Raw genomic sequence first — 72,089 nt, 5'->3', positions numbered from 1 at the left:
GCATCTGGGTCTAATCCACCATCATTCATACCCACCACTTTTGATGTCTGGTTAGCAGAATTTCCATTTAGGCTATTTCTGATGTTTTTTTGTGTGCACTATGTCTATCTGTCTCATACAGTCCCATGAGTTTTCTCAGTTTATTAAACACTCCTCTCACACCAGTCTCTCTCTGTCTCTCATTTTATTTCTCTCAGTCTTTTGTATTTGGTGTGGGAGGATGTTTGTGAGTGAGTGTACTTAAAGTTGCTCAAGGCCAGTAGATAGACTATTACAAAATAATGAGTGGGTGGGCATGAACATACTGCAAGCATCTGTATGTGCTTGTTGACTGAATTGATTAGAAACCTTCACTCAAGGTGAAATGTGCTTGTATGCCCATAATTATTAGCACCCTTGATAAAGATGTGCAAAAAGGATTGTATAAAATAAAATTATACAAATACTGAGCTGTATTGTATGCCCCCCCCAAAATTGAAAGTATTATTTTATAATAATGCAGAGAAAGAGATGTAGGATAAGGTTCAAAATGATTGGCACCTGTTTTCAGTACTCCAGCATCCTACCCTTGCGAGGATAAACACACCGAGCCGATTTAAATGTTTTATGTAATTGGAGAACACATTGGGAGGGATCATAGACCATTCCTCCATACAGAATCTTTCAAGATCCTTGATATTCTTTGTCTATGCTTATGGACTGCCCTCTTCAATTTAAACCACAGGTTGTAAATGAGTTTCAAGTCCAGAGACTGAGATGGCCATTTCCAGTGTCAGCCTCCTGGCAGAGGCAACCAGGTTTTTGGCTAAAATGTCATGGTACTTGATAAAGTTTACAATACCACTGAAATTAAAAAGGGTCACAGGACCAGTGGAAGTAAAATAGCCCCATCAAAGATGCATCACCATATATTAATGTAGTTGAGGTACTGTCTTGCATATGCTTCCGTTCTTCGACGCCAAACCGTCCACTGGTGTGCGTGGCCAAAGAGCTATTTTTGCAACTCAGTGAAGTGTATTCATGGATGCCAAGAGAAGCCAGGCTTCTCCCAAAAATTGATTATAAGAAAATTAAAATAAAATGTATACTTCATATTTGTGTTTCATAAATTCCTTTCAATTTGCACAAGGCTGAATGTGCTGTATCTGATGCTGTATGGTCATAAAGAGTATGATATTGTTGCTGCCTGTAGAATTGAATGCAAGGGATGCCAGCAAGCATTTAGCCTCCCTTGATGAAAAAAGAATAGCCAATCAGCGTTGAGCTAAACTGAGTGAGCTCAGCTGTGAATGGTCCTGGCACACCAAAAAAAGTGTCAAGGATGCCAGTTTGGATTTGGCTTCAGACCAATCATATCACAAGCCAAACGTCATTATTGACAGAAAAAAACTTGAATTGTTGCATCTCGTTGTGTTGTTGTCCTCCAGTGGCTAGCTAGCTAAAATTAGCCCTTTCCTAAATTAGCCATGGATGGAAATAAGGGTTTGGACTTGTGATTTTACTTAATTCTCTGTACTGATCCAACCATAAATTCATGCATTGCCCCTGGCCTAAGAGAATGGAAGTTTAACATGTACAGTGAGGGGGAAAAAGTATTTGATCCCCTGCTGATTTTGTACGTTTGCCCACTGACAAAGAAATGATCAGTCTATCATTTTAATGGTAGGTTTATTTGAAAAGTGAGAGACAGAATAACAAAAAGAAAAAGAAAAACGCATGACAAAAATGTTATAAATTGATTTGCATTTTAATGAGGAACATAAGTATTTGACCCCTCTGCAAAACATGACTTCGTACTTGGTGGCAAAACCCTTGTTGGCAATCACCGATGTCAGACATTTCTTGTAGTTGGCCACCAGCTTTGCACACATCTCAGGAGGGATTTTGTCCCACTCCTCTTTGCAGATCTTCTAAGTCATTAAGGTTTCGAGGCTGACGTTTGGCAACTCAAACCTTCAGCTCCCTCCACAGATTTTCTATGGGATTAAGGTCAGGAGACTGGCTAGGCCACTCCAGGACCTTAATGTGCTTCTTCTTGAGCCACTCCTTTGTTTCCTTGGCCGTGTGTTTTGGGTCATTGTCATGCTGGAATACCCATCCACGACCCATTTTCAATGCCCTGGCTGAGGGAAGGAGGTTCTCACCCAAGATTTGACGGTACATGGCCCCATCCATTGTCCCTTTGATGCGGTGAAGTTGTCCTCTCCCCTTAGCAGAAAAACACCCCCAAAGCATAATGTTTCCACCTCCATGTTTGACGGTGGGGATGGTGTTCTTGGGGGTCATAGGCAGCATTCCTCCTCCTCCAAACATGGCGAGTTGAGTTGAAGCCAAAGAGCTCCATTTTAGTCTCATCTGACCACAACACTTTCACCCAGTTTTCCTCTGAATCATTCAGATGTTCATTGGCAAACTTCAGACGGGCATGTACAGTGGGGAAAACAAGTATTTGATACACTGCCGATTTTGCAGGTTTTCCTACTTACAAAGCATGTAGAGGTCTGTAATTTTTATCATAAGTACACTTCAACTGTGAAAGACGGAATCTAAAACAAAAATCCACAAAATCACATTATATGATTTTTAAGTAATTCATTTGCATTTTATTGCATGACATAAGTATTTGATCACCTACCAACCAGTAAGAAAATCCGGCTCACACAGCCCTGTAAGTTTTTCTTTAAGAAGCCCTCCTGTTCTCCACTCTTTACCTGTATTAACTGCATCTGTTTGAACTCGTTACCTGTATAAAAGACACCTGTCCAAACACTCAATCAAACAGACTCCAACCTCTCGACAATGGCCAAGACTAGAGAGCTGTGTAAGGACATCAGGGATAAAATTGTAGACCTGCACAAGGCTGGGATGGGCTACAGGACAATAGGCAAGCAGCTTGGTGAGAAGGCAACAACTGTTGGCGCAATTATTAGAAAATAGAAGTTCAAGATGACGGTCAATCACCCTCGGTCTGGGGATCCATGCAAGATCTCACCTCGTGGGGCATCAATGATCATGAGGAAGGTGAGGGATCAGCCCAGAACTACACAGCAAGACCTGGTCAATGACCTGAAGAGAGCTGGGACCACAGTCTCAAAGAAAACGATTAGTAACACACTATGCCGTCATGGATTAAAATCCTGCAGCGCACGCAAGGTCCCCCTGCTCAAGCCAGCGCATGTCCAGGCCCGTCTGAAGTTTGCCAATGATCATCTGGATGATCCAGAGGAGGAATGGGAGAAAGGTCATGTGGTCTGATGAGACAAAAATAGTTTTTTTTGGTCTAAACTCCACTCGCCATGTTTGGAGGAAGAAGGATGAGTACAACCTCAAGATAACCATCCCAACCGTGAAGCATGGAGCTGGAAACATCATTCTTTGGGGATGCTTTTCTGCAAAGGGGACAGGACGACTGCACTGTATTGAGGGGAGGATGGATGGGGCCATGTATCGTGAGATCTTGGCCAACAACCTCCTTCCCTTAGTAAGAGCATTGAAGATGGGTCGTGGATGGGTCTTCCAGCATGACAACGACCCGGAACAAACACAGCCAGGGCAACTAAGGAGTGGCTCCGTAAGAAGCATCTCAAGGTCCTGGAGTTGTAAGGGTTTTCCTGTGATGAAGGAGAAGCGGACCAAAATGCAGCGTGGTGGTTATTCATGTTCTTTAATAAAGGAACTAGACATGAAATAACTAACGAAACAATAAATGTGCGAAAACCTAAACAGTCCTATCTGGTGCAAACACAGAGACAGGAACAATCACCCAGAAACACACAGTGAAACCCAGGCTACCTAAGTATGATTCTCAATCAGAGACAACTAATGACACCTGCCTCTGATTGAGAACCATACTAGGCTGAAACATAGAAATACCCAAAACCTAGAAAAACAAACAGACTGCCCACCCAACTCACGCCCTGACCATACTAAATAAATACAAAACAAAGGAAATAAAGGTCAGAACGTGACAGGAGTGGCCTAGCCAGTCTCCAGACCTGAACCCAATAGAAAATATTTGGAGGGAGCTGAAAGTCCATATTGCCCAGTGACAGCCCCGAAACCTGAAGGATCTGGAGAAGGTCTGTATGGAGGAGTGGGCCAAAATCCCTGCTGCAGTGTGTGCAAACCTGGTCAAGAACTACAGGAAACGTATGATCTCTGTAATTGCAAACAGGTTTCTGTACCAAATATTAATTTCTGCTTTTCTGATGTATCAAATACTTATGTCATGCAATAAAATTCAAATTCATTACTTAAAAATCATACAATGTGATTTTCTGGATTTTTGTTTTAGATTCCGTCTCTCACAGTTGAAGTGTACCTATGATAAAAAATTACAGACCTCTACATGCTTTGTAAGTAGGAAAACCTGCAAAATCGGCAGTGTATCAAATACTTGTTCTCCCCACTGTATATGTGCTTTCTTGAGGAGGGGGACCTTGCGGGCGCTGCAGGATTTCAGTCCTTCACGGCGTAGTGTGTTACCAATTGTTTTCTTGGTGACTATGGTCCCAGCTGCCTTGAGATCATTGACAAGATCCTCCCGTGTAGTTCTGGGCTGATTCCTCACTGTTCTCATGATCATTGCAACTCCACAAGGTGAGATCTTGCATGGAGCCCCAGGCCGAGGGAGATTGACAGTTCTTTTGTGTTTCTTCCATTTGCGAATAATCGCACCAACTGTTGTCACCTTCTCGCCAAGCTGCTTGGCGATGGTCTTGTAGCCCATTCTAGACTTGTGTAGGTCTACAATCTTGTCCCTGACATCCTTGGAGAGCTCTTTGGTCTTGGCCATGGTGGAGAGTTTGGAATCTGATTGATTGCTTCGTGTGGACAGATATCTTTTATACAGTTCACAAACTGAGATTATGAGCACTCCCTTTAAGAGTGTGCTCCTAATCTCAGCTCATTACCTGTATAAAAGAAATCTTTCTGATTGAGACGGGGTCAAATACTTATTTCCCTCATTTAAAATGCAAATCAATTTTATAACACTTTTGACATGCGTTTTTCTGGATTTTGTTGTTATTCTGTCTCTCACTGTTCAAATAAACCTACCATTAAAATTATAGACTGATAATATCTTTGTCAGTGGGCAAACATACAAAATCAGCAGGGGATCAAATACTTTTCCCCCTCACTGTAGATAGATCTGGTATGCTAATTTTAACTAGCTGGCCTGGCGCATCGCTGCCCATGAAAGGAAGATATGCTAGCGAGAAAGTATTTTAGTCATGCAGCCAAGGACAACAAAAAATAAAAGTGTGTACTGTATGACAGTCATAGACCATTTAGGCAACATAAAAGAGGAGCGTTTCTCTACAAATGGGGTGAGGCAACATTTTTTTTGCACACACACAAATCAGTACTGTCTTGTTTTGCACACTTTGTATAAAATAATAAAATGCAGTACTACAGGATATTTCTTAACGTCGCTCTTTATTAGCTAGTTATAACTGGCATGTTCACGTATCGCCAACCAGGATCAAACTGCCCATGACCTAACCATTTGGGTGGTCTTAACCAATCATAGCACAGTATGATATGGCGGTAAAATGCATCCAATTACAATTTCAGTATGTTTACACATATGAATATTACATCCCCCTTCTTTTAAAACAAAAGAAAAATGTTTACCTATTCTAAGGGTTTCTTTTGAATACATGCTCTGTAGTTTGAACTCAAGGTAAGTAACCATTTATATTACATACTACACCAACTGATTCAACAGACTCAAACAATAATCCAACATACTGTTACTTTTCAGACAAGGGATTCTCAGCAACTCAGCTTTCACTGTAGAAATAACATCTAACATTTCAAACAAATACAATACCAAAGCATTTCAAGTGAACTTTCAATAACAAGTTTACAGTCTGGAACTCTTTTAGGGCAGCGATCCGCCTACACCCGTTGACATTTCACAGGTCTAGGACAGCTCTGGGCTTGACCTCTCTTCCTGACCTTGTGCAATATGATGCTGAGCATGCTTCTGTGTCAGTCAACAGTTCTTGTGGTGTTGCAGGTAAGTATGGTGTATGTTGTCCTGTGTGTTTAGTCCATCACGTTCTCTTTCAGGGGAACAGTTCATCTCGTCAGTGTGTTGTTCTTTTGTGTTCAGTAGGTGACGACAATTACGGCGGTACACCGCTCCTTCTGCGATGCGGACGTGATATGAACGTTCAGTGTCAACTGGCTGGATGACGACTGCTGTCTTCCAGAGGCCATGCTCCTAGATTCTAACTGACTCTCCGTCGATCAGTGGTGGCAGTGGTCTAGCTGACCTGTCGTAGTATCGCTTTTGTTGTTGTTGTTGTTGCCTCTGTGCACGTTTTTCATGCATTTCCTTGTAGCTGACTACCTCAGGTTGCAGCTGCTGGTTGGTGCTGGGAAGGATTGAGCGAAGTCTGCGGTTCATCAATAGCTGGGCTGGTGATTTGAAGTTGTCAACTGGCGTGTTGCGGCATTCAAGGAGACTGAGGTAGGGGTCTCTCTTGTCTGCTTATCCATGAGTGATTTAGCAATCTGCACAGATTTTTCAGCAAGGCCATTACTTTGAGGGTAATGTGGGCTTGTGGTGACATGTGTAAACTCCCATGCTTTTGTGAAGGATTCAAACTCATTTCATTTGTAACAGGGCCCATTGTCAGATATTAAAGTCTCTACAATGCCATGCCTGGCAAAGGCCGCTTTCAGCTTGTGTATCACAGCTGCAGATGTGGTGCTGTGAAGCTTGTCGAGTTCGAAGTATCCGCTGTAGTAGTCCACTGTTACGATGTAGTTCTCGTTGTTCCAGATGAACAGATCGGTTGCCACGACCTGCCAGGGTCGGTCTGGGATACAGTGAGGTAACATTGGCTCTTTGGTGTTTGAGGGGCGTCGAGACATATGCGTCAAGACATATGGCACATTTATCAACAATGTCCTCTATTTGTTTGCACATTCCGGGCCAAAACATAATGCCCTGTGCTCTCTGTTTGCACTTTTCCATGCCCATGTGTCCAGCATGGATCTTTGTCAAAATCTCTTCTCTGAGACTGATAGGCATAATGATTTTCTCTCCTTTGAAAATTATTCCGTTGATCTGTGATAGTTCGTCACTATGGTTCCAGAATTCTGAGATGCTCTGAGGGCATTTTCTCCTCTCAGGCCATCCGTCCTGTATGACTTTCCTCAGCTGTGCGAGTTGTGAGTCCTTTTCTGTTTCTGCTTGGATCTCCTTCAGTTTTGTGTCACTAACTGGTAAGTTGCTGTACACAATGTGCACTTGCATGTCCATGCATTCACTGAGGCTGCTGTCCTTGTAGGTAAGAAACTTCCTGGAAAGTGTGTCTGCGACAGGGATGTCTTTGCCTGGACGGTGAGGGATTGTGAAGTCGTATTTTTGTAGTTGAAGGATCATTCTCTGTAGCCTTGGTGGGGCTGCGGCTAGTGGTTTCCTCATAATTGACTCAAGGGGCTTGTGGTCGGATTCCACAATGACTTGTTGTCGATATATGTACTGATGGAAACGTTTACATCCGAACAGAATGGCGTAGAGCTCCTTTTCAATTTGAGCGTAGTTGATTTCACAGTCTGTGAGAGATTTGGAAGCGTAGCCGATGGGCTTTCCTTCTTGCAGTAGCACTGCACCTAGTCCATACTTTGATGCGTCCACTTGGAGTTTGAGCTCTTTGTTGGTCGTAGTAGGCAAGGATTGGTCCCAGTTCTCTTGTGATCAAGTCTTTCACATTCTGGAAAGCAATGTTGTGTGGCTTGTCCCCGAGAAACTCACTGGACTGCTTTAGCAGTTGACACAGGGGTGCATTAGCATTGGAGAGGCTGGGTGTGGACTTGGCTAAGTAGTTGACCATACCAAGCACTGTTTCCAGCTCTGCACGGTTCTTTGGTGGCTCCATTTATTTTATGGCTGAGATCTTCTGTGGATCTGGCTTGATTCCAGTTGCTGTGAGAAGATGTCCGAAGTAGCTGACCACTGTAGCGCTGACTGTGCTCTTCTCGGGGTTGAGCCGGACTCCTCTCTCGCGGACCTTTGCAGCATCGCGCTGAGGTTTCGGTCGTGCTCCTCTTTGGTTCGACCATAGACAAGGATGTCCACAACTCTGTCGAGGCCTTCGTACACTTCATCAATCTTTCGCTGAAACTCGTCTTGGGCTGAGAGAATCCCAAAAGGCAGGCGACAGAACCTGTAGCGTCCAAACGGTGTGTCGGTAAAGGGTAATGGGGGCGTTTGATGGCCTTGTTCAAGTCTCTTGGGTCGAGACATACTTGTAGCTTGCCTGTGTGTGGTTTCTCCACCACCACTAACGCGTTTACCCAGTCAGTTGGTTCTGTAACCTTGGTGACCATGTCAGATTGCTCCATGCTCTCCAACTCTTTCTTCAGATGGGCACGGAGAGCAAGGGGAATCTTTCTCTGTGGGTAGACCACAGGGGTTGCGTCTGTGTCAAGGTGAATGGTACATTCTCCTGGGAATAATCCTATTCCTGTAAAAACATCAGCAAACTCCTCCAGTACATTGTCTGTCTCTACTGGTGCTGTCACTGATAAAACTAGCTTGATGAGGTCCATGTCTAAACATGCTTTAAGACCTAGCACTGCAGGTGCTCTAGTGTCAACAACAGAAAAGTCCAACATCATGTCACTTTCCTTGTATTTGCATTTGAAAGTGCATGTGCCTTTTACTGGGAGCTGTTCACCACCATAACTAGTCAGTCTGCACGTGGTGGGCTGTAGCTCGCACTCAGATGTCAAGCTGTGGTACTTATTTAGAGGAATAATGTTTACTTGTGCAACAGTTTCTAGTTTGAACTGTGCCTTATGTTCCTATCTCAATGTCAGCAAAGGCTTGCTCTGTCTCTGATATTTGACTTTTCTGTGTCACTGAATAAATAAACAGTTCATCAGCGTTTGACTCTTTTCATTGACATTTCATCTTCGCTCACTGTGTGTACAGTTTTTCCATGGTAAGCTCTGCACACTTTTGCAAAGTGATTCCATTTTCCACATTCAGTACACAGTTTGCCTTTAGCTGGGCAATTTCCTTGTTCGCCATGCACTTTGTATCTGACGGGCCGCCCCCAGGTGGTGAGGGTAGGCAACAACATTTCCACCCCGCTGATCCTCAACACTGGGGCTCCACAAGGGTGCGTTCTGAGCCCTCTCCTGTACTCCCTGTTCACCCACAACTGCGTGGCCACGCACGCCTCCAACTCAATCATCAAGTTTGCGGACGTCACAACAGTGGTAGGCTTGATTACCAACAACGACGAGACAGCCTACAGGGAGGAGGTGAGGGCCCTCGAAGTGTGGTGTCAGGAATATAACCTCAAACTCAACGTCAACAAAACTAAGGAGATGATTGTGGACTTCAGGAAACAGCAGAGGGAACACCCCCTATCCACATCGATGGAACAGTAGTGGAGAGGGTAGTAAATTTTAAGTTCCTCGGCGTACACATCACAGACAAACTGAATTGGTCCACCCACACAGACAGCATCGTGAAGAAGGCGCAGCAGCGCCTCTTCAACCTCAGGAGGCTGAATAAATTTGGCTTGTCACCAAAAGCACTCACAAACTTCTACAGATGCACAATCGAGAGCATCCTGTCGGGCTGTATCACCGCCTGGTACGGCAACTGCTCCGCCCACAACCGTAAGGCTCTCCAGAGGGTAGTGAGGTCTGCACAACGCATCACCGGGGGCAAACTACCTGCCCTCCAGGACACCTACACCACCCGATGTCACAGGAAGGCCATAAAGATCATCAAGGACAACAACCACCCGAGCCACTGCCTGTTCACCCCGCTATCATCCAGAAGGCGAGGTCAGTACAGGTGCATCAAAGCTGGGACCGAGAGACTGAAAAACAATTTCTATCTCAAGGCCATCAGACTGTTAAACAGCCACCACTAACATCTCATATGTATATGTATATACTGTACTCTATATCATCTACTGCATCTTTATGTAATACATGTATCACTAGCCACTTTAACTATGCCACTTTGTTTACATACTCATCTCATATGTATATATTGCACTCAATACCATCTACTGTATCTTGCCTATGCCGCTCTGTACCATCACTCATTCATATATCTTTATGTACATATTCTTTATCCCCTTACACTTTTGTCTATAAGGTAGTAGTTTTGGAATTGTTAGCTAGATTACTTGTTGGTTATTACTACATTGTCGGAACTAGAAGGACAAGCGTTTCGCTACACTCGCATTAACATCTGCTAACCATGTGTATGTGACAAATAAAATTTGATTTGATTTTGATTTACAATATCCACATGTTTTGGGGCATTTTGAGGCAGTGTCGCTCTGTTTTGGAGTTGTCTCTCCGTTCTAAAACACGCGCTCGTGCTGCCGCGCGAAATGGTTTTCATCTGAGCCTGTGCTAGCTCGTGCGATCTGGCTATGTCGATTGCTTTGTCCAGCGTTACCTCCGACCCAACATTCAAAAGTTTCTCTCTCACTCGCGGTGAGTGTATTCCAAATACAATACGGTCCCTGACCATCTCATCCTTGTTTGCATAATCACAGCCTTTCACAAGCAGACGCAGCTCTGTCACAAACTGTTCAAAAGACTCGCTAGCTCCCTGTACTTTCTCATGGAACTTGTACCTAGCGAAAATTGTATTTGTCATCTTTTGGGGGGAGGAACACGGGGAGTGTGGCAGAGTCAGGTTGGAGACCTGAGCCCACTCCTCGTGCTTACCGAAAGAAGCGCAGTACTGGTCAGGCACCGTGTTATGCGGTCAAGTGCACGGTGTCGCCAGTATGCGCTCACAGCCCGGTGGGCTATAGGCCAACCCCCCGCAGGTGCCAAGCGAGAGTAGGCATCCAGCCAGGGTGTGTTGTGCCAGCCCAGCGTGTTTGGTCTCCAGTACGCCGTTTCGGCCCAGGGTATCCTGCGCTGGCGCTGCGTGCTGTGTCTCCGGGGCGCTGGGAGGGTGCAGTACGTCCTATGCCTGCGCTCCACCCGTGCCGGGCGAATGTGGAGCCTAATGGAGAGGTGCAAGTGGTATGCACCAGATCTCCAGTGCTCACCCACAGCCCGGTTCAACCCGTGCCTGCACTCTGGATGGTCCAGGCTAAACTGGTGATCCAGCCGGGAGGAGTGGTGCCAAGGCTGCGCACCAGGGTACCAGTGCTCCCCCACGGCCCGGTCCATCCGGTGCCTCCTCCAAGCACCAGGCCTCCTGTAGGTCTCCCCATCCTGGTGGGTCCTGTGGCAGCCCCACGCACCAGGCTGTCTCTCCGTTTACTCCCTCCAGGTCCGCCCGTCTGTCCTGAGCTGCCGGAGTCGTCCTTCACTCCGGCGCTGCCAGAGTCGCCCTTCACTCCGGTTCTGCCAGAGTCGCCCTTCACTCCGGTTCTGCCAGAGTCGCCCTTCACTCCGGTTCTGCCAGAGTCGCCCTTCACTCCGGTTCTGCCAGAATCGCCCTTCCCTCAGGGTTCGCCGCGCCACTTAAGTGGGCTGAGACTATGATGGAGTGGGGTCCATGTCCCGCACCAGAGCCGCCACTGCGGACAGATGCCCACTCAGAACCTCCCTTATAGGTTCAGATTTTGTGGCCGGAGTCTGCACCTTTGGGGGGGGGGTGGGCAGTCTATGTTCATTTTTCTAAGTTGTATTTATGTGTTTGGCCTGGTATGGTTCTCAATCAGAGGCAGGTGTCGTTCGTTGTCTCTGATTGAGAATCATACTTAGGTAGCCTTTTCCCACCTGTGTTTTGTGGGTGAATATTTTCCGTTTCAGTGATTGCACCATTCGGGACTGTTTCGGTTTACATTTTGATTCTCTTGTTCTTTTTGTATTTTGTATTCATTCTCATTAAAATACATTATGGATACGTACCACGCTGCGCATTGGTCCGATCTCTCCTACTCCTCCTCAGAAGAGGAAGAGGAAATCCATTACACAACTGAAGTTTATTTAGTGCTTTATCCAGGTACCTGGAAAGTAGAGCATTGCAGTAGTCTAACCTAGAAGTAACAAAAGCATGGATTAATTTTTCTGCAACATTTTTGGACAGAAAGTTTCTGATTTTTGCAATGTTACGTAGATAGAAAAAAGCTGTCCTTGAAACAGTCTTGATATGTTCGTCAAAAGAGAGATCAGGGTCCAGAGTAACGCCGAGGTCCTTCACAGTTTTATTTGAGACGGCTGTACAACCTTTAAGATTAATTATCAGAATCAACAGAAGATCTCTTTGTTTCTTGGGACCTAGAACAAGCATCTCTGTTTTGTCTGAGTTTAAAAGTAGAACGTTTGCAGCCATCCACTTCCTTATGTCTGAAACACAGGCTTCTAGCGAGGGCAATTTTGGGGCTTCACCATGTTTCATTGAAATGTACAGCTGTGTGTCATCTGCATAGCAGTGAAAGTTAACATTATGTTTTTGAATGACATCCCCAAGAGGTATAATATATAGTGAAAACAATAGTGGTCCTAAAACGGAACCTTGAGGAACACCGAAATGTACAGTTGATTTGTCAGAGGACAAACCATTCACAGAGACATACTGATATCTTTCCGACAGAAACTGGCCTGGTTACAGCTTGAGGACAGGAGAGATGGTTTGTCGAGGAGTCCCCTGACTAAAAGACAGGCTGATACAGTTTGAGGACAGGAGAGATGGTTTGTCGAGGAGTCCACTGACTAAAAGACAGGCTGATACAGCTGGAGGACAGGAGAGATGGTTTGTCGAGGAGTCCCCTGACTAAAAGACAGGCTGATACAGCTGGAGGACAGGAGAGATGGTTTGTTGAGGAGTCCCCTGACTAAAAGACAGGCTGATACAGCTGGAGGACAGGAGAGATGGTTTGTCGAGGAGTCCCCTGACTAAAAGACAGGCTGATACAGATGTCTGAACTGAGAGAGACCTTGCACTCAGCTTTAAAATTATACCAGACACATCTATTACTTTTCATAGTATTTTGTTATTATTGAATGGTAGGGGGGCGGGGACACCATATGAAGGGATGACGACTAACATGTACCCTCAGACAAAATGCTGATAGCTACAGTATCTATATCAGATTTGAATGACGATAGAAGATGAAAGACAAGTGTAGCCTATTTACAGTAGAAGGTGTTTTGTCTTTGTAACACAAACACACCCATGGAATTTTGTTGTTGTTGATAAATGTATATACACATAACCCTGATAAGTCAGAATTGTAATAATTATTTTTCACAAAATGAGTGCACTGGGCCTTACAGAAATAGCCATCAGCAGCACGGGGAGAAAATATTCTCTCATACCCCATTCATTGTAGTCATTGTGATCTGTAGAGTTGCTATTTTCTTGATTTTTTTTCGTGTCAATTATCTCGTGACATTCCTGGATTACTCATCATATTACTAGTCAGATTTAATCAACGAATATGATAGTAAGTAGAAAAAGGGTTAAGGGTACGAGACTGTCCATATCTGGTTGTGTTGGCAAAATCACTACATACAGTATCCCATCAAGCCAAGCGGGGAAAGGCACATTGTCACAGTTCCAAGACCAGTCAGAAACGCCCAGCTAACCCTACGTCAAGGATGCCGGTGGATCTGAAAACTGAACTTAGATCTGCGTAAGCAATGATATCCTTCACCACCGTCATCTTCTGACAGATATCGCAAACCAATTCAACAAAACAATACATCATTTGGAAGTTTCTTTACAGTGAATTCCTTAGTTACATGATTGTATTATTTGCAAAGGAGTTTTGAAGGTGCAGTATTTTTGAAGTTTGACAATGAGGACGAAAACTAGCATAGTTCAGCTAGTTTAGCCATGGAAAAGTTTGATTGAAAAATTCAGAGACTGAAACATATAAATCAGATGATTTATATTTAAGGACAGAAAATCGATATACAATCCTGAAATCAGCAGTACTGCCAATAGTAAAACAAAGCTTAAAATGATGTTTGAGTGAACCCTGAATATAGAACATTTGCTTCCAGACACGGTAGACACCTCACCACTCTATTGAGAAGCATGTACATGACAAAAGAGGAAAGGCCCACCCCCCCACTTGTACCATGTCATGAGGATACCTGGACCTCCTATTGAGATGTACCTTTTAAGTAAATCAGGTGAAAAAAGTAGACTGGAGTGCGAATTTTAAACTCTGTTAGGGATCAGTTGTAAATCCTCAGTTCATAAAACAGCAGAACAATATAGGAGATTTTAACAGATAGAAATATGATAATATTATAATGTAGGCTGAAATATGATTATGAACATGTATGTGGGCAACTACATTCCAATACTTTAAGTAGGAGTGGTGCTAGTACAGAAAAACAATATCACCCCTTTCATATTATCACTGGGTGGTTCCTTACATAATATAACTGTGTTCGCATTTGCTACATTTTGCATAGAGATTCTCCATCAGTGCACATGAAGTGCTGTCTCTAAGTGACAATAAAGGGACAATAAGTCAGCCAGCAGTAGAGGGTGAAATTGGGTACAGTCTGTGTTCACCTGAATATGACACTCCTGCAATGCCCTCAGGCTCAAATTTACTCTGTGATTAAATAGCATGGCTTAAGTATAAAATATCTGTGTGAAATGCCTGAAGGTAAAGCAAAAGTTATCTCATTCTCAGCTTCAGAGCTTACTGGGGGGGGGGATTCCTGTTTTCTAGACTTTTGAGATGATCCCTAAGCAGTTTATTGACCATCAGAGTAAGTTGTGAAGCTAAACAGCCAGTGAAGTGGAGCGGCAGCAACAGTGCATAATGAGTTCCACTGAACAGCAGCAGCCGTAGCGGCAGTATCTCTCCCTTACACACACATTTACTTGCAGGGCTGTCTCTCTCCCTTACACACACATTTACTTGCAGGGCTGTCTCTCTCCCTTACACACACATTTACTCGCAGGGCTGTCTCTCTCCCTTACACACACATTTACTCGCAGGGCTGTCTCTCTCCCTTACACACACATTTACTCGCATGCTTCCGTAGTGAAAGAGCACACTGCCACCAGTCCAGGCTTTCACTGTGGCAGAGCTCCATCCTCCCCTAGACACAAAGCCCCGTGCCTACTGGGATCCAGGTTCTGGGTCTGGAACACAAAGAACAGAGAGAGTAGAGAGACTTCAGTTGCCTTTTTATCTGCAGAGGAAGAGGGAGTTAGTAGATGCTCTATAGATAGGGAGGTAGCGCGGGGGGAGAGGGGGAACAAAGCGATTTGCAGTCAGGCTCAGCTGCTGATGCTACAAGCTGGAGGCTCACTGACTGCTATAGGAAGCTGGAGGCTCACTGACTGCTATAGGAAGCGGGAGGCTCACTGACTGCTATAGAAAGCTGGAGGCTCATTGACTACTATAGGAAGCTGGAGTAGCAACATCACAGTACCGCACACACACTCCGGACGGACAGACCGCGGAACCAGAGACACACAGACACATACACGCTGAGTGAGGAACAGGTTTGCGAATGTGGATGGACCAGTCAAGTTCCAGTCCTGGGTAAGCCAACTTCCTCTGATACACAAGCTCCACACACACAGGCATGCACCCAGTATAGACACCGAACAGAGAGAACTAAGAATGGGTACTCCGACACTGACACCCACCTGTAATTAACTGAAGGCATAAAAACATTATTTAATTAGGTTCTCAAACCACAGATTAGGTCATAGATGCGTGAATGGATACTGTCTCTTCATTGTGTTTTGACTCCCTGCCTTGTGGACTTTTGTGCGGTTTCCTATCACATCAGTGTCATCCCAACCCTTCTGTTATTTCTCTCAGAGGCTCTGTTTGTTGTTTCTACATCAGCCTCAGGTCAAATTAGGTTTTGGGGTTATGGAGTCATAACAGATAATCAAATCCAATTTTATTGGTCACATACACATATTTAGCAGATGTTATTGCGGGTGTAGCGAAATGCTTGTCTTCCTAGCTCCAGCAGTGGAGTAGTATCTAACAATTAACAATACACACAAATCTAAAAGAATGGAATTAAGAAATACAGTGCGGCAAAAAAGTATTTAGTCAGCCACCAATTGTGCAAGTTCTCCCACTTAAAAATATGAGAGAGGCCTGTAATTTTCATCATTCATTTTCAACTATGACAGACAAAATTAGGAAAAAAAATCCAGAAAATCACATTGTGGGATTTTTAATGAATTTATTTGCAATTTATGGTGTAAAATAAGTATTTGGTCACCGACAAACAAGCAAGATTTCTGGCTCTCACAGACCTGTAACTTCTTCTTTAAGAGGCTCCTCTGTCCTCCACTCGTTACCTGTATTAATGGCACCTGTTTGAACTTGTTATCAGTATAAACGACATCTGTCCACAACCTTAAACAGTCACACTCCAAACTCCACTATGGCCAATACCAAAGAGCTGTCAAAGGACACCAGAAACAAAATTGTAGACCTGCACCAGGCTGGGAAGACTGAATCTGCAATAGGTAAGCAGCTTGGTTTGAAGAAATCAACTGTGGGAGCAATTATTAGGAAATGGAAGACATACAAGACCACTGATAATCTCCCTCGATCTGGGGCTCCACGCAAGATCTCATCCCGTGGGGTCAAAATGATCACAGAACGGTGAGCAAAAATCTCAGAACCACACGGGGGGACCTAGTGAATGACCTGCAGAGAACTGGGACCAAAGTAACAAAGCCTACCATCAGTAACACACTACGCCGCCAGGGACTCAAATCCTGCAGTGCCAGACGTGTCCCCCTGCTTAAGCCAGTACATGTCCAGGCCCGTCTGAGTTTGCTAGAGAGCATTTGGATGATCCAGAAGAAGATTGGGAGAATGTCATATGGTCAGATGAAACCAAAATATAACTTTTTGGTAAAAATTCAACTCGTCGTGTTTGGAGGACAAAGAATGCTGAGTTGCATCCAAAGAACACCATACCTACTGTGAAGCATGGGGGTGGAAACATCATGCTTTGGGGCTGTTTTTCTGCAAAGGGACCAGGACGACTGATCCGTGTAAAGGAAAGAATGAATGGGGCCATGTATCGTGAGATTTTGAGTGAAAACCTCCTTCCATCAGCAAGGGCATTGAAGATGAAACGTGGCTGGGTCTTTCAGCATGACAATGATCCCAAACACACTGCCCAGGCAACGAAGGAGTTGCTTGGTAAGAAGCATTTCAAGGTCCTGGAGTGGCCTAGCCAGTCTCCAGATCTCAACCCCATAGAAAATCTTTGGAGGGAGTTGAAAGTCCGTGTTGCCCAGCAACAGCCCCAAAACATCACTGCTCTAGAGGAGATCTGCATGGAGGAATGGGCCAAAATACCAGCAACAGTGTGTGAAAACCTTGTGAAGACTTACAGAAAACGTTTGACCTCTGTCATTGCCAACATAGGGTATATAACAAAGTATTGAGATAGACTTTTGTTATTGACCAAATACTTATTTCCACCGTCATTTGCAAATAAATTCATTAAAAATCCTACAATGTGATTTTCTGGATTTTTTTTCTCATTTTGTCTGTCATAGTTGAAGTGTACATATGATGAAAATTACAGGCCTCTCTCATCTTTTTAAGTGGGAGAACTTGCACAATTGGTGGCTGACTAAATACTTTTTTGCCCCACTGTATATAAATATTAGATCGAGCAATGTTGGAGCGGAATTGACTAAAATACAGTAGAATAGAATACAGTATATAGATATGAGATGAGAAAAGCAGTATGTCAACATTATGAAAGGGACTAGTGTTCCATTATTAAAGTGGCTAGTGATTCCAAGTCTATGTGTATAGGACAGCAGCCTCTAAGGTACAAGGTTGAGTAACCGGTTGGAAGCTGGCTAGTGATAGCAATAGATTGTCTAGCTCCTTTGAAAACAGACATCTGATCTTGTTATCTCTGTAGGTGGGTATTCTCTCCTTGTCCCTAAAACGTGTCTTCTCTATTTGCTTCCTCTGTGCCGCCCTGCTCGGCCTGTGTCTTTGCTCATCCTCACACAATTAGATCTTAATTACCAGGACATGGGCCTGAGAGAAGGTTGCACCCCAGGATCGATCCTGCAGGCGTATCACGGTGAGGGGGACGTGTTGTCTGACTCCCTGTCCTGCCACAGTCAGACTGACTGGCTTAGTGGGACTGACTGACTGTGGAGCTCCTCTAGGGCTTCTAGCCTCCCTAGACACGCAGACCGTGAGAGGGAGACAGGCAGGCAGGCAGACAGACAGACAAGCGAAACAATAACTGCTGGTGGAACGCAGTTCAGTTCTCCTATCCAATTCACCTGCCTATATGCCTGGAGTTATTTCTGATGATGCCTGTCCTTATTGGTTTTCCTGATGTTTGTTACGTGAGAGATAAGATGAGATGCGATTATACTTGGTCTATCACGGGATATTGGTTCTTCAGAAACAGAAGGGCACCGGTAGCTATTGGACTTATACAGCTCAGTCAATTGTGTTTTAACAGCATCTAGCCACAGTATAACCCTGTCCATCCATAACGAAATGTCCTAATGAATGTTTATGGCATCCAGAATGCATCAGAGTGCAATGTATCCATTATGCCTGCGGTCCTTTGCCATCTCCTGCTGTTGCATATAAAGATGTCCACTGTGCTCAAATGTGACATTACATCTCCTCAGCACTGGCAGTGCCGAGCTTCATTGTGTTCCATCATGGCTTTACGAGGCCAGTAAAACCCATGCATCCCCTGTCATCAGGCTTAATACACTGCTACTATCACAGTCTGCAGTAGAGAATGAGGGAACACGTAGAGGTGTAGTGGAGGACAACCCAGGGGCTACTAGTGGCATGTCAGTGGCCACAGTGAAAATGTCCAGCTGGACAGTTCACTCTTGAAATATACCTCCCACTCACTCAGTTGCATAATGAAAGTTCAGAATGACCTGTCCTTGCCAAACTGCAGCGCTGTCCCTTGGCAACATCAATCGTACCTTAAGAACATCAAACCTGGATCACAGCTCATGAAAGTAATTGAAGAGACAGATTGACAACATTGAAAAGAGCCTGTCTTACACGTTTGTGTGAGGGCTTTCATTTACTACATTGCCTTGTTATGAAGGTGTACTATGTACAATAGAGGTGTAGTGATTGGAATTAGCACCATTATGTTACTTGATTCAGTATTGTACTATGATGTCTACCTGCTGGTGACCAAAGCTAATAAGTAACATTATTCTGCAACAATAGGGAATATTCCTCAGTTCGATCAGAGGTGGACATATCATCAATCCTATCATCATATCGCACCTATCCAATTGTCACCTCCACGAACCCTAATGCATTTCCTCTGTTTCCCCGGTCCCCTTGTTGAGTGGAGCCCTTGAACCCGTCGTGTAGTTACATTTGGCATCTGAGCTAATGAGTTTGCCTGTATCCCCTTTGTAGCACCCAGAGCATCTGCCAGCGCAGATACTAAAATAGCAGGGCAGAACAGAGGAGAGGCGGAAATAGGGATTTGTATTACTTTGTATGTCTTTTGGGTTTCGGCATGAAAGAGAATGAACAAGTCATGTCTATACAAGGGTGCTGAGAAAAAACACTCATTAGTAGTGGTATACTGTATGTGCTGTAGCTGGTTATTATTTCTATATGGTCAATGTGATCTGCTACAGCCTGGAATATATATTGAGGAGTGATCAAGTCATTTTGTTCAGGTTTTTAGTTGTTGGTTTCCCATCACATTTCATATCAATTATTGAGCAACAATATATTTGTAATCATTTTTTCTAAAATGCACTCAGAAACACTTAGATCCTGTTATTTTCAGAAGGTCAACAAAATGGCAGAAGATAGAGGTATGGTAGTGTAAGAGGCTAGCAGTTAAAAACATGAACCTTTTAGGTGTAACTGAGTGTGGCCGCAGAGCCGCTAAATCACCTAGTGGGCAGTTTTACGAGGAGGGGGCTGTGAGTTTATATACTTGTCAGTCTCCACCTCATTTGATTTGATGTATTTTCTGGGCATGGCAGCTCCACTTGAAATAGTGTGACTTTCTGGCCATAAAACAGATCTCTCTCCGGTATGGTACATGAGTGGGTTGTGGGGGCAGCAGGGTGAGTTCTACAGGCTCTATACTACAGTAGCTGTATCACTCATAGGCCATAGCGTCTCTGGCATTCCTGTTTTATCCCACCTATTTGCTTGGGCCTTTGGGGACGATGGTTCAGGTTCCTCTCTCTCTCTCTCTCTGTGTGGACCTATTGTTTGGGTCAGCTCTTTAATTATGTAATTAGATTAATAATCATCTAGTCATCAAACAAGCCACAAGCTGGTTGTACCAATGTGCCATAATGTGATTGATGTGACTCCACAGGGTGTTTGATTACCCGGCCCAGGGTCTGCCCACCACTTGCCAGCAGGTGGCTTTAATTTGATTGATTTATAAGTGTTTGCCCAAAATAGCTGTTATATTGTATAACTGTTCCCACACACAGCCCCGACCCTGGCTATAAGTCATAATAGAATCCTCTTTATTGTGTAACCAGCCTTAAACAGATTGCTGCTCTGTGCAAATGGGAGTATTTAACATTAGATGGATCAATCCGTTTTCACATGGAGCATTTAACACACGTTAGTTAATAGTTTACAGGGCCGACTGAGCTTGGAACTGGCAACGTTCAGCAGGGGAGTGAGTGACAGGTGAAGATGGGTGATCAGTCACATTGTGCTGGAGTTCAGTCATCCACCCGCACTCTCCTCAATCAGCCTCGCTGTCTATTGCAGGGGATCATGGTATCAGTTCAGAAGCATGCTACATTTTAGCTGTTCAGCATTAAATAGTAATGCGTCAGTTCATCAAATCATGTTATGAAGAGGCAGAGGATACAGCAGCAGAAGGAGAGCAGAGCAGAGCAGACACTGCTATCCAGCAGCAGGGAGTCGGGTAAATTATATTTTATTTCTGAGAGCTGTGGCAAAGTGTGGCAGCGAGGGGAGCTAATGATAAACTGTAAACCCAGTTGTTTCCTTCATTATGCAGGGTTAATGTGTATGTGATGTGAAGAGCCGACGGCAAGAGGAAGAGAAGAAAGGCCTCCTCCTCTCCCAAAGCATCCCAGGAGTTGGAGTGTATTTTTAGGTCATTTGCTACTTTTTATTTTGTATTTTTTTTTACATTTGCAGGGGAAGGGACCTATTCTATTTCTATCTGGATGTTTGGAACTAAGATATTGAATGTCTGTACATGTTGGTGACAGTTGATGGTGAGATCTTTCAGCTTCACTGTCAGAGCAAGTTTGATCAGAAATACAGTGCTGAGAATCCAGGCTTTGAACTACATGAAAGACAGGACTTTTCATTGTATTGAGGCCTGCACTGGAATCTATGATATGCTGTGCACACACTGCATATTTCTGTCAACTCACATGAGAATTTGACTTCACTGGCTGCTTATACATTAGCTTTATTGTCATTTAGTACACTCTTATCCAGAGCAACTTATAGGAGCAAATAGTTTTAAGTGCATTGCTCAAGGGCACATGGGCATATTTTTCACCTAACCGGCTCGGGGATATTCGAACCAGCAACCTTTTAATCCCTGGCCCAACACCCTTAACTGCTAGCTTAACTGCCGTATACAGACAGAGTGAGGGGAATACTTTGTTGTTGAGTATGTGTGTGTATGTGTCGCCTCTCTCAGAGCCTTTATGAGCAGGGCTGAGGAACATTTGGTATGCATTGTGGGTGTGTTTCTGGATGGCATTCACTGTTCACTCTATTTGACAGGTATACTCATCTCTCTGCACCGGGTTGCACACTCTTAAGGTTAAGAGGACGGAGCGCCTTTGGTTCATGAATTCATCATGGGAGTTGAAATGGATGCAGAGGCATCGCTGCCTCTCTCCACTCCAGCATGCATCTGGCTGAAATGAATTATGCAGCTTTCTTAGAAATAAATACACAACCATCACAGATTCACAGATTGGCCATTTGTATGGCAGTAAACTGTCAGAAATCTCCCTCTCCAATCCTCTATCTAGCATGTCTTCCCTGCCCCTCTCCCTGTCTCATCACTCGCTCTCATCTCAGACCAATCAATCTCTCGTACTTCAGATGAGGAGCGGCCTTTCTTCCTTCATGGTGTGGTGAAGGCTGATTGGTGGATGTGTCTGGGTTAACATTGTCTAAGGGGCCTATTATCTGTGTGTCGGCACAGAGTTTGTTGTTTGTGTGCTTGGCTGTGCTGTTTCTTTGAGACTAACTGCCTGCATGCGTTTATACAGCATGCTGTTTTATCCCAGCTCCAGTGAAGCCAGTGAATTCCTGTGTGGTGTCAGAAGAGATCTGTGTTTGATGTGCAGCACCCAATTACCCAGGGACCTCATTGTACAGAGCAGACCATGGCATGCTGCCTACCCAAGCCTTTGGGAAGCTATGAGGTGAATATGGGACCTCTATGTTAGCATCTGCCCAAATCCAGGGTCAGTAAAATTACAATTAATTCTGATTTCAATTGACACCTTTAGTGTGACTCAATTTAGTTTGTTATCATTACGCTAGACATGCTACAGACTGTCGCCATTGTAAATTGAGACTCTATTGTTGGCCTTTTGGTGGCATTTTCTATAAGGCAAATAATCAATAATTCATGATCTATATTGTAGATTCAAATGACATGTGATTGTAAAAACGTATGATACATCTCACATAGTACTATTCCTGTTGGGAGGCCGGCCCAGCTTGCAGGGGTAGGAATCACATACTGGGATGGAGAGCAAGCAGCTGAGTCCTCCTTCCCCTCCTCTTAAGTCCCTCTTCATCCCTCTCTCCTTCCCTTTCTCCCATAAGCTCTAAAAAAAAAGCAGCTGAGTCCCCTGCTATCTTTCCCTCCTCTCCAATCCTTCCACATTCCTCCCCTCTCTTTTTTCATTCTAAGCTTTCATCAGGGAGAACTCAGAACCTCTGTTGTTTGCACGGTTCAGTGTGAACTCTCCCTGGAGCATTAGGCAGACTTTAGCAAGGCCACTGCACAGTGGGGTAGTATTTCTCTAACGCTGAGATTTACACCGGAGAGACAGGAGAGAGCACCTGTCAAATACACATCCAATCACACACGTCTGCACTCTCCGCAGCGCCTCAACTTCGGCAAAACCCTTTTTTCTGCTCTCTCTTCTTCCCTGGTTCTGTCAAATTGTATAATCCCTCATCACCTTTCCTTAAACCCTCTTTCTACTTTACTCTGTTTCTTGTGATTAGTTTTTTTTTCAAATTCTTTCCTTCTTCAGGATTTTTTTTTTTTCGCTTCCTCTCCATCAATTTGTAATTTCTGCCATATCATCCTGCAGACTTCTCTTTTTCCTTAACTGTAATTTAAATTATTCTCCCCTCCTTTTGACTTTCCTTCAACTGTTTACTCGTCATGGTCACTCGGTCTCTCCACACCTCGATTTTCTTCCCTCTCTCTCCCTCTGTAACAAGGGGCTATATCAGATCGTGTTAGATTGATTTCTATGTAGACATGGCTCTGTAGTTTGTCCTGAAAAAAGTTTCTCCCAAGTGTGTGTGATACCTACTCAACTTGTCTCCTGCACTGACTCTGAAGTTATGTCTAGCCCCAAGTCGTTATATTTTTGTATTGTGCTTTATGCCATTTGCCTCATAACTCCTGCATGCTTTGTTTACTATGAACTTGCTTGTTTACCCAACTGTGGGACAGACTATGTTCGTTCCCACACTTGGGATGCTGACTCTCTATTGGTTAGACGGACTCCTGGCCTCCCATCCTATTCTAACCACCTCTCGCTGGTTTTGTATTCATGTTACATGATGAAATCGCTGTACAATATGATCTTATTGCCATCTAATGCACATTCAAATGAGGACAGCTCTCCCTGTCCTCTGCCATGCCCTGATTATATTACTGCTGCTGATATCTAGAAATGTGCATGTACACCCTGGCCCATCTACTGTTGCTAGCCCCAATTCTGACTCTGATATCTGCTTCACTGATTTCTGCCCTCATAAAAGCCTTGGTTTTCTGCACGTTAACACTAGAAGCTTATTACCTAAAATGGATCAATTGAAAGCTTGGGTTCACAGCTCCAATCCAGATGTGTTGGTCATTACTGAGACGTGGTTAAGAAAGAGTGTTTTGAACACTGATGTTAACCTTTCTGGTTAGAACCTTTTTTGTCAAGACAGATCTTCCAAAGGTGGTGGAATGGCAATCTTTACCAAGGAACACCTTCCGTGCTTGGTTGCTAGATGACCTAAACTGGGACATGCTTAAACCACTTGACCAAGTCCTAAAGCAATGGGACTCCCTAAATCTTTCTCAGATTACTACCAATCCCACAAGGTATGACTCCAAACACCCAGAAAAGGCTGCTCTCCTTAATGTTATCCTCGCAAACATTCCTGATGATATTAGTCAGGTGTTTTCTGTAATGACCATAGGGACCACTGTTTTACAGCCTATGTTTGTAATGGCTGCTCAGTGAAACAACTTGTCCTGATTCATAGACGCTTGCAAAAACACTTGAATGAGCAAGGCTTCCTTCATGAACTGGCCTCTGTAAACTGGTATAGAAGCAGCTTTATCCCCTCTGTTGAAGATGCTTGGACCTTCTGTTTCAATATTTTCAGTGGTTTTGTTAACAAACACGCCCCCATAAAGAAAATGAGAATTAAAAACAGGTTCAGCCCCTGGTTCGACCCTGATCTGGCAGTTACTCCACCTCAAGAATTCCATTTGCCAAAAGGCTCGGCATACTCAGCCTGACTGGCTCTCGTTCAGGAAAATGAGAAATAAGTGTACTCAGGCTATGCGGAAGGTCAAAGTTAGTTACTTTAAGGAGCAGTTCTCTCTCTGGGTCTAATCCCAATAAGTTCTGGAAAATGGTTAAATACCTGGACAATAAACCCTCCTCCTCACAGCTGCCCATGTCCCTTAATGTTGATGATGTGGTTGTTATTGACAAGAAGCACATGGCTGAGCTCTTTAATCACCACTTCATTGAGTCAGGATTTCTATTTGACTCAGCCATCCCTCCTTGTCCGTCCAACCTTTCCTTATCTCCCACCCCTTCTAATACGACTAGCCCTGATGCTCCTCCCTCTTTTCCCCTGCCCCGCTACAAAGTTTCTCCATGCAGGCGGTCACTGAGTCAGAGGTGCTAAAGGAGCTCTTTAAATTTGACCACAAAAACAATCTGGGTCAGAAGGTTTAGAACCTTTCTTCTTTAAGGTTGATGCCCCTATCATTGCCAAGCCTATCTCTGACCTTTTTTAACCTGTCTCTCTTCTCTGGGGAGGTTCTCATTGCTTGGAAGGCAGTCCCGGTGCATCCTTTATTTAATAATTAAAGCTAATTCTAACTGTTAAAGGTCCATTTCTATTTTGCCCTGTTTATCAAAAGTGTTGGAAAAACATGTCAATAATCGGCTACACATGCCTCTCCCTAATGTCAATATGCCTTGTCTATTGCTGTTTTGGTTTGTGATTTTTGTCTTATTTCACTGTAGAGCCTACAGCCCTGCTCAATATGCCTTAGCTAGCCCTTTTGTTCCACCCCCACACATTCAGTGACAGCACCTGGCTTAAATGGTGCTTCTAGAGACAAAACCTCTCTCATCGTCACTCAATGCCTAGGCTTACCTCCACTGTACTCACATCCTACCATACCCTTGTCTGTACATTATGCCTTGAATCTATTCTTCAGTGCCCAGAAACCTGCTCCTCTTACTCTCTGTTCCGAACGCACTAGACGACCAGTTCTTTTACCCTTTAGCCGTACTCTTATCCTACTCCTCCTCTGTTCCTCTGGTGATCTAGATGTTAACCCAGGCCCTGTAGCCCCCAGCATCACTCCCACTCCCCAGGTGCTCTCATTTTATGCATGTTAACATTAGAAGCCTCCTCCCTAAGTTTGTTTTATTCACTGCTTTAGCACACTCCGCCAACCCGGATGTCCTAGCCGTGTCTGAATCCTAGCTTAGGAAGGACACCAAAAATCCTATAAATAACTATAACATTTTCTGACAAGATAGAACTGACAAAGGGGGCGGATTTGCAATCTACTGCAGAGATAGCCTGCAGAGTTCTGTCATACTATCCAGGTCTGTGCCCAAACAATTCGAGCTTCTCCTTTCAAAAATCCATCTTTCCAGAAACAAGTCTCACACCGTTGCCGCTTGTTATAGACCCCCTTCAGCCCCCAGCTGTTCCCTGGACACCATATGTGAATTGATCGGCCCCCATCTATCTTCAGTATTTGTACTGTTAGGTGACCTAAACTGGGACATGCATAACACCCCGGCCGTCCTACAATCTAACCTAGATGCCCTCAATCTCACACAAATTATCAAGGAACCTACCAGGTACAACCCTAAATCCGTAACCATGTGGGCACCCTCTTAGATATCATCCTGACCAACTTGCCCTCTAAATACACCTCTGCTGTCTTCAACCAGGATATCAGCAATCACTGCCTCATTGTCTGCGTGCGTAATGGGTCTGCGGTCAAACGACCACCCCTCATCACTTTCAAACGCTCCCTAAAACACTTCAGCGAGCAGGCCTTTCTGATCGACCTGGCCCGGGTATCCTGGAAGGATATTGACCTCATCCCGTCAGTAGAGGATGCCTGGTTGCTCTTCAAAAGTGCTTTTCTCTCCATCTTAAATAAGCATGCCCCATTTAAAAAATGTAGAACTAAGAACAGATATAGCCCTTGGTTTCCCCCATACTTGACTGCCCTTGACCAGCACAAAAACATCCTGTGGCGTTCTGCATTAGCATCGAATAGCCCCTGCGGCATGCAACTTTTCAGGGAAGTCAGGAACCAATATACTGAGTCAGTTACGAAAGCTAAGGCTAGCTTTTTCAAACAGAAATTTGCTGCCTGTAGCACTAATTCCAAAAAGTTTTGGGACACTGTGAAGTCCATGGAGAATAAGAGCACCTCCTCCCAGCTGCCCACTGCACTGAGGATAGGAAACACTGTCACCACTGATAAATCTACGATAATCAATCTTTTTTGCTTTTACCCCCTTTTTCTCCCCAATTTCGTAGTATCCAATTATTAGTAGTTACTATCTTGTCTCATCGCTACAACTCCCGTACGGGCTCGGGAGAGACGAAGGTTGAAAGCCATGTGTCCTCAGAAACACAAACCAACCAAGCCGCACTGCTTCTTAACACAGCGTGCATCCAACACGGAAGCCGGCCGCACCAATGTGTCGGAGGAAACACCGTGCACCTGGCGACCTTGGTTAGCGTGCAGGAGTTGCTGGTGCGCGATGAGACAAGGATATCCCTACCGGCCAAACCCTCCCGAACCCGGACGACACTAGGCCAATTGTGCGTCGCACCACGGACCTCCCAGTCGCGGCCGGCTGCGACAGAGCCTGGGCGCAAACCCAGAGTCTCTGGTGGCACAGCTAGCTCTGCGATGCAGGGCCCTGGACCACTGCGCCACCTGGGAGGCCGATAATCGATCATTTCAATGAGCATTTTTCCACGGCTCGCCAGGCATTCCACCTGGTTACCCTTAACCCGTGCCAACATCTCAGCACCCCCTGCAGCAACCCCCCCTCCCCTCTCCTTCACCCAAATCCAGACAGCTGATGTTCTGAAAGAGCTGCAAAATCTGGATCCCTACAAATTAGCTGGGCTAGACAATCTGGACCCTCTCTTTCTAAAATTATCCTCCGGAATTGTTGCAACCCCTATTACTAGCTTATTCAACCTCTCTTTCGTATCGTCTGAGATCCCCAAAGATTATAAAGTTGCCGCGGTCATACCCCTCTTCAAATGGGGAGGGAGACACTCTAGACCCAAACTGTTATAGACCTATATCCATCCTGACCTGCCTTTCTAAAATCTTCGTATGCCAAGTTAATAAACAGATCACCGACCATTTCAAATCCCACAGTACCTTCTCCACTATGCAATCTGGTTTCCGAGCTGGTCATGAGTGCACTTCAGCCACGTTCAAGATCCTAAACGATATCATAACCGCCATCGATAAAAGACAGTACTGTGGAGCCATCTTCATCGACCTGGCCAAGGCTTTCGACTCTGTCAATCACCGCATTCTTATCGGCAGACTCAATAGCCTTGGCTTCTCAAATAACTACTTCTCAGAGTTCAGTGTGTCAAATCGGAGGGCCTATTGTCTAGAACTCTGGAAATCTCTATGAGAGTGCCACAGGGTTCAATTCTCGGGCCGACTCTATTCTCTGTATATATCAATGATGTCGCTCTTGCTGCTGGTGATTCTCTTATCCACCTATACGCAGACGACACCATTCTGTATACATCTGGCCCTTCTTTGGACACTGTACTAACAAACATCCAAACGAGCTTCAACGCCATACTACACTCCTTCCGTGGCCTCCAACTGCTTTTAAATGCTAGTAAAACTAAGTGCATGCTCTCCAACCGATTGCTGCCCACACCCTCCCACCCGACTAGCATCACTACTCTGGACGGTTCTGACCTAGAATATGTGGACAACTACAAATACCTAGGTGTCTGGTTAGACTGTAAACTCTCCTTCTAGGCTCACATTAAGCATCTCCAATCCAAAATTAAATCTAGAATCGGCGTCCTATTTCGCAACAAAGCCTCCTTCACTCATGCTGCTAATTGGGGCAGCAGGGTAGCCTAGTGGTTAGAGTGTTAGACTAGTAACTGGAAGGTTGCAAGTTCAAACCCCCGAGCTGACAAGGTACAAACCTGTCGTTCTGCCCCTGAACAGGTAGGTAACCCACTGTTTCTAGGCTGTCATTGAAAATCATTTTAACTGACTTGCCTAGTTAAATAAAGGTTAAAAAAAAACATACCGTTGTAAAACTGACTATCCCACTGATCCTTGACTTTGGCGATGTCATTTACAAAATAGTACTCAGAGCACGCGCTCCAGCAGGTATATTTCACTGGTTATCCCCAAAGCCAACACTTACCTTGGCCTTCTTTCCTTCTAGTTCTCTGCTCCCAATGACTGGAACGAATTGCAAAAATCACTGACACTGGAGTCTTATATCTCCCTCTCTAACTTTAAGCATCAGCTGTTAGAGAAGCTTACTGATCACTGTACCTGTACACAGCCAATCTGTAAATAGCAGACCCAACTACCTCATCCCCATATTATTACTTACCCTCTTGCTCTTTTGCACCCCAGTATCTCTACTTGCACATCATCATCTGCACTTCTATCACTCCAGTATCAATGCTAAATTGTAATTATATTTGCCTCTAGGGCCTATTTATTGCCTACCTCCCTACTCTTCTACATTTGCACACACTGTACATAGATTTGTCTATTTTTCTCTTTTTATTTTGTGTTATTGGCTGTACGTTTGTTTATGTGTAACTCTGTGCTGTTGTTTTTGCCACACTGCTTTTCTTTATCTTGGCCAGGTCGCAACTGCCTATCGGTTAAATAAAGGTGAAATAAATACAGATATACAAGTAAAAATAATCAACTGACTGGCTTTCTTGATGTCTATAGTATTCTCTCTGGTATGCAATCTGGTTTCTGCTCAGGTTATAGATGTGTCACTGCAAGATCCTAAATGTTGTCACCATTGCCCTTGATTCTAAGCAATGTTGTGCTGCTATTTTTATTGACTTGGCCAAAGCTTTTGATACGGTAGACCATTTCATTCTTGTGGGCCGGCTAAGGAGTATTGGTGTCCCTGAGGGGTCTTTGGCCTGGTTTGCTAATTACCTCTCTCAAAGAGTGCAGTGTATGAAGTCAGAACATCTCCTGTCTCAGACACTGTTCAATCCTAGGCCCCACGCTCTTCTCAATTTACATTAACAACACAGCTCAGGCAGTAGGAAGCTCTTTCATCCATTTATATGCAGATGATTGTCTTATACTTAGCTGGCCCCTCCCCAGATGTTGTGTTAATAAACGCTCTACAACAAAGCTTTCTTAGTGTCCAACAAGCTTTCTCTGCCCTTAACCTTGTCCTGAACACCTCCAAAACAAAGGTCATGTGGTTTGGTAAGAAGAATGCCCTTCTTCCCACAGGTGTTATTACTACCACTGAGGGTTTAGAGCTTGAGGTAGTCACCTCATTCAAGTACTTGGGAGTATGGCTAGATGGTACACTGTCCTTCTCTCAGCACATATCAAAGCTGCAGGCTAAGGTTAAATCTAGACTTGGTTTCCTCTATTGTAATCGCTCCTCTTTTACCACAGCTGCCAAACTAACCCTGATTCAGATGACCATCCTACCCATGCTAGATTACGGAGACACAATTTATAGATTGGCAGGGGAAGGTGCTTTAGAGCGGCTAGACGTGCTTTACGATTCGGCCATCAGGCTTGCCACAAACGCACTTATAGGACACAGCACTGGACTCTATACTCCTCTGTAAACTGGTCATCTGTTTACCCTTCACAAGACCCACTGGTTGATGCTTATTTATAAAAAACTCTTAGGTCTCACTCCCCCCTATCAGAGATACCTACTGCAGCCCTCATCCTCCACACCCGCCAGTCACATTCTGTTAAAGGTCCCCAAAGCGCACACATCCCTGGGTCGCTCCTCTTTTCAGTTCGCTGCAGCTAGCGACTGTAACGAGCTGCAAAAACACTCAAACTGAACAGTTTTATCTCCATCTCTTCATTCAAAGAGTCAATCATGGACACTCGTACTGACAGTTGTGGCTGCTTCGCGTGATGTATTGTTGTCTCTGTCTTCTTGCCCTTTGTGCTGTTGTATGTGCCCAATAATGTTTGTACCATGTTTTGTGCTGCTACAATGTTGTGCTGCTGCCATGTTTTGTTGCTACCATGCTGTGTTGTCATGTGTTGCTACCATGCTGTGTTGTCATGTGTTGCTACCATGCTGTGTTGTCATGTGTTGCTACCATGCTGTGTTGTCATGTGTTGCTACCATGCTGTGTTGTCATGTGTTGCTGCCATGCTGTGTTGTCATGTGTTGCTACCATGCTGTGTTGTCATGTGTTGCTACCATGCTGTGTTGTCATGTGTTGCTGCCACGCTATGTTGTTGTCTTAGGTCTCTCTTTATGTAGTGTTGTGGTGTATGTTTTGGCCTATATTTTAATTTTTGATCCCAGCCCACGTCCCCGCAGGAAGCCTTTTGCGTTTTGGTAGGCCGTCATTGTAAATAAGAATTTGTTCTTCAATGACTTGCCTAGTTAAAAAAAGGTTAAATAGATAAAATAGTTCATTTGAATTCAAGCCCTTTTACCAGATGGGTTCTCCTCTGGAATATCGTCTCCCCTCATTTGTGTATTTGGCTAAGAATGTTATAGATACAGTGCAATGGGCTAGTAATTATATCTGTAGATGTATCACCAGTTCATTATCTATGATGTGATGAGAGACTTTCCTCCCTATGTGCCGTGAAGAAGATTGCCAATGTTTTCTGTGGCTCTTAATTGCATTAGCAATTAGTGTAATTAGCGTAATCTTGCCAAATAGCATTGGCATGAAAACCTCATTATTTGGCTTTATCAAGAAATAGACATTATTAACACTCAGAGAATAGCTCACTAAAGAAATAAATTACCCAACAACATTACCTCATAGCAAAATGTAACATCAATGCTGGTCTGTGAAGTGGACCTTCTTCTTTTTATGGTGAACAAACATGAAGCAAAATACTATTTTCATTACAACTGTATCACAATAATTGCCTGTTGGACTGGACGTGTCAAATTTTATTGGTCACATACACGTGTTTAGCAGATGTTATTGCGGATGAAGCGAAATTGTTTTGTTTATAGCTCCAACAGTGCAGTAAAATCGAACAATTTCACAACAATACACACAATACACACAAATCTAAGTAAAATGAAGAATGTATAAATATATGGACGAGCAATGTCAGAGCGGCAGTCCAAACGTGCCCTCAGCTCCACCCAGTTCAAACAGTTTACATCACACACCAATCTCCCCGCAGACTAGGCTCACAGTGCTCCATGTCGCTTGTGATTGGGTCAGGTGAGTTCCCTCCCTGAGGGATACATTTTTTTGCCTCCAATGTAATTCTCCCAAACTGTCCTGTCACTAAAACCTTGCGGTGGAGGCTGCAGACAGCATAGGAGGGAAACAATTTGGGATGTTTAACCTTTTGTTCCGGTGTTTAGACAGCTTTCTGTGTGGTCTCAATTTCCTAGAGAGCGTCCAAGGCTGCCAGCTGTACCCAACAGCCGTCTGTCTTGGAAGCGGTGAGATTACCAGGGGTGTAGGAGGCAGAGTGGGCCGGGCGGCCAGAACACCACAGGATTAGACCGAGTACACTGAAGTAAACCAGGCAAACATGCCCAGGCTGAAATATGGACAACATAGAACATAGGACTATCACAATAACAGTATATGATAATCATTCTCAGTATGCCTTAGATTTGTGTCAATTTTTTTGATTTGGTCAGTTGTAGTAGTTGTTGTTGTCTGAACTGCACTATTAAAAAAAAAATGTTTCTATGGATCACATTATCTGAAGAGCAAAGACAAAGGAAAAAAAAGATGTTGTACGTCCATAAAATCCTCAATAAGGAATCATTGTTGTGCAAAAGATCAACAAACAAAAATCTAATATATACTAAAATAGCCTTCTGTATCTCATGCTGTTGCCCTGTCTTTGAGCTAACAAGCATTAGGCTACTGCATGAGGGGAATCAGGTGACCTATTCTGCTATGCTTTTTGAGTCTTACTGCACCAGCAGCTTGTGAGAGACCTTTTCAGGTGTGTGAGGGCTGGAGTATCGGGTGTTCTCTATGTTGTTGGTGATGAGAGCCCAGGGTTAGCCCTAGTCTTAAAGCCACTCTGGTACAGTGGTGACCCCTGGGGCCCCCTGAGGCCATGTCCACCTCCTGTTGGCCTCTACTCCCTCTCTCCCGTCCCTACTATTGCCCTTTACTCCTCCACTCTGCCCTTCTGCCACCTTCTACCCCTTCCTCCTTCTCTCCCCCTCCTCCCACCCTCCTCACCCAAGGTCAGGGCTGCAGGTGGTCAGTCTGCTACAGGACCACTGTGTCCCACAAACCAATCAAGATGTGCCATCATTGGACAAGATGTTGATTTCACATCACTCCGGTTTTCTTTAGAAAGTATGTTTTTGACATAGTTTGCTTGAAATTGTTTTGAATTGACCTTGATACCAATCAGACATCTTGTCCTCTACGGAGACTAAACCTCTCTGCCAGTTGGAAATAGAGCAGTGAAATACCATTCACTTCAAAGGTACTTCGATTCTCTCAATTAATGGCTTTTTAATTCAGTAGAGATATATAAGAATCTATGTGGAAGGCTGTTGTGAGTGAGATCGTATTGTATATTGTTTATTTTGAAGTGTTACAGTATGTATTTCACTTATGTGCCATCAGTTTGTGTTATACAACTTCTGTGTTTAATTCATCTGAGTGAAATCCTGTGTCACTTCAGAGGGAAATGCGTCATCAGCCATATTTCACATACATTATTTGAATTTCATACTCTGAGAGCCGACCTGATCACGTTGGGTTACCAGAACACGTCTCCTTCCTGGCTGCGTGGTCCCATGGTGTTTATACTTGCATACTATTGTTTGAACAGATGAACGTGGTACCTTCAAGCATTTGGAAATTACTCCCAAGAATGAACCAGACTTGTGGAGGTCTACAAAAAAAAATTCTGAGGTCTTGGCTTATTTCTTTTGATTTTCCCATGATGTCAAGCAAAGAGGCAATGAGTTTGAAGGTAGGCCTTGAAATACATCTACAGGTACACCTCCAATTGACTCAAATTATGTCAATTAGCCTATCAGAAGCTTCTAAAGTCATGACATCATTGTCTGGAATTTTCCAAGCTGTTTAAAGGCACTTCTGAGCCACTGGAATTGTGATATAGTGAAATAATCTGTCTGTAAACAATTGTTGGAAAAATTAATTGTGTCGCGCACAAAGTAGATGTCCTAACCAACTTGCCAAAACTATAGTTTGTTAACAAGACATTTGTGGAGTGGTTGAAAAACGAGTTTTATTGACTCCAACCCACGTATATGTAAACTTCCGACTTCAACTGTGTGTGTGTGTATGTGTGTATGTATGTATGTATGTATGTATGTATGTATGTATGTGATGTATGTATGTATGTATGTATGTATGTATGTATGTATGTATGTATGTATGTATGTATGTATGTATGTACTGAACAAACATGCAACACTTGCAACTATTTTACCGAGGTACAGTTCATATAAGGAAATCAGTCAATTTGAATTAATTCATTAGGCCCTAATCTATGGATTTCACATGACTGGGAAGGGGCGCAGCCGTGGCTGGGCCTGGGAGTGAATAGGCCCACTCACTTGAGTTGGACTTGGGAGCCTGGTCCAGCTAATCAGAATGAATTTTTCCCCACAAAAGGGCTTTACTACAGACAGAAATACTCCTCAGTTTCATCAGCTCTCCGGGTGGCTGGTCTCAGATGATCCCGCTGGTGAATAAGATGGATGTGTAGGTCCTAGGCTGGTGTGTTTACATGTGGTCTGCTTTTGTGAGGCCGGTTGGACATACTGGCAAATTCTCTGGCAGTATATTTAGCTGGTAGGGGTCTTCTACATTATTGTGTTTTGATGTATTTCTAATACCGTTTGAAAACTTTTTTCTGGTACAACAAGATGTTGTCTAAGACCCCATTTCCATCTGTTTGACCAGAAATCAAAGCCTTTTCTTATTCCAAATGTTTAGGATGGAAAGTGGTTGAAATGTGTGTATATATACCTTCATTTCTCCAACATATAGACTCTCTTCGCTTTAATTTGACGCCTATATTTGACATGCTCATATGAATTTCACATGTTGGTTCTCATGGGTCCTTTCAGATGGAAATGCCCTATAGCTCTGTTCAACGTGGTATAAGAGCATTTCACATTGTTATGGATGTAAATCCGAACCACTCCATTTAGTATGACATGTTACTTTTTGTATGGTAAGTTAATTTGTGGATGTCCATCATCCATTTTGTATGATATGTTATGAATTACAATTCGTATGATATGTTATGAATTTGCTAAATGTACAACATCTGGGTAACGTCAACTTTAAGGCAAGTGTGTCAAAATCATTCCATGGAGGGCCTAGTGTCTGTGAGTTTTTGGGTTTTTCCTTTCATTTAAGACCTAGACAACCAGGTGAGGGGAGTTATTTACTAATTAGTGACCTTAATTGATCAATCAAGTACAAGGGAGGAGTGAAAACCCGCAGACACTCGGCACTCCATGGAATGAGTAGGGGGTTATTGGTTAAGGTTAGGGTTAGCTAAAAGGGTTAAGGTTAGGGTTGGGGAAAGGGTTAGCTGACATGCTAAGTAGTCGCAAAGTACCCGAAAAGTAGTATGTCGTTGCAAAGTTGCTAATTAGCTCAAATGCTGAAGTTGTCCGTGATGAGATTTGAACACTCAGTTAGACGTTTGCGTTTTACGCCCACCCATCTACCTCAACCAACCACGCTCCTTTAGTTTTTGCCTTAAGTAACCGTCTATCTTATGTAACCATACCCAAACGGAACATATCATACTACACTGAACAACAATATGAATGCAACATGCAAGAATTTCAAAGATTTTACTGAGTTACAGTTCAGTTGAAATAAATTAATTAGGTCCTAATCTATGGATTTCACATGACTGGGAATACAGATATGCATCTGTTGGTCACAGATACCTTAAAATAAAAGTAGGTAGATCAGAAAACCAGTCAGTTTGTCCACCATTTGCCTCATGCAGCGCGAGACATCTCCTTCACATAGAGTTGATCAGGCTGTTGATTGTGGCCTGTGGAAGGTTCAATGGCTGTGCGAAGTTTCTGGATATTGACAGGAACTGGAACAGTCGGTTATGACGCCGAACTGCAGTCAGGTCAAGAGCCTGGTGAGAACGACGAGCACACAAATGAGCTTCCCTAAGACGGTTTCTGACAGTTTGTGCAGAGATTATTCAGTTGTGCAATCTCACAGTTTCATTAGCTGTCCGGGTGGCTTTTCTCAAACGATCCCGCAAATGAAGAAGCCAGATGTGGAGGTCTTGGGCTGGCGTGGTTACAGGTGGTCTGTAGTTGTGAGGCCGGTTGGACGAACTGCCAAATTCTCTAAAACTAAGTTGGGGGCGGCTTATAGTAGAGAAATTAAAATTACATTATCTGGCAACAGCTCTGGTGGACATTCTTGCAATCAGCATGCAAATTGCACGCAGGTGGTTGGATTATATTGGCAAAGGAGAAATGCTCACTAACAGGGATGTGATCTTTTCTTTCAGCTCAGGAAATATGGGACCAACACTTTACATGTTGAATTTATATTTTTGTTCAGTGTAATTTGAGTGTCCCGGATTTACGTTTACTATGCTACGTCTAGTCTATGAGACCAGTCTGCTCTGTTATGTAGTCTTCTCCTACACAGCACGGATGGCTGAGCTTGATAAAGCTAATGGATGTGCAGCAGACATATTTCTACACCGTCTTAGCTGTCTCCTTGTCTCATTGTAACTACCTACCTCAGCATTCTCTCGATTCTCACTTCAACATCTAATTGGACCTTCTCTTCTGGAGATGTCATGGCTTATTAAACTTTCCCACTGCTTCTGAGTGATGAATGAGTTTGAATCCATTTGGCCGGGCAAGAGGAAAGGGATTACTGTCAATTTACACACCGCTCCCTCTGGCAGAGCACTTCCTCAATGAGTTTGGATTTTGAATGCAGTATTGGATGGCCTGAAACACAAGCCTGCCAATCATCATAGACGTTTGAGAAATGTGCATGTAGCTACTAGCTCATGTCACTAACTCTCTGTTTGACTCCTCACCATCTGACTCACAGTTCTCACTTTACTGACAGAAGCTAAAGGAAGAACCATCCGTAACCTTCTCGGATGCTCATTGACTCCTGTAAATTGTGCTTAATTGCCCTGGTTGATATGCTTGCAGTGAAAGCAATAGACTGAAGGATGGAGAGTCAGAGAAACCCTAATGGAGGTGATGAGAAGGACACAGAACGCCTGTGGGTCCCATCCGGATTACACAGCCTGTTACGTGTCACTGCACTGTCTGTTGCGCCAATCAAAGCACAGGAAACACAGAGGGCGTGTTCTGTGGTGTTCTGGGATTCCAGAGACCCACCTTCATTAGCACAACATGGATGAGTTTGCAAATAAGGACTCTGCCTGTGACCCTGTGTGTTCTCTCTCTGCCTACAGACACTGACCTTTAGAGGGAACAGTCACAGTCACGCTGACTGCACAGGAGATGGAGGCATAGGGAAATACGTGTGTATGTGTGTCATAAGGGTGCGTACGAGTGTGAGTGACTATGCATCTGTGCATGAGTGTGAATGTGAGTGCGAGTGTTGATGGGACTGATAGTCTGTGAATGTGTGTAATCAAGTGTTAGAGTGGCCTCATATGCCCCATCTCTGCATCTACGCCAAGTGAATCCCACAGGCAATTCCCGACCCGGGTGAAGGGATGGAGCTTGACAGGGCAGTGAGGCCAGCCAAGGAAGGGTGAATGCCAAGCAAGATGGCAGCTCACACTCACCTTCACTCTGTGGCAGCCACTTCACCATCCTGCCTCCAAGCAATCTATACAGTCCTGCAATGTACAGTGCACTCTGGCCCCCTGATAGAAATCAATGGACAGCCTTATGCAGTTATAAAGATCCACTTCTTCATCCTCAATGTCATCATGTCTATTTCTGGTTAAAGATTTAGCTACCTGGAATAATGAGCAATTATTCTGCCATACGTAATAAGCGATGAAATATATTTTAGTTTATAATTCCTCGACAGGAAATGGAACGAAGGTATATCAGCGTGGTTGAACGGATGCCATGAATACTTAAACAATCAGAGCACTTGACAAAAATCCACTTGCTATGATCATAAAGGGCCATGGAGTAATGGATGTTTCAAAGTCATTACATTTGGTACTTGATGAAAGTGCTTTTCAATGACAGAGTACTTTCCAAATGATGTTCTACTATAACTTAATAGCAATCTGAGGCTACAAGAGGAAATTATATTTTCTCTGCTTTAATACTGCAAGTTTCCCAGACAACCGTGAACTATATACAGTTGAAGTTGGAGGTTTACATACACTTAGGTTGGAGTCATTAAAATTGGTTTTTCAACCACTCCACAAATTTCTTGTTAACAAACTATAGTTTTGGCAAGCCGGTTAGGACATCTACTTTGTGCATGACACAAGTAATTTCTCCAACAATTGTTTACAGACAGATTATTTCACTAGAATTCACTGTATCACAATTCCAGTGGATCAGAAGTTTACATACACTAAGTTGACTGTGCCTTTAAACAGCTTGGAAAATTCCAATAAATTATGTCAGGGCTTTAGTAGTTTCTGATAGGCTAATTGACATCATTTGAGTCAATTGGAGGCCTACCTTCAAACTCATTGCCTCTTTGCTTGACATCATGAGAAAATCAAAAGAAATAAGCCAAGACCTCATAAAAAAATTTGTAGACCTCCACAAGTCTCGTTCATTCTTGGGAGCAATTTCCAAATGCCATGTTCATCTGTTCAAACAATAGTACGCAAGTATAAACACCATGGAACCACCTAGCCGTCATACCGCTCAGGAAGGTGATGCATTCTGTCTCCTAGAGATGAACGTACTTTGGTGAGAAAAGTGCAAATCAATCCCAGAACAACAGCAAAGGACCTTGTGAAGATGCTGGAGGAGACGGGTACAAAAGTATCTATATCCACAGTAAAACGAGTACTATATCGACACAACCTGAAAGGCCGCTCAACAAGGAAGAAGCCACTGCTCCAAAACCGCCATAAAAAAGCCAGACTATGGTTTGCAACTGCACATGGGGACGAAGATCGTACATTTTGGAGAAATTTCCTCTGGTCTGATGAAACAAAAATAGAACTGTTTGGCCATAATGACCATTGTTTCGTTTGGAGGAAAAAGGGGAGGCTTGCAAGCCGAAGAACACCATCCCAACCGTGAAGCACGGGGGTGGCAGCATCATGTTGTGGGGGTGCTTTGCTGCAGGAGGGACTGGTGCACTACACAAAATTGATGGCATCATGAGGAAAGAAAATTATGTGGATATATTGAAGCAACATCTCAAGACATCAGTCAGGAAGTTAAAGCTTGGATGCGAATGGGACAATGACACCAAGCATACTTCCAAAGTTGTGGCAAAATGGCTTAAGGAAAACAAAGTCAAGGTATTGGAGTGGCCATCACAAAGCCCTGACCTCAATCCCATAGAAAATATGTGGGCAGAACTGAAAAAGCGTGTGCGAGCAAGGAGGCCTACAAACCCGACTCAGTTACACCAGCTCTGTCAGGAGGAATGGGACAAAATTCACCCAACTTATTGTGGGAAGCTTATGGAAGGCTACCTGAAACATTTGACCCAAGTTAAACAATTTAAAGGCAATGCTACCAAATACTAATTGAGTGTATGTAAACTTCTGACCCACTGGGAATGTGATGACAGAAATAAAAGCTGAAATAAATCATTCTCTCTACTATTATTCTGACATTTCACATTCTAAAAATAAAGTGATGATCCTAACTGACCTAAGACAGGGAATTTTCACTTTTTACTAGAATTAAATGTCAGGAATTGTGAAAAACTGAGTTTAAATGTATTTGGCTAAGGTGTATGTAAACTTCCGACTTCAACTGTAGCTACACACACACCTATATCCCCATTATTTTGTATAGTCTACTACTTGTTATTCCTCTGATGAAGATGTAGGGTTGCACTATCATCACGTAGTCCTCCTTCCATCTCTGTATCTGTGTTGATGTTGTGTAACAGGTCTGGGCCTGTCCCCAGAGAAGGTTGACAGACTCTTGGGGCTTTAAGGAGAGGATGTTTATTTTAGAGTCCTACTGCCGGCGGTGGTGCCCACATGCCTCGGGTGCCACACATGGCTGACTTATTTACTGTAACAAAGCCCAGTCCTCTGTTTCTATACGACCCTCTGTCACTGACTGCAATGCTACTCACCCCGCCTGCCTACACCCACATCTGGAGAGCACAGCCACAAGTGTCTCAACCCTCTGAATTTATAAATGGCCCAGAGCACCCTCTGACACTATGAAGGCAATTTACGAACACCCAGTCCCAAGGGTCATGTAGCATTACTGATCCCAGGGACATTTACTGTAACTTAGTCCAACAACTATGGTGTTAGCTCGAACTGACTTTACTTTGAGGGATAGATTGTTTTGGAAGTGTTTGTCAAGGACCTCACCGTATCCCAGTTTTTACCTCAGAGCGATATGCTGTCAATGCTGCCATTCAAAATGTCAGCTTACCCTTTGCCACCCAACAATGAGGTAGGCCTAATGCAACTATACCCCTTTATAGTCAATGTAAACATAATCGTCTACACAATATTCTGATTGTAAATAACATTGAAAAGACTGCTAAGAATATCCATATGACACTATGGTCTAACCTCAGTCCCAGGGTCTAACCTTAGTCCCAGGGTCTAACCTCAGTCCCAGGGTCTAACCTCAGTCCCAGGGTCTAACCTCAGTCCCAGGGTCTAACCTTAGTCCCAGGGTCTAACCTTAGTCCCTGGGTCTAACCTCCCAGGGTCCCTCAGGGGTCTAACCTCAGTCCCAGGGTCTAACCTCAGTCCCAGGGTCTAACCTCAGTCCCAGGGTCCCTCCCAGGGTCCTCAGTCCCAGGGTCTAACCTCAGTCCCTGGGTCTACCTTAGTCCCTGGGTCTAACCTCAGTCTCTGGGTCTAACCTCAGTCTCTGGGTCTAACCTCAGTCTCTGGGTCTAACCTCAGTCCCTGGGTCTAACCTCAGTCCCTGGGTCTAACCTCAGTCCCAGGGTCTAACCTCAGTCCCTGGGTCTAACCTCAGTCCCTGGGTCTAACCTCAGTCCCAGGCCTTATTGGAAAGCCAACACTTGGTTGCTGGTGAAGGGGCTGGTCTGGACCATTGTCTTGTCTATGGATCTAGTATCCATACAGTATCCATATATCACCCATCTATAATCTGTTGTGTGTCAGCGGTGGGGGTCTATGGGGGTCTAATGAGCCAGGTAAGGTCACTGTCTCTGTGTCGAGGGTCATGACTGGAAAGTGACATTTTGTCAATTATTCAGCGGCTGTTTTGAGAACCCTTCACGTATAATCCCCCACCGTTTCTCCATCATCAAATATGCACGTTGGACAACGTCTTACCTCCGTCCTCTGTGTGCCATTGGGTTTCTCCACATGATTGAAAGTCATCCCTGATGTATTTTAATAGACAGTTGCACCTCTATAAAGCCTGAAGACACATGAACATAATGAGATGACATCCATGAGTGAGCAGACATCAGCAACACTACTTTGCATATCGCCTGAGGACAAAAACACATGTGTTTTTGTTATTTACCTGCACTTCCATCTTCCCCTGACCTGCCATGTCACCATACTGTCCACAGTGGGCCCCCACACCACCCCTGGCTTGCTGTCCTCCAGTGGTGGAAGGGTGTCCTTGCCTGCTGTGGGGGGCCCAGGGCCCAGGCTGGTTGTGCAGAAGTGGTCTATCATGTGGCTACAAGGTGTCATTCTGGGGAATAGATCCCACCTGGAGAACCAATCTTCAGGCTGGCCTGCTATGCCAGGTGCCCCAGGGCTTCGCCATGCTGGCTGGGTATTACCACAAACAGAAGGGGTAACCCAGACACGTCACTATCGCTATAAAGCTGAAGCATCCATTTGGAATGTTTTCTCACCACCAAATATGCTAGTGAGAGGAAGTCCAGTCGCGCGGGTAGTGGGAGAGGATGGTCCTAAGTGTAACTGGGCTGACATTCTGCTCATTTTCTCATCAATTAAACATTTGATCTCAATACATTTTCTGTTCCCAAAACTAGAATCTGTTACGAACACAGTGCACAAAGTTTCATAGACTTGAAGCTTTGCTAACTTTAAAAAAAATTGCGATGTGTCGGGGTGCAAGGTCGACTTGAGTTTGTGCACATGCGCACTTCCCAGAGGAGGCGTTCCCTAACGGAAATATGCAAATACATGTCACAATGCATCAATATGATCTCTCTAGCTCGTGCTTGGCTTTGTTCTGCCCACTATGCTTAATTTGCTCCCACTGTAAACGACACAGGTGACCTATCTTGGGTTAGTTATAAATATCTTTGGTATTACTGCTACTGATGGTACCTCATAGATGAGTGCTGTTTCAGACTGAGGAGGGCATGCTTATGTAAAGTGTGAGTGTTCATGGTGGTGGAGCTGAAATCGATGCAAGTCCATCACTTGCAGTGGAAACACTGGAGAGATTAGATGATGATGTGCTGCCTGCTGAAGAGCTCAACACACACCCACACCTCTCCCTAGCTACCGCTAAGCAGCCTACACATCATCATCATCATCACTCCGGCAACTTCCTGGATTATACACACCAAGTCAATTCAACCCAGTGGCACAGTTGCTGATGTACGAGAGAGATATTCAGAGAAATAACTTTGTTTCAGGGTTGAACTACATTGATCCCATTAAACCCTGTTATTGTTAGGTGTGAGATATTGAGTGGGCCGAATTTTTTTTTCTGAAATAATTTCTTGTTACTTTTTCAGAACACCTACTGTAGTCAAGGATGAGAGTCCATAGTAACATAAACAACTACCTCAGTTCTCCTGTGGAGAGGTTTGATGCTGCATGCATTACATTACATTATATTACAGTGGACTCACTGACCCATGGTGAGTAATGTGCTTGATTTGGCAGAGCTTCCACAGTGCCCCCTCTCTCTCGGATCCTCTCTTAATGTCTGTCATGTTTCAAAATGTGGAGGCTTCACACTCCATAACTATGAATTGGTATCAGAAAGAAAGGACGGACAGACATTGTTTGGGAAACAGCTCATCTAATCAGCACATTTGCTTAATTTGCCGTCCATTTTGTCCACTAATAGCCATTACGCAAACACAGGTGAACAAGGAGAAGCAAAGAACCGAGGCTGAGGTGGGAACGGTGTTGGGGGCAACATCACAGTCACAGTGGGCCCTGCCCCTGCGCTACACAACCCACTCCATATTCTAAATCTGTCTCTGTTGCTAACCTGTGCTCGGTACTTTGGAGCTGAGAAGTCACACTTTGCTGGAGTCTCTCTGGGTGTTTCCAGTGGCTGCTGGGTAATTGGGCTCCGGTCAGAGAAGTGATGAGTTCAGGGTCACTGTGTCCACCCACTCCTCTGTCTGTCTGTCTGTGTTTATCTGGCTGGCAGTGTATAGTATGGTCCCTGTAGGAGAAATGGGAGAACTATCTGTCTTGGCCGTGTGCCCCCTATGAGTGCAATGATTTCATATATTATTCATTCGTTTTTACATCTGCCCACGTTTGGAGGATTGACATATGATATTAGACTCCCATTGTTCATACCAGTGCAGCTTAAATGTGATGAATTTGAAAACTTCAAAGGTTCTGGTCACAGAGCAAAACATATGTTCTTGGACCATGTATATACAAACAGAAAGATATGCTAACAAGACAAGTACACCATAATCTTCTTTTGCTGTAAAAGACCTCATTCATTTATTCATTCACAATTACACATAGTGTATGGGCTTCCCAAGATGAGGCAGTAACATTTAAATGGCAATTGGTATGTGTTGCGTGGACAGTTGGAGAAGTTCTAGTCAGTCCATTAATCACGTCCCAAGACAGCACTAACAACTCCCCCTCACTCTAACAATTGACACCTGCTCTGTAAGACACACTTGCAGGAACCAGCCCTGACGGACACACCAGCTGACTCTCCCAGCTCAGTTCTCCTGTGTTGGAGATACTTGTCCTACAAGAACACACACTCACCACCTGCTACAGAACAACAGTGCAGGGTCGGTCCATGTGCTGGTCGGTGGGGGCTTGTTAGTGCCACCAGATATGGGGTCAAAAGAGGTATGATCATGTGACCTGGGGGTTTATTTACTCTTGACTTTTGGGAGGAGTGCTCTGTGGAGGGGCTCTATAGGTGGGAGTATTCTTACTCAGCTGAAATGACAATAACATATTTGAGAAGTGGATTATTTTGAACCAGGGTTGAGTCCGAGTGCTTTGTTGGGATGACTTGGTTTGGGCAGCGATGTGCCTCTGAGTCCTGTTGCCGAGGGAAAAAAAATCAAAGGGCCTCCGAGCCTGCCAAAAATGATTTAGCCTGGCAAGATAGCATTTGCAAACTGCTGCCCTAAATATGTCCTACTATACTCGTCGTTTTGTTCACATGCTTTTGAGGATTACTGTAATCTGAAACTATTTCCTGTGTCTCTTCAAAGCTATAGTCTACTGTACAAACACATTTATCCCTTTAAACCGATCAGAATAAACGATCAGTTTTAGGCTGACAGGTTGACTAATGGGTATACTTATTCTCTACGTCTTGAGATAATTTGAAATTAGAGTGTGTAAATCTTAGGAACCCCCCCAAAGCCCAACATTAAATTAATATTATGTTATGGAACACGTTATCAAATCAAATGTTATTTGTCACATGCGCCAAATACAACAGGTGTAGGTAGACCTTACAGTGAAATGCTTACTCACAAGCCCTTAACCAACAATGCAGTTGTAAGAAAATACCTACAAAAAAGTAAAAGATAAGAATAACAAATGATTAAAGAGCAGCAGTAAATAACAATAGTTATTCCTGGGATGTTTCATGTCACAGGTATTGTCCTGGTAAATTGGAGAAAAGGATGTATTTAGGAAAGGATTAATGCTCTGATGCATATGGTCTGTTAGAGACAATGTGGAGATGTGATGGAAGTATTATAGTGCTGTGCGCTGGGTCATAGCCTTGTATGATGTATGATCTTTCCTGCGAGCTACACTAAAGAGTCATTTTCACTCCCAGATTGAACACTAGATCTTCTGCCCAGCGGTGTGGTTGATGTTGGAACATGACAAACAGGGTACAATAGGTCGGTGAGACAGACTCATGTTTAGATCACGCCAGTTTCTCACCTACTCATAATGAGTAAATTAACTTCTCATTATCTTCTGGGGTCATGCCTCGAAACAGAAAAATGATTTACTGGAAACTTAGGCCAGGTTTCCCATGGTGTGTAATCCTCTGAGACTCGGGCTCAGAGCACTAGCTAATTAAAGAGGTAATTAAAGTCTGTAATAGTAATTTTACTCATTTACAGTGTCTGATCACAGCTGTTGGAGGGAATAGAGATGCACTCATTTGTATCTGTCTCTCTCTCCCTTCTCTCCTTCTCTCTCCCTGTCGACAGGTGTCTGATGCACTGATCCAGCCACAGTGGTGCGGAGGTAGAGCGGGGGCATGGCGGCCGGTCCAGGCATGGGGTGGCCTGGCCTGTTCCTGCTGCTGATGACTACTGTGGCCTCCACTCAGAGCCAAGGCTGTCCCCAGCGCTGTGAGTGCATGGCCAAGCTCAAGTCTGTGGCCTGCCAAGGCAAGCGCCTGTCTGCCCTCCCCGACAGCATCTCATCGGACACACGCCTGCTGGACATGAGTGGGAACATGCTTCGCTGGGTGGAGCATGGCGACCTCCTCTCCTACCCTCGGCTGGAGGAGCTAGACCTGAGTGAGAACATCATCAGTGTCCTGGAGCCCAACGCCTTCTCTAGCTTGCAGAACCTGAGGGTGCTGTCGCTGAGGGGGAACCAGCTCAAACTGGTCCCCATGGGCGCATTCTCACGCCTCACCAACCTCACCACACTAGACCTGAGTGGGAACAAGATCGTCATCCTGTTGGACTTCACTTTCCAGGATCTAAAGAGCCTGAGGAACCTGGAGGTTGGTGACAACGACCTGGTCTACATCTCCAACAAGGCATTCCTGGGCTTGGTGGGTCTGAGGCAGCTCACCATTGAGAGGTGCAACCTGACCTCCATCTCCAGCCAGTCTCTCTCCTACCTCCGCAGCCTGGTCACTCTGCGCCTGCGCTACCTCAGCATCTCCTCCCTGGATGACCAGAACTTCCGTAAGCTGGGTGGGCTGCGGGGTCTGGAGATCGACCATTGGCCCTTCCTGGAACACATCTCCCCCCACAGCCTCCAGGGCCTCAACCTGTCTTGGCTATCCATCACCAACACTAACATCACCTCTGTGCCCACAGCCGCCCTACGCAGCCTGGCCCACCTCACCAGCCTCAATCTCTCCTACAATCCCATCTCAGTGCTGGAGTCCTGGGCCCTTAGGGACCTGGTCCGGCTGAAGGAGCTACACCTGGTCAACACCAACCTGATGACGGTGCAGCCGTACGCCCTTGGTGGCCTTCGGCAGATCCGCCTGCTTAACCTGTCCACTAACGCCCTGGTAACCCTGGAGGAGGGTGCCTTCCAGTCTGTCAACACCCTGGAGACGCTGCGTGTAGATGGGAACCCTCTGTCCTGTGACTGCCGCCTGCTTTGGATTCTCCAGCGCAGGAAGACCCTCAACTTTGAAGGGAAGTCCCCAGTGTGTGCGGGACCCATGGAAGTGCAGGGCAGGGCCCTCAGCGCCTTCTCAGACTCTGCCCTCTTTGATCACTTTACCTGCCAGAAGCCCAAGATACGCAACAGGAAGCTGCAGCCTGTGACTGCCAGGGAGGGCCAGGTAGTGTCCTTTGTGTGCCGGGCGGAGGGAGAGCCCACACCTATCATCTTCTGGGTATCTCCCCAGCGCCGTCGGATCACTACCAAGAGCACTGGACGTGTCATCGTCCTACCTGAGGGAACGCTGGAGATCCGCTACGCCCAGGTGACCGACAGCGGCACCTACATCTGCATCGCCAGCAATGCCGGGGGTAACGCCACCTACTTTGCCACGCTGACCGTGAGCGCGCTGCCTCTGGACGCAGCGCTCATGGCCAACCGCACATACTACACAGGTGACCTCAACGAGACCAATCTGAACGACACCAAGGTATTCCTCAAGTTCACCTTGGACCTCAAGACAATCCTGATATCCACAGCCATGGGGTGTTGCTTGTTCCTTGGGGTGGTGGTCTTCTGTTTCCTGATGCTGTTCGCATGGAGCCGGGGCCGGGGGCAGCACAAGAATAACTTCTCAGTAGAGTACTCCTTCAGAAAGGTAGATGGCCCTGCTGCCAGTGGCGGACAGGGAGGGGCCCGTAAGTTCAACATGAAGATGATTTGAGACAAAATGGGCAGCTCTGTTTACTTGTAGACTTAAACGGGGACAGAATAACTTTGGACTTTTTGATACTGATCCCTGTCAGTTCAGAAATCAACTCACTAGGTTCATCCAAGACAGATTACTAAGACTTCGTTTTTTTTATATCTGTAAATGGCTGTATCAACAACAAAAAAGTACATTGATTTGGTACAGTCCGATTTTTCTCAATTGCTATTTGTGTATTGGTCTATCTTCTGCAGAAGAGTCTGGATGATAGTTAAAGATGTCCCAAAATCCTATTGACATGACCCCTGCACAACTCCACTGGTCTCTCTGCAGTGCACCCTCCATCCTCACTCATGAATACATAATCACAGGGTGCTCGCTGAATGCCAATACTCGTTTAAACAGATGATATTATTTATTTTCCCATAGGAGGACTGGTAATTTATATAGTTTGAATCCATTATCCCACTATAGCGGATTTGAGATCCAGCTACCACAATACCACACAGTTAGAGATTGTGCATAGAGTAGATAGCTGACATTGATTCTCAACAGTAGTCTATATTGTATACTACACTGTCAAGCTATAACCATGGGCGCCGCACAGAAGGACTTCTAATGCAAACGACATTACAGGATACATCCAACCTCGTCTGTCATTCAAAAGCATGAAATGCTGCTACACATTTGACTCGTTTAATTTTTTGAATGGATTTGTCATGTAAAGTACCATGAATGAAACCTTGCTTACCATATAGAAACCTTGTGTACAGGTGAGTGATCACTCATAAAACCATACACAATTTCCTATGGGTTCAGATATCCTCGTTCTGGTGTATTCAGTAAATAGCACACACCTGCCCTCAGACTGCACCCCCTCTGACATGTGAAAAGGTGAACAAAATGTTTTGTATATACTGTATGGTTTTTGTTGGGTGTACAGATTTGTTGTCTCAATTTCTGAATATCTTGCTATATAATCTTTCTTAGTTCGTCGTTGTCTCATGGCTTCATCCAAAGACTGTTCATACTGTATCGATTGGTTAGACATATACATCAGATGTCATACATTTGAATCTTTCAAAGCTATTGTGGTTGTTCATATTGTGGATGATTTTATGTGGATTATTCTAAGTCAAATTATTCTAACTGGTAATAGCCAGTAATTTCATTCATAGCAAACACATATTGCCTGGCGCAGAGATTCGCCCTTTCTGTGCTCTCCAAACAACTTATGAAGGACAAGCGTGCAGTGTATCAGATCAGTTTGCTATTTTGTGGAAGCAGTGGGAAGCCTGGTGACCAGCAGGGACAGTGCTTCTCATGAGGACCCAAGTCTCAGATATGCAGGAAAATGCTAATGTAACAGAGACCTTCGATGCTAGAAGAGAGGTCACAATGGAACAGAGCCAGGATGTGCTAGAGGGCCTTCATTGCCCAAATCACAAGGCTGACATCATTTGCTTTCTGCAGATAAATTAGAATAGGATCAGGAACTAAGAGAAGATTACTCTGTTCTTAAAATATTTGTAAAATGTGAATTTGATTATAACAGCAGTACATTGTATCTTTTGGAAGAGCAGTTATTGCTAAGGATTTGTAAACTTGCTAATGGCAAAAATGATTTAATCATCATCCCTCTGCACTTTGTGCAGGTGCCTGGCACCTAGTTATTATTCTTGAGCCGCAGCACAGGAGAAATTGCATTTAAATTCCCAAAAATACACTGAGTGAACAAAACAGGAACACCTGCCTAATATTGAGTTGCTCCTTCATCTACACTGATTGAAGTGGGTTTAACAACTGACATCAATAAGGGATCATAGCTTTCACCTGGATTCACCTGGTCAGTTTATGTATGCTTGGTGTATATCCTAATACCTTATTTGGATTTAGGGTGCTAACCATGGTTTGGGACAATTACAATTTAATTTAAAATTCCAATTAAAATAGTGAATTCACTCATGAAGTGGAGGATTTAGAATGAATTCAACTTGAATTTCAAAATGTTCAAATTATGGAATTGAAATTTAATTGAAATTGGACTGTTTGGACAATTTGAAATCAAATTGACTTAGAATTGTAAAAAATATTAATTATTTGAAATTTAATTGAATTGAAATTACATTTCCAAGTTAATTAAATTGATGCACTTTGTATAAAAATGTCATGTTGTATTTCTATATTCCCAGTATAGCTAGGCTGTATGAACAGTGACATGATCAGCGATTTGGGGATCCCGAGTGGCGCAGCGGTCTAAGGCACTGCATCACAGTGCTTGAGGCATCACTACAGACACCATTCGATTCCAGGCTGTATCACAACCAGCCATGTTTGGGAGTCCCATAGGGCGGTGCACAATTGACCCAGCATAGTCTAGGTTTGGCCGGTGTAGGCCGTCATTGTAAATAGGAATTTGTTCTTCACTGACTTACCTAGTTAAATGAAGGTACATTTAAGGTACATTTTCTATCTACATTTTCTATCTACATCTGCCTCTCTTTCAAGCTTTGGTTTGGCTGTCATTGGCGCCACAGATTGTTCCCTCACTCAATGCACCACTGCCAACAGTCCCAAATAGCTTACCTTTGCTGCCCTCTGCTGGAAAGCATAGGAATCTACAGCATTGTCACAGAGAAGTTCCAGACATTTTGTATCAAATCAAATTTATTTAAATCAAATCAAATGTATTTACATAGCCCTTCTTACATCAGCTGATATATTAAAGTGCTGTACAGAAACCCAGCCTAAAACCCCAAACAGCAAGCAATGCAGGTGTAGAAGCACGCTGTTTTATATATCACACTGTTTTATATATTTTATATATATATATATATATATATACAGTACCAATAACTGTGTGTTATATCATAGTTTTGATGTCTTCACTATTATTCTATAATGTAGAAAATAGTAAAAATAAAAATAAACCTGGAATGAGTAGGTGTGTTCAAATTTTTGACTGGTACTATATATATATATATATATATATATATATATATATATATATATATATATATATATATATATATATATATATATATATATATATATATATATATATATATATATAAAACGTCCTCTCACTGTCAACTGCGTTTATTTTCAGAAAAATGAACATGTGTAAATATTTGTATGAACATAAGATTCAACAACTGAGACAAACTGAACAAGTTCCACATACATGTGACTAACAGAAATGGAATAATGTGTCCCTGAACAAAGGGGGGTCAAAATCAAATGTAACAGTCTGGTGTGGCCACCAGCTGCATTAAGTACTGCAGTGCATCTCATCCTCATGGGACTTGTGAGGCATTTGTTTCTCAAGGGTACATCAGGTGAAAATGTTTACATTTGAGTCATTTAGCAGACGAGCTTATGCAGTGCAACTTACAGTAAGTGCATTCATCTTAGCTAGCTGGGACAACCACATTTCACAGTCATAGAAAGTACATTTTTCCTCAATTTACGTACAGTAGAGTAAGAGCTATTGGGGGGGGTCAAGTGCAAGTGCTGGTTAAGTGTTTTTTTATTGTTATTATTTGTTATATATTTTTGGGAGGGAGAGGGGTCGAGGTGAGGAGGATTTGTAAGATACTGTTTGAAGAGGTAGGGTTTCAGGGGAACTCTGCTGTCCTAGCTTCAGGGGAAGCTGGTTCCACCATTGGGGTGCCAGGACAGAGAAGAGCTTGGACTGTGCTGAGTGGGAGCTTCCCTCTCATCAGGGTGCCAGGGCCAAGAGACCCGAGGTGGCAGAACAGAGTGTTCGGGTTAGGGTGTAGCGTTTTAGTATAGCCTGAAGGTAGGGAGGGGCAGTTCCTCTTGCCGTTCCGTAGGTAAAAACCATGGTCTTGAAGTGGATGCAAGCTTCAAGTGGAAGCCAGTGGAGTGTGCGGAGGAGCGGGTGACATGAGAGAACTTGGGAAGGTTGAAAACCAGGTGGGCTGCTGAGTTCTAGATAAGTTGCAGGGGTTTGATGGCACAAGCGGGGAGCCCAACCAACAGCGAGTTGCAGTAGTCCAGACCGGAGAGGACAAGTGCCTGGATTAGGACCTGCACTGCTTCCTGTGTGAGGGAGGGTCATACTCTACAGATGTTGCAGAGCATGAACCTGCAGGAGCAGGTCACTGCTTTGTTGTTTGCAGCAAACAACAGAGTGTAGTCCAGGGTCACACCGAGGTTCTTTGCACTCTGGGAGGGCGACACTATGGAGAGGTCTTTGAGCAGTCAGGCCTTTGTAAATAGGAATTTGTTCTTAACTAACTTGCCTAGTTAAATAAAGGTCAAATAAAAATATATAAATAAATGACTATTCAACAAAACAGTACAGAATTATCAAGTTTCTTTCCAGCAAATGTCTTAGTTATATTATTGTATAACTAGCAAAGGAGTTTTGAAGTTGGGGTTGCAGTATGTTTGGCAATGAAGACAAAAAACTAGCATAGTTCAGCTAGCCAGCTTGTTTAGCCAAGGAAAACCGAGGAAAACGAGTTTGGGGCTAGTGCGCATGTCAGGCTAATTCAGGAGGCAGATTGTAGTTTTTATGTTCTGATATCAGGAGCCGGCGGCAAAAAGTTTGAACAATTCAGAGACTGAAACTAATAAATCAGATTACTTAAATTTAAGGAGAGCAAATTGATATACAATTTAAAAATGAGTGTCAATAGTAAAACAAAGCTTAAAATGATGTATGAGTGAACCCTGAGTACAGAAAATGAATGGTGAATTCGCTTCCGGACACTGGAGACTCCTCCTCATCACTCTATTAAGTCTTCACATAGGAATGAATAGTGTCACGTGATCGATGGCTTTTTCCATTCATATATACAGTCATTGATAGAGTGCCACAGTGTTGTCATCATAATACCCATAAAACCTAGGTCATTTTTACTGTGACATCTTTTTCATAGGGGTCATCAAAGTTGGCTACTCTTTAGTTGACTGGCAAGGTAACTGCAGTTTAACGTAACAGAAAAAAAAACGAAATTAGTATTTACTCGCAGTGCTGAGCTAGTATTGTAACTGACATGTAACATATTATTCAATTTTTGTAAAAAAAAAAACGTGTGTGGTAGATCCGCTTTAATTTTGCAGACATGCAACATTAGCTAATGTTTCGTAGTCTAGTGGTTAGAGCGTTGGGCCAGTAACCTGGATCGAATCCCTGAGCTGACAAGGTAAAAATGTATTGTGCTGCCCCTGAGCAAGGCAGTTAATCCACTGTTCCCCGGGTGCTGAAGATGTGGATGAATAAGGCAACCCCCTTGCACCACTCTGATTCAGAATCAAACGATTGAAGATTGATATTCTGACATATTTTTTCAGTGCAATGTGAGTTTTTATTAGTCAGTATGGCAATGTAACATTATTGATCTATCAGTTTCCCAAGCTAATTCACTACTTTTCACACTGACATGGTATAAACAGCTCTAAAATTACAGGCCTCACTGTCATGGTGCAGAGTTTCTTCATCCCACTCCCGCCTTCAACTGCAGCTTTTCATATTACATTTCATACTCCACTAAGCCCGCACCTACTGGTTTTCTGTCTGACTCCCACCCGCTACCACACAAACTGGTCCCGAACCCAACTGCAGTCCCGCAATGTTATTTTAGGCGTATGTGACGCAGCTCACTTGTCAGCCATGGTCCCAGCAATTTTGTGCCCTACAGGCAATATCAAATGCCTCAAAAATAATTTAAGAAAGTACCAGAGATTCTCACATGGCCCTTATATTAAGCTATGTCTGCCAATATACTAGATGTAGTTTGAAGAGAGCAGAGTAGGTGAGACTTGCACTTTCTTCTCTTGAGCTATTTTTATAGCCTACCTTTTAGGAGTGGGAAGATTTTCAGACAGAAAAACATGGGTGATCAATATTTAGGCCTATTTTTAGGCAATGCAGTAAAGTATTTAGGAAGTACATTTCCTTGGCAAAATAACTGCCTCGTGCTTCTGCGTCCATGCATAAGCTATAGCCTAATCTATTTAATTGAGACCACACACTCATCTGACCCCCCTACTGAACTTGAAGAAGCAAGAATGATGATAGAGACACTTGCTACAATTTGCATAGGCCTATAGGATATAGCCTACCTTTTAGGAGGACGATTTGCAGGAAGAAACAAATAAATGGGTTATCAGTAGGGTACTAGGGGGTAACTTACCCCTCTAAGAACAATGTCTAATTGCTGAGACACAAAAAAGCACAAAAAAACTATAAAGGGAAATAAATGGCTACGGTTTACACTTTTTGAGTTATTTCATGAAATGTTGTTTTTAGAAAAGTGGCCTTTTTTATGTACTGGGGGAACTGCCCCACCCACCCCCCAGTAGAAGATTATGGGATTAGATTTCACACAAGTGTGTTAATATCTACTTAATCAGTTTTATTTAGAAATGATTTAGTAAGTAATACTTTAAAGCTAAATCTAGTTGTCTTATTTGAATTATTTTAATACAATATGGGGGGGAAGGGGCCTGGGTTGGAGTCCAGGCTCTGTCGCAGCCGGCCACGACCGGGAGGCCCATGGGGCGGCGCACAATTGGCCCAGCGTCGTCCAGGTTAGGGAAGGTTTGGCCGGGAGGGATATCCTTGTCTCATCGCACACTAGCGACTCTTGTGGCGGGCCGGGCGCAGTACACTCTGACCAGGTCGCCAGGTGTACAGTGTTTCCTCCCACATATTGGTGCGGCTGGCTTCCGGGTTGGATGGGCATTGTGTCAAGAAGCAGTGCGGCTTGGTTGGGTTGTGTTTCGGAGGACGCATGGCTCTCGACCATCGCCTCTCCCGAGTCCGTACGGGAGTTCCAGTGATGAGACAAGACTTAACTACTACTACCAATTGGATAGCAGTAAAAATATGGGGGGGAAATGGTGTTTCATATGTCACCATTAATATCCGCGCTATGAGGAGATTTGAAGGGGGTAACTAGCCCCCCCCTCCCTTATGGTTATGAATGTGATTATTCAAGTCATTTAGATAATGACTAGCCCACTTAGCACTAGTTTATGCTAACTTACTAGCTAGCAACTTCACTCGCAGTAAATGCTAGCCAGCTAACTAGTTATTATAAGCTGCTAGAAGTGCTAGCTAGCAACCTTACTAGCAGATCATCTGAAATAAAATACATCATATATAACGTAACTTGTTTGCAGTTGTAAATGTTTCCACTTGTGACTGATAGCTTTACAGTTCATGTTGCTTTATATCCTTTAACAGTCCCTCCAGGATTTCAATTTTTTTTGTGATTTCTGCAGACAAAAATGCTTGATTTTGTGGCAGCTTTTCTGAAATTCTGCGCTACATTTTACGATGTTTTTTTTTCACGTTAATTTAATTTAAAGCAATAAAAAGTCATATGTAGTCAGTTTTAGGATGATTTTAAACAGAATACATAATACAAAAACAATTAGAAACATCTAAAGTACTCTATTTTGTTTATTTCCCTGAACAAACAGCTCTGTCATAATCCACTCACACACACCTCTCCTCTCCATCAGGCTTGGGGCTTTGCTATCAACACGAGATGCAACTCCCATTCCCCCTCTCTCACTCTTTCTCTCTCAAACCCCCCCTCCCTCCCCCCAAATAGATTCAAAGCTAATCAATCGCTTTCAATTTGAGGATCGATATTTCTTCCTCATAAGTTGTCTTCAAAATACTTGAGATTGTGATTTATTTCCTGAAAGAGTCTTTAGGGAGATAGGGTACAGAAAACCTACAAATTGAGTTGTGGTTGATATTGTATGTACTACTCCATTTCTAAAACATTCTGAAAGATTGTGCTTTCTGTGAGCTGTATTAAGTTTTACAGAGAGAGAGTTTAAAAGGGCAAAGCTGACAAATTGCACTCAGTGCTTTGAGCAGCGCTCTCCATAGACAGACTGGGGAGAGCAGAGTGCCCACCACCCTACTAAAGCCAAGGTTAGACTGGGGAGAGCAGAGTGCCGACCACCCTACTAAAGCCAAGGTTACACTGGGGAGAGCAGAGTGCCGACCACCCTACTAAAGCCAAGGTTAGACTGGGGAGAGCAGAGTGCCCACCACCCTACTAAAGCCAAGGTTAGACTGGGGAGAGCAGAGTGCCCACCACCCTACTAAAGCCAAGGTTAGACTGGGGAGAGCAGAGTGCTGACCACCCTACTAAAGCCAAGGTTAGACTGGGGAGAGCAGAGTGCCCACCACCCTACTAAAGCCAAGGTTAGACTGGGGAGAGCAGAGTGCCCACCACCCTACTAAAGCCAAGGTTAGACTGGGGAGAGCAGAGTGCCGACCACCCTACTAAAGCCAAGGTTAGACTGGGGAGAGCAGAGTGCCCACCACCCTACTAAAGCCAAGGTTAGACTGGGGAGAGCAGAGTGTCAGGTTAGTGGGGAGAGCAGAGTGACCACCCTACTAAAGCCAAGGTTAGACTGGGGAGAGCAGAGTGCTGACCACCCTACTAAAGCCAAGGTTAGACTGGGGAGAGCAGAGTGCTGACCACCCTACTAAAGCCAAGGTTAGACTGGGGAGAGCAGAGTGCTGACCACCCTACTAAAGCCAAGGTTAGACTGGGGAGAGCAGAGTGCTGACCACCCTACTAAAGCCAAGGTTAGACTGGGGAGAGCAGAGTGTCGACCACCCTACTAAAGCCAAGGTTAGACTGGGGAGAGCAGAGTGCTGACCACCCTACTAAAGCCAAGGTTAGACTGGGGAGAGCAGAGTGCCCACCACCCTACTAAAGCCAAGGTTAGACTGGGGAGAGCAGAGTGCCCACCACCCTACTAAAGCCAAGGTTAGACTGGGGAGAGCAGAGTGCCCACCACCCTACTAAAGCCAAGGTTAGACTGGGGAGAGCAGAGTGCTGACCACCCTACTAAAGCCAAGGTTAGACTGGGGAGAGCAGAGTGCTGACCACCCTACTAAAGCCAAGGTTAGACTGGGGAGAGCAGAGTGCCCACCACCCTACTAAAGCCAAGGTTAGACTGGGGAGAGCAGAGTGCCCACCACCCTACTAAAGCCAAGGTTAGACTGGGGAGAGCAGAGTGCTGACCACCCTACTAAAGCCAAGGTTAGACTGGGGAGAGCAGAGTGCTGACCCCCCTACTAAAGCCAAGGTTAGACTGGGGAGAGCAGAGTGCCCACCACCCTACTAAAGCCAAGGTTAGACTGGGGAGAGCAGAGTGCCCACCACCCTACTAAAGCCAAGGTTAGCGGAGTAAAAGTTTGAGTAAAACACATCTTGATTCTTTCAGCGCTTGCCACAGTCCTCCCTGTAACCACTTGAGTCATGGTGATCTGCCGCTGCTGTGGGAACTGTTCTGACATTCTCATATGCTTTGCTGATTCGATTGTTAACTTTCTCTAGTTTCCAAAAACATTTGGAAATGGTTAGCTGTTATTTTTGTTGGCAAATGAGACTTCTGTTCATGGTAGTGCCTGTCAGCCATCGACAATCACCCATCATTTTAGCATGGGAATACGCTGACAGTAGTGACGGGTTGTTCGCGAACGAGTCGGCTCTAAGAGCTGGCTCTTGTAGGTGAACGTTGGGAGCCGCCTCGCATATCAGAAGAGCCGAATCTATTTGTAAAAATACATGATTTAATTAACATATGAATAATCAAAAGATTTAAATTAATAGAATTAACTCATTTAAAGAACGAAAAAAAAAATAATAATAATATAGGCCTAAATGCTCAAGCGCAAACACATGCGTTCTGACTGTCTGCTCAGACTATCAGCCTCACCTGTTGTTCCTGTCAATCAGACACGCAGTGTCAACCAATGAACCAAAGATGCGTGAGGGAGGGCCAAGCCAACTCACTCACAGTCACACACTTAGCAGCCGAGAAAGAGGAAGGACAGCTGTGAAAACATCAGCTGGAAAATGAGTCGGAAGCACAGTAGCATTTGGATGCATTTGAATAATGTAGACAATGTTAGAGCACAGTGTAGAATTTGCCAAAACAAAATCTCATATAAAGCCGGTTCTACGCACAACCTACACCGGCATATGCTAACTGTGCACCCAACTGTGAAGCTAGCTGTATCGGAGTTTTGAGAAACTAGTGGGCCTGCTAGTGATAGTGGTGGAGCCGGCACCTCCACACTAGAGATGTATCCACTCAGTCAATTAGGCATACTCCGCGACCCACAGCAACGCAGACTTCTATGGACCAGTTTATGCCAAAGTCTATGTCTGTGGCAAAACAAGGCCAAATTGATATTGCATTGGCTAAAATGATTGCCACCAATTTCCAGACATTTTCTAAATGGTTTTAGAAATTATAGCAATAGTCTACATCCAATGTACACAATTCCAAGCAGGAAAACCCTTTCAAAATCACTTATTCCACAACTGTACGAGAGCACACAGGCTTCGTGCGGGAAAGAGTCCAAAAAGCTACTGCAGTTTGCCTTACCACTGACTGCTGGACATCAAGGGTAACCACTTCTTACATGTCACTTCATTGAAGATTTTTCAATGTCTAGCTGTATTCTGGACTGCTTTGAGTTCAGCGACACACACCTCAGAGAACTTTGCAGACGAACTGTTGAGTGGCCAGAGAATGGCAAGTAGATGGGGAAAGTGGTTGCTACATCATAATTTAATCCAGTATTATACAGTGGGGCAAAAAAGTATTTAGTCAGCTTGTGTAAATTCCAATTGTGTAAGTTCTCCCACTTAAAAAGAGAGGCCTGTAATTTACATCATAGGTACACAACTATGACAGACAAAATGAGAAGAAAAAACCCCAGAAAATCACATTGTAGGATTTTTAATGAATTTATTTGCAAATTATGGTGGAAAGGGGGGAAACTTTGTTGACGTGTTTTTGGATTGGGCCATTTTCCACGGTAAGAGTGCAGTAATTGGTCAAAATTACAAACCCGCTTTTGATTGGTCCCTTTTATGCGTTAAAAGTACGGGGATTGGTTAAAATCGCGAGCTCTTGCATAATATGCACTGATTGGTTGATTTTGCATTGAATTATGCGATCGCAGAATCGGGGAATCCTGGGGGGACTGCTTTTAGCTATTTTACAGAGCATTTCAAGTCATATAGCTAGATAGCTAGCTACATTTTTAAGCGAGAGCTTTCAATTGGCATCTCTCCCCCTGTTTTCAGTCACAGGTGGGGAATGGATTAGGTGTGAGCAGTGCAGGAGGTGTGCTCATGAGTTGTCCTCCAATTTGACTGGGATAGCCTTACTTGTGACCTATGTATAAATTAGAATCATGCAACAGCAGAGCATAAGAGAGTTGCCACATCAATGTTACACTAAATTAATTATAGTTCAGTTATTGTTATTAAATGTTCAAATGTTCAATTCCAATGTTATTATTTATATTCCATTCCAATGATTTTTGTTTAAAAACCTTATGCTTCTGAATGTCATTTTAAAGATTTCTGGGTTTTAAAATCTTGCATGAATCAAATCATATTTAGTGCAATTGTACATTATTAGCCTGGTACTTTAATAAAACTCCCCTTTTCTAAAAAACAACATTTCGTGAAATAACAAAACAAGTGTAAACTGTAGCCATTAAATGCCACATACAATTTTTTTTCTCCAAGCATTTTTTTTCTGGTGTCAGTAATTAGACACTACTAGCCGCATTTGAACTCTCATGCCCAACTAGGAGAGGTAGACTACTAAAGCTGAAGCAGCAAATTGCGTGGATAATGCGAAAAATGTGCTTTTAATACAATAGGTAGGCTAACACATACAAAGCAGAAAGAGGAGTGTTTCCAAATAATCTATGAAAAAACAAAAATATTTTAATCCCCAAGTTGTCTGTCTGACTGCTCGCAGCATGAAAAATGCTGACCGCGGAATGCAGCCCTCTAGTGCACAGTCAGTACACAACACTGCTCATCAGGCCTTAGCAGGATCAGTTGGTGACAGGGTCCCAGCAGGGTCAGACAGCCAGGGAAGACCAATCTATGGCGCTCAGGTGAATTTTGCAGTATATTAATTAACAATATCAGTGAATGATACAAAGTTCCATCTTGAGTTGATGGGTAGACCTACAGTAGCTACAGTCTGGGATCTGTGAATAATGGTCATTTCAATTATTGAACCACTATTCTTGGATAATATAATGTATAAATGGACACCAATGTAATTCTTTGTCATACTTCATCTTAGGAGGATCAGATGGTGACATGGGGTCTCAGCAGGATCAGGGAAGACCAGTCTGTGACAGAGCTGAAGTGAATTTTTGCAGATACAACACTTTATTCACTCTGTGCAGAAAACACTGAACAAGCCAGATGCTATTTTAAGGCAGTCTGACAAACCTCCAAAGTTGATTTGCAAACTGTATCAATGGTTGATAGAGGCTTTTCCCGATGACACAAAACATGTAAAACAGAAATGTGAGGAAGACTTGGTAAAAACTATTTGATGATGATGAATGGATACAGATATGTTAGAATGCCCATAAATGACTGCAGTTTAAGACCATCCATAGAACGATACTATATGCCAGTGAAACTGATTTACATGCACTCAAAAATTTAAATATCTTCTGGAGTTGTAAAACACAAAAGAGGATACATTTGCATGTGTTATGGTCTTGTGAAGGCTATCTGAATTCTGGCAAAGAGTATCTTCTTTTATCTCAGCATGTCTACATATTCTCCGTTCTCCCTGTTTTTGTTTGCTTGGAAATGTTGATACTGGACACTGCCCTCTGAAGAAACTGTGTAACCAAGCATTTGACCAAGCATTTGAATTTTCATAAGGTCTGGATGCCTTATATGGTCTTTATTGAAAACATGCCCACGTCAGGGGAGATACCTATTTAGGCAATCCTTAGCTGCTGGGCTGCTCAGTCCTGGCCCTGGGGGTCTGCTGTCCTGTGGGCTGTCACTCTATCTTTGGCCTAACATACCCAAAACCAATTAAATTAATATTTCAGTAAGATCCTAAAGCTGAGTGGGGTGTGTTGGGTTGGGGCGCTGCAGGGTGGTGGACCCCTAGGGACAGGGTTGAACTCCGTCAAAACTGTTAGAAAAGCATTCCACGTGAAGCTGGTTGAGAGAATACCAAGAGTGTGCAAAGCTGTCATCAAAGCAAAGGTTTGCTACTTTGAAGAATCTCAAATATAAAATATATTTAGATTTGTTTAACACTTTTTTGGTTACAGCATGATTCCAATTGTGTTTTTTTCATAGTTTTGATGTCTTCAGTATTATTCTACAATGTAGAAAAAAGTACAAATAAAGAAAACCCTGGAATGAGTAGGTGTGTCCAAACTTTTGACTGGTACTGTATATAAAAAAGAATTGTGCTGTTTTGCATGTTATTTTGGTATTAATACGTGTCACATATCAGTTTGCATACAATGTTTAAAATACAACAACATTGAGTTAATAAAGCTGCATACTAACATGGTCTCTTTTCTGCATTCTTGAGTAAGGCAGCTCCAAAATGCAGATGTTCAGCCTAGCTCAGTGTTTGCAGTGATGGTGGAGCAGCCAGCCAAAAATAGGGAGAGTAGGGGTTGGTAATGTCCTCTAGTTGTGCCGTGATTGGCTCAGTGTTCTGTCACTCATGGGGACACTACATCACCACAAAATCTACGGGGTGAGCTCTAAAATTCAAGCCATTGGGTGCTGCCATAGATTTACATTAGAAATGCCTATCAAAGGATTCTCAAAGGTCATTGGCCAAAGATAAAATGAAGTCAAATCACGATATATCTACCGTAGCTTTGATTGGACTAATCATGTCAACATCAAACTTTCAAAATCTTAGCTAGCAAGCTAGACAAGCAGTCATCTTCATGGATCAAGACGACAATCTACTGGCAAATCCTTTTCATGAAATTATAGATAAAGGTATCGGTGCTCATCGGGCCATTGGAAATCGCAAATTCAATAATGACTGGTTTGGAAGGGATCAGTGGCTAACTGCAAGCGTTGTAAAGCAATCACTAGCTTGCTATTCAGGGGTGTGGGTGTGTGGTCCAAGTCTGTGTTTAAGGGTATCTTTACCAAGTTTAAAAGGATAAACATTCACATAACACCATGGGCCAGAAAAGGTTGAATACATTGGCCATGCTGTCAATCCAGCATGACTTCTGCCGCATTCAAAACAATTGGGAACTGGAAACTGGGAAATCTCAGACTTCAGTGAGTTCAAGACAACTGGGAACTCTGATGTCTTTCTAGAGCTCCGACCTGAAGATCACTGACGTCATAATTCGACCTTGTTTTTTTTCCAGAGTTCCCAGTTGTCTTCAAAGCACCATAAATCCTTAGAAGACTTTGATGACAAAATTTGATGACATAATTAGCCTACAAGAAGGACTGTCGCGCCACCTTCCTGTTCAAGTGAGTACAGAACAACAAGGTCAGTACAAAAATGTCTTGTATGCTGTAATGATGTAATATGCCAGGGAGATATGTATAATGTAGCTAAGAAAGTCATACTAAGTGTATGTTGTGTAGAAAGCTGGTAGTAGCCTATGCGCCTCACCCTAATTATTTGGTCCCTTTTCCCCTCTTAACTTAGCGTACTGTTCTGACTTGGTGGTGCACTTGTAAACTATATTCCGTTTTAGAGAAATGTAATCATTGAATATTGTAAGAGCTTTCATTTTCTGTGTATATGCCCCCTTGATTTATCCTACGGTTCTGACTTGGTGTACATCGAGAATACTGTAAGAATGGCCCATGTTCTGAATTCTGTCGCATTTCAAAAGTGCTGAACAAATAGTTATATTGACTACGTCCGTCCTAGCTCATTTGTTCTGGTAGTAGGTCAGGAACAGTGTCCTCTACCACAGGCCTGCCTCTTGTTGTTGTTGAAGCCGCCTGGGGCACAGGATCTGTGCCTGGACCAGCCTCTGCCTACCGGGGGATGATCACCGAGAGGTGGGGCTCCAGCACATTGCGGTCTGGAACCCTGTCCCTGATCTGTCCTCTGCAATGATCTAGGCTAAATAAGTTAGAGGTTAAGGAAGACATATTTATTCTTCAAAGTGTGATTTAAAGGTTCACTGCCACGGTATTTAGTGTTGTGTTTTGTATACAAAGATACAAAATAGGTGTTTTTAATTAAGGATATCATTGTAAAATATCATGTCAATTTTGTTTCCATATGGTTGATGTTTGAAATACTGACATTTCAATCAGTTTTACATTTGAATCAATTTTGAGATTTCATCAAGGTACCATCATTTTACTACTTGGTCTGTCTACACCAGGGGTGGGCAATTCCAGTCCCCAAGGGCATGATTGGTGTCACAGTTTTGCCCCAGCCACATCTAACACACCTGACTCCAATAATCACCTAATAATGATCTTCAGTTTAGAATGCGGTTTGATTTAATCAGCTGTGTTTGCTAGGGAAGGAGAAAAAGTGTGACACCAATCAGGCCCCTGAGGACTGGAGTTGCCCACCTCTGCTTTAAGACATGAAGGTCAGTCAATCAGGCCCCCGAGGACTGGAGTTGCCCACCTTTGGTCTACATGATATGGTTCTTATAATGTCACAATTCTACCTGCATCACTGAAATCTACCTGCAAAGCATTGTAGTTTATTTTTAACGGATTTCTACTGGGAACTTTTATGGGAACTTTGAAAAAAGCCTCCAAACTAGATCATTTATGGTTTAAAAAAAATATTACAAAAGTAATATAGGTGGCATCGATCGGCAGCGTTTTTGAATAGAGAAATGTTATAGGAAGAAACTAGTAAACGTGTTGAGATTACATGATTATTGGGGTTGTCGTCTCTTTTTCTTTCATTATTTTTGCCCCTGTAGGCAACATTTTATTTTGAGAAATACCTCACAGTGCAAACACGAGCTATTTGAGCCTCCATGAGCCCCCATGTTTGTAGTTCGCCATGGTTACTATGAGAATATTTTGGTCCTTATGAAGTCTGTGGAGTTACATTCTATCTCTTCTAATGCAATGGTTCTGCCATCAGAGATCCTATTATTGCTAGTGTTCTAGTTCCAAATGCTACGGTTTTTGCCTACCTGCAGCAATCAGGACTGACCTGAAATGTTGATTGCAATTATTGATTGAAATAATTTGTCAACTAATAATTTGAGAATCATAGCTGCTGTTTCTGAACGGCTTTTGTACTGTAAATAAGAACTGTTTTGCAAACCGTTGATGTTTAAATAAACGGTTTTCAAGGATTCCTGGTGTCCTGATGCCTTTTCTCTTAGGTGACTGATCGAGTAAAACCAAAGTAAAAATGTGAACCAATATGAGTTGGTCTAAATGAATATATCATATGATTAATCATTCAGTTAAAATAACACCATTTCATAAATCTGTTTGACTTCAATCAACTTAATATAATATTTGTATTTATATCATCTTCACTCAATTTATTTAACCACATCCAAACCGCTTACTCCAGCTTATCTACTCATAAAAACAAGCGAAAATATCTACTCAAAAATATTATGTATAATTTTGTTGCCCGTGCCTACATAGAACAGCTACCATGACCCTGGCCACAACTAAGTTTGATACTAGCCTGTGTGAGATTTCATAACTTTTAAAACCATGACCAGCGAGTGACTGTCAAAGAATACAACAAAGAGATGCTGTTTTTATGAATGAGTTAATATCTACGTTTGTTCAACAGTGTTGTTGTTAAACACTATTACAAAACATAACACGCGCTTCTCTCTACTTCTACTCGCGCTGCAGCTGCAATGAATGAGTAGCCGAGTGTATCGACAGCCCTGTGTTTTTATTATTGTTAACAACTCGTGTATATTTTAATATCGAGGAGTATTACACTTTCTCAGGTCATAGGAACAACATGAATTTGTGCCTGCAGTGCGAGTCGACTTTCGCCATCAGGTGGAAGACTGTGTCCCCTTTCTCTGGTCAGTCTCACCTGAAGAAAGGAAGGAAGGAGGGAGGAAGTATCATGAGATGCTACTCTCTTCCCTCCCTCCACTGAGACTAATGCCGTTTTCAAAACAACTGGGAACTGCGAATTTGGAAATCACTGACTTCAGTGCGTTCAACACAACTGGGAATTCGAAAAAAACGAGATCCGTCAGGGAAAATCGCTTTGAACTGTAATCCAACTCGGAAACTCGGGTATGTTTCTAGAGCGCCTACTTTCCGAGCTGAAGTTCACTGACGTCAAATCAAATCAAATTTTATTTGTCACATACACATGGTTAGCAGATGTTAGTGCGAGTGTAGCGAAATGCTTGTGCTTCTAGTTCTGACAATGCAGTAATAACCAACAAGTAATCTAGCTAACAATTCCAAAACTACTACCTTATAGACAAAAGTGTAAGGGGATAAAGAATATGTACATAAAGATATATGAATGAGTGATGGTACAGAGCGGCATAGGCAAGATAGAGTAGATGGTATTGAGTGCAGTATATACATATGAGATGAGTATGTAAACAAAGTGGCATAGTTAAAGTGGCTAGTGATACATGTATTACATAAAGATGCAGTAGATGATATAGAGTACAGTATATACATATACATATGAGATGAATAATGTAGGGTATGTAAACATTATATTAGGTAGCATTGTTTAAAGTGGCTAGTGATATATTCTACATCATTTCCCATCAATTCCCATTATTAAAGTGGCTGGAGTTGAGTCAGTGTGTTGGCAGCAGCCACTCAATGTTAGTGGTGGCTGTTTAACAGTCTGATGGCCTTGAGATAGAAGCTGTTTTTCAGTCTCTGTCCCAGCTTTGATGCACCTGTACTGACCTTGCCTTCTGGATGATAGCGGGGTGAACAGGCAGTGGCTCGGGTGGTTGTTGTCCTTGATGATCTTTATGGCCTTCCTGTGACATCGGGTGGTGTAGGTGTCCTGGAGGGCAGGTAGTTTGCCCCCGGTGATGCGTTGTGCAGACCTCACTACCCTCTGGAGAGCCTTACGGTGGTAGGCGGAGCAGTTGCCGTACCAGGCGGTGATACAGCCCGACAGGATGCTCTCGATTGTGCATCTGTAGAAGTTTGTGAGTGCTTTTGGTGACAAGCCAAATTTCTTCAGCCTCCTGAGGTTGAAGAGGCGCTGCTGCGCCTTCTTCACGATGCTGTCTGTGTGGGTGGACCAATTCAGTTTGTCTGTGATGTGTACGCCGAGGAACTTAAAACTTACTACCCTCTCCACTACTGTTCCATCAATGTGGATAGGGGGGTGTTCCCTCTGCTGTTTCCTGAAGTCCACAATCATCTCCTTAGTTTTGTTGACGTTGAGTGTGAGGTTATTTTCCTGACAGGGAAAGGGGGGGGCCCTCACCTCCTCCCTGTAGGCCGTCTCGTCGTTGTTGGTAATCAAGCCTACCACTGTTGTGTCGTCCGCAAACTTGATGATTGAGTTGGAGGCGTGCGTGGCCACGCAGTCGTGGGTGAACAGGGAGTACAGGAGAGGGCTCAGAACGCACCCTTGTGGGGCCCCAGTGTTGAGGATCAGCGGGGTGGAAATGTTGTTGCCTACCCTCACCACCTGGGGGCGGCCCGTCAGGAAGTCCAGTACCCAGTTGCACAGGGCGGGGTCGAGACCCAGGGTCTCGAGCTTGATGACGAGCTTGGAGGGCACTATCGTGTTAAATGCCGAGCTGTAGTCGATGAACAGCATTCTCACATAGGTATTCCTCTTGTCCAGATGGGTTAGGGCAGTGTGCAGTGTGGTTGAGATTGCATCGTCTGTGGACCTATTTGGGCGGTAAGCAAATTGGAGTGGGTCTAGGGTGTCAGGTAGGGTGGAGGTGATATGGTCCTTGACTAGTCTCTCAAAGCACTTCATGAGGACGGATGTGAGTGCTACGGGGCGGTAGTCGTTTAGCTCAGTTACCTTAGCTTTCTTGGGAACAGGAACAATGGTGGCCCTCTTGAAGCATGTGGGAACAGCAGACTGGTATAGGGATTGATTGAATATGTCCGTAAACACACCGGCCAGCTGGTCTGCGCATGCTCTGAGGGCGCGGCTGGGGATGCCGTCTGGGCCTGCAGCCTTGCGAGGGTTAACACGTTTAAATGTCTTACTCACCTCGGCTGCAGTGAAGGAGAGACCGGATGTTTTCATTGCAGGCCGTGTCAGTGGCACTGTATTGTCCTCAAAGCGGGCAAAAAAGTTATTTAGTCTGCCTGGGAGCAAGACATCCTGGTCTGTGACTGGGCTGGTTTTCTTTTTGTAATCCGTGATTGACTGTAGACCCTGCCACATACCTCTTGTGTCTGAGCCGTTGAATTGAGATTCTACTTTGTCTCTATACTGATGCTTAGCTTGTTTGATTGCCTTGCGGAGGGAATAGTTACACTGTTTGTATTCGGTCATGTTTCCGGTCACCTTGCCCTGATTAAAACCAGTGGTTCAGGCTTTCAGTTTCACGCGAATGCTGCCATCAATCCACGGTTTCTGGTTTGGGAATGTTTTAATCGTTGCTATGGGAACGACATCTTCAACGCACGTTCTAATGAACTCGCTCACCGAATCAGCGTATTAGTCAATGTTGTTGTCTGACGCAAAACGAAACATATCCCAGTCCACGTGATGGAAGCAGTCTTGGAGTGTGGAATCAGATTGGTCGGACCAGCGTTGAACAGACCTCAGCGCGGGAGCTTCTTGTTTTAGTTTCTGTCTGTAGGCAGGGATCAACAAAATTGAGTCGTGGTCAGCTTTTCCGAAAGGAGGGCGGGGCAGGGCCTTATATGCGTCGCGGAAGTTAGAATAGCAGTGATCCAAGGTTTTTCCAGCCCTGGTTGCGCAATCGATATGCTGATCAAATTTAGGGAGTCTTGTTTTCAGATTAGCCTTGTTAAAATCCCCAGCTACAATGAATGCAGCCTCCGGATAAATGGATTCCAGTTTGCAAAGAGTCAAATAAAGTTTTTCCAGAGCCATCGATGTGTCTGCTTGGGGGGGAATATATACGGCTGTGATTATAATCGAAGAGAATTCCCTTGGTAGATAATGCGGTCAACATTTGATTGTGAGGAATTCTAAATCAGGTGAACAGAAGGACTTGAGTACCTGTATGTTGTTATGATCACGTCACGTTAACCATGAAGCATACGCCCCCGCCCCTCTTCTGACCAGAAAGATGTTTGTTTCTGTCTGCGCGATGCGTGGAGAAACCAGTTGGCTGCACCGACTCTGATAGCGTCTCTCCAGTGAGCCATGTTTCCGTGAAGCAAAGAACGTTAGTCTCTGATGTCCCTCTGGAATGCTACCCTTGCTCAGATTTCATCAACCTTGTTGTCAAGAGACTGGACATTGGCGAGAAGAATGCTAGGGAGTGGTGCACGATGTGCCCGTCTCCGGAGTCTGACCAGAAGGCCACTCCGTTTCCACCTTTTACGAAGTTGTTTTTTTGGGTCGCCAGCTGGGATCCATTCCGTTGTCCTGGGTGAAAGGCAGAACACAAGTCATATTCTTGGTCGTACTGATGGTGAGTTGACGCTGCTCTTATGTTCAGTAGTTCTTCTCGACTGTATGTAATGAAACCTAAGATGACCTGGGGTACCAATGTAAGAAATAACACGTAAAAAAACAAAAAACTGCATAGTTTCCTAGGAACGCGAAGCGAGGCGGCCATCTCTGTTGGCGCCGGAAGTCCTGGATTTGACCTCATTTTTTCAGAGTTCCCAGTTGTCTTGAAAGCACCATGACCATCAGACGCAGGTGCGTACCATCAGTCCAGTAAAATAAAAAAGCAAATTATTTGCAAATTATTTCAATTTAGGCTCAGCTATGCCTCGCAAGTGCTACACCAACTGATCTATTTTGTTATCAAAGCTCAAGTTTTTAAATATAATATAATCTGAGGAGAATAATATCGACAGGCCAGGTATATAGACAATATACTGTGATAATGTATTAGGTCTAATGCACAAACCTCATTCCCGACCAAGAAATAAAGTACTGTTTAAAAAAAATGGAGGGGTAGTTCTCGGCTTGCTTTTTGAAAGTTATATTTTTCAGGGGGATATATAGTGACAAGAAAACCCTTTGGAATTACCTGGATTTCTGCATAAATTGGTCATACAATTGGATCTGATCTTCATCTAAATCACAACAATAGACAAACACAGTCTGCTTACAATAATGTGTGTGTTATTAGTTTATTTTTCTTGTCTATATTGAATACATCATTTGAACATTCACAGTGTAGGTTGGAAAAGGTATGTGAACCCCTAGGCTAATGACTTCTCCAAAAGCTAATTGGAGTCAGGAGTCAGCTAACCTGGAGTCCAATCAATGAGATGAGATTGGAGATGTTGGTTAGAGCTGCCTTACCCTATAAAAAAAAAACACTCAAATAAAATGTGAAGCATTGCCTATTCACAAGAAGCATTGCCTGATGTGAACCATGCCTCGAACAAAAGAGATCTCAGAAGACCCAAGATTAAGAATTGTTGACTTGCATAAAGCTGGAAAGGGTTACAAAAGTATCTCTAAAAGCCTTGATGTTCATCAGTCCACGGTAAGACAAATTGTCTATAAATGGAGAAAGATCAGCACTGTTGCTTTTCTCCCTAGGAGTGTCTGTCCTGCAAAGTAGACTGCAAGAGCACAGTGCAGAATGCTCAACAAGGTTAAGAAGAATCCTATGTCAGCTAAAGACTTACAGAAATCTCTAGAACATGCTAACATCTCTGTTGATGAGTCTACGATACGTACAACACTAAACAAGAATGGTGTTCATAGGAGGACACCACGGAAGAAGCCACTGCTGTCCAAAAAAACCATTGCTGCACGTCTGAAGTTTGCAAAAGTGCACCCGGATGTTCAACAGCGCTACTGGCAAAATATTCTGTGGACAGATGAAACTACAGTTGAGTTGTTTGGAAGGAACACACAACACTATGTGTGGAGAAAAACATCAAAACCTCATCCCAACAGTTCCTGACCTCAACCTGATTTGAGATGGTGTGGTATGACCTCAAGAGCAGTTCACACCAGACATCCCAAGAATATTGCTAAGCTAAAAGTTTTGTAATGACGAATGGTCCACAATTCCTGCTGACCGTTGTGCAGGTCTGATTCGCAACTACAGAAAGCATTTAGTTGAGGTTGTTGCTGGCAAAGGAGGGTCAACCAGTTATTAAATCCAAGGGTTCACATACTTTTCCCACCCTGCACTGTGAATGTTTACAATGTGTTCAATAAAGACATGAAAATGTATAATTGTTTGTTAATAGTTTAAGCAGACTGTTTGTCTATTGTTGTGACTTAGATGAAGATCAGATCAAATTTTATGATCAATTTATGCAGAAATCCTGGTAATTCCAAAGGGTTCACATACTTTTTCTTGCCACTATCTTAAAAATAAATGTTATATAATTTTCTTTGTTTCAGGTCAACATCATAATCAAATTGTAGATATCTATTTGAATTCCAAAATTAAATATGGTAACTTATAACAACCAACAAAAACAATATGAATTATACATTCCCTTTCAGTTCTCTGCTCTAAGTGTTTCATGACTTTTTTTTCTCATTAATTTAATGAACATAATTGTTTTATTTTCCTTAACACTGTTGCCAAATGTCTGGCTATAATGTGTAGTATACCCCTCCCTAACAGAGTATAGAGGACTATACAACAATATATTTATTTTTATTTATTTTCTACAAGAAAGCAACCAGGTTCCAGTTGACCCATAAATTCACACATTTTTATATTGACACTTCTTAGGGTATCTGAAAGATTAGCGGGATAAGTGTACAAAAAGGTTACCCATATTGGATAGAAATCTTGTTTCTAAATATAATACAAATTTTTCTCCAGAGGTGACACTTTAAAAATCACAAAATACCACTGATTTATTGTTGGTGGCTGGTCTTTTATCCAATGAAGGAAAATGCATTTGCAGCCCACACAGTCATGTTTTAAATATGATTGAGCTGTGCTAAGGTAAGTGAGCACCTGTTCCCAATGACATCCTGTACAAATAGCTATGGGTCCATTCTTATATGCCATGTGAACAAGCTCCATTTTTACATTTTTCCAGAAAGTCCAAAAGAGCTGGCCATGAGTGCCTTTTTCCCTACACTTACAACAGGTATCAGATAATTCTGCGTTCATTTAATTCGATATAATGGGAGTCCTATGAACCCTTTGCATAATCGTATATTGCATCTCTTGCACCTTGTTGCATATGGACAGTTGTCTTGCTTCGAATATAGCATTTGTCCAATTTTGAATTTTCTGGCCCTCTCCCCAGCTCCGTTTCCCAAACCCTAATCAGTGCACCTCTTTCCTTTTATTTTAACACGTGCAGGTAGTAAGTACACCATCATATTTTGGGGATAAGTGTCTTTTCAGATTCCACAATAATTATTTAGTTGTGGACACTACGTCACCACACTCCCTCTCTTGCTCTTGGTCCTCATCTTTGTAAGCCACCTTGATTCAGCACCTGTGTGTTTTATCCGTTTCTTTACGAAAACATTTAGTGAACTCCATGACAGTAGCTAAAGCAAGGGGCTATTAGCAGCACATAAATAGACTACAAATGCATGCTGGAGGAGGCATGCCCTGAGCTCGTGAAGTGAGCGCTACTGGGGCCCTACTGGAGTACTACTGGAGCTGAGCGAGAAGGCGAAACTTCAGCCTTTGGGAATCTCCTCCATGCTCCAGTCAATTTTGGGCACGCTCTGCTCCTCGCTCTTCTCCAGCTCCGCTCCGCTCACATACTCTGCCTCCAACTCAGTTGCGCTACCTGAAACACGTGATACCGTAAAGTGTTGTGAATTCGCGGAAACTGATGAACGGATGGCTTGACTGTTTTTTTTTGCCAGTGTCGGCTCACGATCGTAGTAAATTTAGACGTGTGGAAGAGGTTTTGGGTTCTGTGAGACGGTGAGCTGTCACCCTGTTCGACCAGGGAGTAAGCTTCCCCACAAGAGTTGCTCAGCGGGCTAGAGAGGAAGTTTCTTTGTCATTTCACAAAGGTGAAGATTCAACAAGTCAGTCAGTGACTCAGAGTTCATGTCAATACAAAAACAGAAGGTGAGCGATGAAGATGCAGTTACTGAAATGCACTCTATTTGCAAGATTAGTGTTGAACATGATTTTTAAATGGCTACCCCATCTCTGTACACAGTGGTTGTATTTAAATGACTACCCCATCTCTGTACACAGTGGTTGTATTTAAATGACTACCCCATCTCTGTACACAGTGGTTGTATTTAAATGACTACCCCATCTCTGTACACAGTGGTTGTATTTAAATGACTACCCCATCTCTGTACACAGTGGTTGTATTTAAATGACTACCCCATCTCTGTACACAGTGGTTGTATTTAAATGACTACCCCATCTCTGTACACAGTGGTTGTATTTAAATGACTACCCCATCTCTGTACACAGTGGTTGTATTTAAATGACTACCCCATCTCTGTACACAGTGGTTGTATTTAAATGACTACCCCATCTCTGTACACAGTGGTTGTATTTAAATGACTACCCCATCTCTGTACACAGTGGTTGAGGTTAGGCCACACTGATTGGACCTTTGTTCTCATCTGTTGCTAACGGGAGCTTTTGACTGAAAATAAATTGGGACAAAAACAACTACATAAGAAGATTTATAAGGTTGATTTCGAGGGTCTTAAAATACAAATAAGTTAGCCCGAGACAAATAAATTGGTCCGTGACTGTTCGTCATTTGCACCATAGATACCCCATTCCGTTAAGTGCATTTGTGGTGGTTATAGCAGGTACAAGTAACTAACCACTAAGTTCTCACACCTATATTATACACAGAATATGTCTCGAGTTATGTTGAAATTCATCTCCTTTCATGTCATGTCTGGTATTTTCCCCTCATCTCAACTTCAAGACCTCAGTGCTTGCTCTACCAGGCAGCCAACATAACATAAACATTACCCACGCGGTAGCCTACACATTGCAGCACACACACACACTGTTTGTGCGCTAATCAGTAAAGAGTGAACAATAAGAGGAATTTATTAATTTGAAAAGATAAATTCCATCCATTCCAAAAAGTCAAAATCAAATTATATTTTCTGCCCATATTGAGTTTTACATACATACTGTAAGTGAACTGGAGTCTCTCAGTGC

At 43.6% G+C, this 72,089-nt stretch overlaps 2 protein-coding genes across 3 annotated transcripts in view; one reads left to right on the top strand and one right to left on the bottom strand.

The window, feature by feature from the left end:
- Positions 1-14,786: 14,786 nt before the first annotated feature.
- Positions 14,787-49,353, top strand: lingo3a (leucine rich repeat and Ig domain containing 3a). Its single transcript, XM_024421548.2, has 2 exons — positions 14,787-15,482; positions 45,189-49,353. Exon 2 carries the CDS (start codon positions 45,239-45,241, stop codon positions 47,057-47,059), a length of 1,821 nt encoding a protein of 606 aa, XP_024277316.1. The 5' UTR covers positions 14,787-15,482; positions 45,189-45,238; the 3' UTR covers positions 47,060-49,353.
- A 22,086-nt stretch (positions 49,354-71,439) lies between these two features.
- The window catches only part of nfil3-4 (nuclear factor, interleukin 3 regulated, member 4), an 8,234-nt gene continuing 7,584 nt past the window's right edge, over positions 71,440-72,089 (bottom strand). For both annotated transcript variants that reach the window (XM_024422754.2, XM_024422755.2), the window contains exon 2: positions 71,440-72,089. This exon is cut by the window's right edge and continues 1,170 nt beyond it. The gene's annotated coding sequence lies outside the window, so the exon portion shown is untranslated.

This window comes from Oncorhynchus tshawytscha, linkage group LG05 (genome assembly GCF_018296145.1).
Source record: "Oncorhynchus tshawytscha isolate Ot180627B linkage group LG05, Otsh_v2.0, whole genome shotgun sequence".
NCBI classification, from domain to species: domain Eukaryota; kingdom Metazoa; phylum Chordata; class Actinopteri; order Salmoniformes; family Salmonidae; genus Oncorhynchus; species Oncorhynchus tshawytscha.
The sequence above is the reverse complement of the archived record's forward strand: the minus strand, read 5'-3'. Positions and strand labels throughout refer to the sequence as shown.

Coding starts and splice junctions, on each gene's coding strand:
- lingo3a (XM_024421548.2), top strand. CDS start 45,239: ATGGCGGCCGGTCCAGGCATGGGGTGGCCTGGCCTGTTCCTGCTGCTG.